Consider the following 72,089-nt stretch of genomic DNA (forward strand, 5'->3'; position numbering starts at 1 on the left):
CACTATCAGACCATTCACCAGTGATTATCTCATTGAACTGGGGCCAAAACTATGATAAAATGAGACAGTGGAGAATGAGGCCCCATACCCTCCTTGATCAGGTCTTTGCCTCCGAACTCAAATCTTCCATCGAAGAATTCTTTGAGATTAACACGAACTCTGTGTCATCACAAGCCACCCTCTGGGAATCCTTTAAAGCATACACTAGGGGTATCGCCATATCCAAGGAGAGCGGCATCCTGAAAAGTATCTGAGCAGATATCGCTGGTAGCGAATCGACCTTAGTTAACCTAAAGACTCAATATGCCCAGGATCATTCCCCTGACACACTAGCATCACTAAGGTCAGAGCTAGACAGGTTCTGCAGCCTTGCAGAATGAGAAGTCAAATTCCTGGATAGGCCTCAGTCGGTAAGGAAGTATGGTGAGGGAGAGCGACCAGGCTGCATGCTAGCCAGATTGATACGCCGAGAATTTGGAGCCCCCAACATATCGGCGATAGAAAGGCCCGATGGAACACTAGCTACCTCACCACAAGACATCAACTCAGAATTTCTATCATTTTATACCTCCCTGTATTCGAAAGTCGACGGCCCCCATATCTCAGAAATCGACTCCTATTTGGAAAATCTCCCTCTCTCGCTCCTGTCTACTGACGCCATCAACTCCCTGGTGAGACCTTTTACTCCTGAAGAACTCACGGAAGCCATTGAGTCGTTGGTGTCAGGAAAAGCCCCTGGTCCGGATGGCCTCCCCATGGACTTTTACAAACATTATAAATCTCACCTGGTTCCACATTTACTGGCCCTGTGGGAGGAGGCGTGTAAAAAAGGCATACTCCCCCCTCTCTCCGAGAGGCAATAATAACAGTCCTTCTCAAACCCGGCAAACCCCCCACCCAATGCGGCTCATACCGGCCCCTCTCGCTAATTAACTGCAACGTCAAAATATACGCCAAACTACTGGCCAACCGACTGGCTTCATTTATGCCCCACATCATTCACCCTGACCAGGCAGGATTTGTCCCAGGTGGGTCCACATCCCTGAACCTAAGAAGACTCTTCAATGTGATCAGTAGGATCAATCCGAAGGCACAGGCGGTGGCAGCCACCTTAGATATGCAGAAAGCATTCGACTCAGTGTCATGGGAATATTTGTGGCGAGTCCTTGAAAAATGCAAGTTTGGCCCCAACTTTCGAACCTGGGTTAGGCTGCTCTACACCGGCCCATCAGCCAGGGTCCGCACTGAGGACAGGTGTTCCACCCCCTTCCAAATAGCCAGAGGGACATGACAGGGATGCCCTTTTTCCCCGCTATTATTCGCCATAGCCATGGAACCCTTCGCTGACATGATGCGCCAGTCACACTCTCACAGAGGCTTGCGCGCGGTGGGCCAGGCCGATATTGTCTCCTTATACGCCGACGACACCCTCCTTTACATCCGCTCCCCAGAAACCAATCTTGGCCCGATTCAGAGGGATGTAGCCCGATTTGGACACATATCTGGGTTGAAAGTAAACTGTTCCAAATCTGTCCTATTTCCACTTACAGACTCCACGCAACCACCTTCTGATCTAAGGGGATTCACTTGGTCTCAATCCAACATCACTTACCTGGGGGTGACAGTTTCCAGACACACAGCGAAGTTGCGCAACGACAACTACCAGAATTACCTCACAAACCTGGCCATTAAAGCTGCTAGCTGGGCTAGACTCCCCATTTCCCTAGCAGGTAGAATCGGAATACTTAAAATGGTAGTGTTACCTCAACTCCTCTACCGATTCACCAATCTTCCTTTATGGCCAGGCGATGAATTCTTCAAGTTGCTATGCCACATAACCAACACTTTTCTTAGGCATTCCGGTGCAGTCCGCCTCAAACTAACAACACTGACCTCAACAGTGGTGCCCCCAACTTCATTAGGTACTGGGTGGTAGCCCAATCTCAATTTGCTTCCCATTGGTTTAACACCATAGATCCCCCCCATCATGTCTGGCTAGAGAACCGAACGGTCAGCGAACAAGCGATTGGTTCCCTCATCCTCAAACCCGTTCCACCTGACCCCGATTCAGCAGACCCTTTTGTTAGTACATCCTTAGCACTCGCCAAGATCTGGACAATGGTCGCTACACCTCACCCATTCCATGGGGACCTCCCACTCTGGAATTTCTTCCCTGATGTCCCATACATTCCACAATCCATTGTATCTCACTGGGCTGATGCAGGCTTCTTGAAACTTTGCGATGCCTATGAACAGGGCAACTTTCTTGAATGGACAGACCTCCCTCTCTCCCTCAAGCGGAAGCCTTCAGCATGGCTACAATACTCCTCTCTTCGGAAGAATCTCAAAGCCAGATACCCCAACTTCCCAACACTGCCACCTGACAAACCCATAATTGCAGAGCTCTGCTCCTTCGACTCCTTCAGAGGGAAAGTGTCAAGACTCTACACCCTTCTACAGACTAGAGTGGCCCCCTCCTTCACCAAACTGAGACTCAGGTGGGAAGAGGATCTCGGAGTTGAGATCACCGATGAACGCTGGTCCTGAATGTGCACTCGTACCCAGGATGTGTCCTATAACTCTAGGTTCAAATTAATACAATTTAAGGTGTTGCACAGATATCATCACACGCCAACTAGACTGCAACATATGTTTCACGAATTTCCTCCCAGCTGCCCCAGATGTGGTGCCGACCAAGCACCCTACATTCATATGATCTGGCATTGCCCACATCTGACTCAATACTGGACCGAAATATGCTCCACATTGTCGGACATACTAGATCACACTATAGACCCCTCCCCAATGCGCTTTCTCTTCCACGACTTTCCCCAGTTGGGACGTGACTCCAAGAGGCTAGCGGGACTGTGCATGGTGCTGGCTGTACGCTGCATATTGATGTGCTGGCTTCGTCCTAGAGCGCCCACGTACGCAAAGTGGCTCAGGGCAGTCGCCTGGGCACATGATACCGAGGAGGTCTGGGGTGTATTGCAACATCCACACTCGAGACCAAGGGATATCTGGCGCCAGTTCCGTAGTTACATGTCTGCCTTGACCTCCAACTCAGATTCTGAATCCTATTCCCCCTCCCAGTCCCCTCAATAATGCTGCCCTGTGAATTGTGTCTCCTTTAGTCCTGATTCCAATACATTGTCTAGAATTCGACCCTTGTGATTTATACAGAATCTTAACACTGTACTGTAAAGCTTGCATTCTGTAAAGTGTATTTTGATGTCGCTCTGTGACCATCTCTGTTTATCTGTGTGTTGTCAAGTCAAATAAATAAAGGTTAAAAAAAAAGCAGCAGGCCAGGACACAACCTTGCCTTACCCCCAAGAACACCTCAAACTGGTCAGTTGTCTCATCCCCTGGGCCATAACGGACACACACATTTGTATTTGTATACAGCTGAATTAAAATGTAGACCAAATTTAATGGAGCCCCGTGATTTAAAAGAATTTGCCAAAACAAATTGCAAGAAACAGAGTCAAAGGCTGTACTCAAATCAAGAAATGCAACATACATATTAATTCCCCACAGAAGTGAGTACTTCTGAATCAGCAAAGATAGAAGCATACATTGATCCATCATGCCCCTATTTCTCCTAAACCCCACCTGCAGGTCCGATATTATATTATTGCTTTCCATCCAATCCTGGAGATACGTCAAGATAAATTTGCCAAGGAGTTTGCCCCCACCATCTCATAAAAAGATCTGGTGATATTGTGCAGGACTCTCATTACCACACTTTTCATAAATTGGAAGAATATTTGCTCCACGCCAGGAGTCAGGGATAAATCCCGTTATCAGGATAGCATTGAAAACTTTTAGGAGGGCCAGGAGTATTAAGCTGGGGCACTGAGTCTTGCCCCATTCAGATGTAGCCAGACCTACTTCCCCCTCGTCCACTGTAACAGACAGAGGAACTACTTCATTCAAGCGAGGTATAAGGCTGAAAAATGTGATTTCCACAATTTGCCACTAATACAACAGGGACGGGACTGTTCAGATTCAGGGGCCCTGCCAGAAACCAATTTCCAAAATAATTAAGTATCCCCCGCTTTATGGGCATTATCCTCTCCAGCATTCTGCAACAAATGCTTTCTTTTTTGTCGCTGGAAGGGATCTGTATTTAGCCTTTAATTAACGCACCCTATCTCTATCCACCCCTGTTGTGCCACCCACACATTTTACTATCTCTCTCTTGGCTGCATGGCAGGCATCACCGTACCAGTCGAGCTTTTCGGCCCATCGCCTCCCTGCCACTTTAATTGGAGCAGTTACCAGGTGGCGGATCTTAGCCATCATTAACTCAAATCTAGCCAATACTGCACCACCCTCAGTGTTGGCCACCACAATTGATTCCATAATGGGAAGAATTGTACCATACATTTGGGGTTTTATATTTTGGCCAATTAGCTTAGCCCATTGCAAAGGCTTTTGAGCATTACTTTTGTCACAGCCTGTTGGTAGGGGAAAGCCAGGGAGAAATCAGGATATAATACATTGGACATAAGAATGGAAAGTGACAAGGGGTAGTGATCACTATTCGTTCTCTGATATATGACAACGTGTTTGGCTCTAACCCAGTCTCTAGCAGAAATAAAAATATAATCAATGGTCGAACTGCCATTATGGCCATTAAAACTGGGACATGGTAGGTGATCATTTGGGAATCGTCCATTACAGGCCCTAAGGTTTAAATTAAACATCATACAGGCAGATTGAGCACCAGGCTGGTGTCTTCAGGTCGGTGTTTTAGCCTTTAAAGGAGGTATATCCCAGGCTAAGTCCTGGTCATCCCACAATCCTGCAAGCTCTCTTATGGGTTCCATCTGGAGATTAAAGTCTCCTTCCACAATGATGAATTTTTGCTCAGCCACTATTGGTGCAAACTTTATATTAATTAACTCTTGAAGTTTATCAAGTGTTGATAAGCCATGATATAACCATGGCCTGTTGTAGATGTTAGTTAAACAAAACAATTCCTTATCGCCAACGCTGATGAGCAGCATTTGGAGGTCAGTGCAATTGGTTTGCATGACCTCTGGTCGCCAGCCCAGTGACACATCAATCCAGGTCAGTTTGCCTCCAGACGGTGTCCCTTTGGGGTCCTTGGTTGCTGGAATGGAAAAAGGGAGGTAACCCTGTAACACTATGGGGTCAATCTCCCAAATCTCTTGAAAGACTATTCCGTGCAACCTGTGAATAAAAGAGCACCAATCCTGGTCATTCAGATGTTTACAAATCCCAGAAATGTTCCACCAAAGCAGTCTAAAACACACAAAAGGCACAGGGACAACATCCAAAGCCCCACCACCAGGGTACGCAGGCCACCCCCAGGACCCTGGGCATTGAGATGGTGGCAGATGGCATGATCATCAATGTGAGCATCAGTCAAAAGCAGAGTATTATACATGAGGGGAAGCCCACTTGAGAGGGCACAGGGGATGCCAACAAACTGTGCTGGATAAAAGGAAAAATAACAGGCCCAATGTGTGACATCTGATGATGTAGATTGTCATTGCTTATCCGGACAGACGGTTTCTTGGACCCATCGTATGGTCTGTCTTGTCGTGTGTAGATTGCATGGAGTTTCAACCAATGGAAATGCCAAGGTATGGCTCTAAGATGGTTCGACATAGACAAAGTTAAGCTCAAGTCGAATACTCACTTGGCCCAAAGACTTAGCATCATCATGGAAATTGATTGATTTTTTGCGACACACAGTAAGTTGGAAACCCAAATTTAACAACCGACTGGAACATATATATAACAAAGAGATCATTGTTGATGATGCAAATTCTATAAGTACACAATTTGTGGGGCTATACAGAGCCGGGAGCTCCCCGCCCAAATGTCTTTACTGGTAATAGCTGAGAGACCCGGGAGCTGCTTCCATAAAGTCAATAAAAATGATCTATTTAAAAATGGGCTCTCAACAGTCGGGTTAATTTCCTCAAATTTAACCAGTCTCCCCCATAGAGGCACAGGCCCAAAATCGATGCCAGGGTATCTTCTGGGCACAATGGAAGCATGGAGTTAAAGGAGGGAGTACATACCTACTTTGCTTTGTACAGGTTGGCATGATGGAGGGCTGGGGTAGAACACACAACAGGGGCTCCTGATTTGGCGAGGGTTTCTCATTATCTAAAACCAATTGGGGAGGAGCTATCTCAGAAGGGACGGCAGTACAGACATCAGGATGAAGCCATTTATCCATGGGCCCATACAGGACCACCTGTCTAGACGTTCCATCACCTTGGTCTCTGGTGACCAAGGTGTATTCAAAAGTGATAGGGAGGGGGAGTTTACAAGGAACTGGGTCAGAATGGGGCAGAGGAACAGTGAGTGGAGTTTAGTCAGGGCAACCAGCTAAACTTGGCTTGTTAATAGGTCAATGCCGGCACCTTAATCACAGTTTTTTCCTTATGCCCTCACATGGGGTGGGGGACGCTCCATCATCAGCAGTTCATTACGTAATGCAAAATGTCTCCACTGATAATAGCTGAGAGACCCGGGAGCTGCTTCTATAAAGTCAATAAAAATGATCTATTTAAAAACAGGCACTCAAAAGTCGGGTCCATTTCCTCAACTTTAAATAGTCCCCCCCCCCCATAGTGGCACAGGTCCAAAATCAATGCGAGAGTGGCATGTTCTTCGGTTTCCGCTGTTACTGTCACTTGCACTGTCTGAACATCAGCAGGAAGAACTGTATCCAGTGGAACCCCAGGCAATGACCCTGGTGCATTAGGGGACTCCAAGACCCCTACAGTTTGGATAAGATCAGGATTGCAACCTAAAATGACATCAACCACCCTAACCAAGGTTTTCTTCAGGTCACATTGGTCCTTGGAAAAATTAGTGCAATAATAAGAGGATATTAGACTGTAAAACTCAGTGTATATCCCAATTGGATGAGATCTGACCAGGCATTATGGACGGGACCCGTTAAGGGAAATCAGAGCCAATAACGGTACCTTCAATTTGCGGTACCGTTATTAGCGCCTTCCCCATTCCCATTGAGCCCTATGGGGGCTCAAATGGGAATGGGGAATGGCTTTTTCAATGGGAACTTACCGGTCCTGCAAAGGTCGGACTACACCGGTAAGTCCCCATTGAACGAGACCGGTGCCGATACCGTTATTGGAGGCAGTCATGGCGCAAATAGCGCCATGACTACCTCCAATCTCGGAATGAGGCCCATTGGAATGTAAAATCCATCTTCACTTTTCTCGCAGAACACCGCACTGGACCAGCGCTTTAAGGGGGTCCCACAAAACATCAGTTCATTTTCAAAAAGCTGAACAGTCATCTCAAGATGGCTTTAACATGCAGCTTCTATTTATAAAAGGAACTTATTCACACCCTATTGAATGCACAGGACTCGGGTTCGCCCACAGGCCTTGTTGGCCATATGTAGAGGACTATTCATGCCTCTAGCAATTGGGGTTCATGCATCCCAACACTGGAAGAAGAAGCTTTCCACACTCTTAGTGAAGATGTCTTGTGCAGCACTTGTGTAGTCAAACTGTGCCCCATGTATGGTGCAGACGTGGAGCATCCTCACAATCATACAAGTAGGCATACGCTCACAGCTACTATGGCATGAACCCTTGCATTATAGGTGAGACTCAAACAATTCAAGTAATTTACCAATCATTCTCACCTTTTTCAGTTCACAATCACTTTCATAGAGCTCATTAACTTATAATCAACAAAAGTATTTCTTTCAGAATTGTACATTATGAAGTTTCCAACTAAGACTTTTCAAATTAAACAGAACCAAAAGAAGGCATGAAGGAATTTATCAAAATATTAAAAAATGTTACATTTCAACAACAAAAAATATATGAAAGTTAAAGTGTTTCAATAGGGCTATTTAAATGTAGGTTTTGTTTAGCCAATCCGTGTTTCAAGACTCTTATGGAATCATCAACAAGAAAGGAAATTATTGTCTTCCTACGAATAGGAGTAAACATACAGAATAATCCTCAACCTGATAATCAGAAGTAACCACTCTTACCATCTATTTTGCATACGTTACTAAATATGCTGAAATGACAATAACAACTTGTCTTTACAATTCCTAACCCTGTAAGTAATTGAGAACTGAATGTTTCCTAAACAAAAGTAAGGGTGAAATGTCTTACCTATTAAAATTCACATAAGACAGGAAAAAACACTTGCCAGGTTTCTCCTTCCATTGGAATAAGAGAATATCCATGACAAATGTATCCACTACTTATGTTATACATCCACTGCACTTCTAAAATGAATAAACAAAACAAGAATTTTCATTCTAACTCTTTCCGCCCCTCAAAGGAGAGGATATTACAGTTCCTTCAAGTTCTTAAAGGCACCCGCAATATAGTTACATGTCGGAGAGTAATCAGTGTAACTGGAGAACAGCATCCTCACTGTTCCCTTCAATACATTTGCTTAGAATAAATTCAACAGTGGACTACTGAAGAGATTAGCAACATTAAAGAAAGTGTTTTTTCATGTGTTCATCACATTTGATAACTCACTTAAAAAAGATCAAAAAGTTATTACATAGGATTACCATTTTAAATATATGATTGCAGAAGGTTAAATAGCTGCAGCCCTGTGTGTTGCATAAATATGTAATATTTACTTTTTTGTAATACTTGGATTACAAATTAATACATGTGATATATTTTATATTTTTACCCTTCTCCAAAGAAAGGCAAGAATTTTCACCTGACGAAAAATCCATTAAAGGATTGAACTGTTGTGAGTTTGATAAATATCTATAGTTAGAAATTCGTTTTGAAACAACATTTCACAAAAAGATACTTTTGTTGAAAAAGAAAGTTTTGTGATAATTTGATATATTTTTACATACCTTTTTTTAGCATCTTTAATTTGAAAGAACATTTTGGGGAATTATGTAACTGTACACTACGGAAGAACATGCATTCTTTTATTATATGTTAATGCACTGTATAAACATGCTTTTGAAATGAATAATACAATATTCATTGATAAATTAACTGAATAATCTTAAGTGTTTTGTTTGCATTTTGTATACACACATCAAAAATTAGATATAAAAGTTAAATGGGATCTTTTGCTTTGGGTCTGAACTGTGGTTCATACACAGGTCAGCCTGCTTCTCTTGTGTGCCATGACCTCCAGGAGACTTTACAGCATTTTTAACCCATTTTCCTTTTTCCCAAACCCCCTCCCTCACCCTCCTCTGACCCCACCTCCCAATGCACCCACTTCCCTGCTGGATTGGTCAGTGCTTGCAACACATGACTGATCTTGTATAAGCCTCAGAGAGTTTTATTATCTGTGGTTGCTGCCTACCAGTTCTTTAGCTTGCAACTCATGGAGAACCACTTCTGTGCAGTAGGCCCACTTCTGCTTGCCTCTGCCCACCAGGACTTTTTACAGTTTTTAACCCTCTTCCCTCTCTTCCAATACCTCTCACTGACCCTACTCTCCCCCAGCTCCCAACCCGCCCACCCCCCTGCTGCCGGATTGGTCAGTGTTTGCTGCACATGACATGAAGATCCTCTCTTCGGCAAACCTCCAGGGCAGCCTTGCTCGGGCAGCCGCCTAAAGGCATCTAAGGTAGCCAAAGGCAAAGGGCAGCTACTTTGGGCAGCTCCCATCCCCTGTTTGTCCTGTTCACCCAGGGTGCCCAAGCCAGTCCCAAAACTGTCTGCCACAACCTTCAGGTAAGAGACAACGACTTTATTCTTGCTCCCCTCTGATATGCATAACAAATGCAGTACTGGTAATACCAGCTTTTAACTAACAGCACTCATCTGTATAGCAACGGTTTGAATGCAAGTGCATATGTAGAGTATACCACTGTACTAATGCTAGATACATACTTAGAGCATAGCCACTGTCTGTGAGTTAGGCGCACATTTGCCTTTTTATTGAATTTAGATGATTCTTTTAGGGTAGCTAATGTAATGAATTTAGATTTTATTTTAGGGTAGCTAATGCATTGAACTTAGACGATTTTTTTTAGGGTAGCCAGTGTATTGAATTTAGATGAATTTTTGAGAGTAGCTAATGTATTGAATCTTGATGCTTTTTGAGGGAAGCTAATATTGAATTCAGAAGAATGTTTGAGGGTAGCCAATCTATTGAATTTAGATGAATGTTTGAGGGTAGCTAATATATTGAATTTAGATTGTTTTAGGGTAGCAAATGAATTGCATTGAGATTAATTTTTCAGGGTAGACAATGTATTGAACTTCAGTGAATTTTGAGGGTAGCCAATGATTAAACCTAGCTGAACGTGATGCAACTGTCCACGGACCCACTAACAACTCTCAAATATTCTGCTTATCCTAAAACACAGAACAAAATGATCCATATGTGTACCATAGCAAAACATAAAACTACCACAAACAACAGCAAGCTGCACACACCACACAACACCAAACAAGAAACTAATCCAGCCACAAGCAAATCTCCACACACACACACACACACACACACCAAGCACAATATAATGACTACCAACTAAAAACAAACCAGTACACACTGACCAGTTTATCTGAATTGAAGCTAACAACAGCACATCAAAGCTCTATTGCACCTTTCCCTCACAATCCCACTAACAAAGCCCTCCCTGCCATCCTTCCTTCTCAGATCGGTCAGGGCATCAAGAGACCACAAAAGTGGCAGCAGTGCACGGTATAAGGCCCAATAACAGACAAATAACATAACAGTGGTGTTATGACACTTCATCCACTTAGTTTAATTAGGCCCTTACATTGATGACCAAAATGACACTGTACCAATATTTATTGGATCTATGTGATTTCTTCGAAAAAAAAGTACGAGCCCCAAAAGACCGAATTCTTTTTTTCTTCCTCCCCTTTTGACTGCATATATATGCAGCGCGAGACCCCTGCACTCTCTCTCCCTTACAACTCCACAATTTGCATTAACTTTCCCTCCCCCAAGGGTATATATGCGGTCAAATTGGGCATCCCATATTCAGCCTTTTCAGATTCTGTCTTTTTGCCCTCAAACATTTGTGCCGATACCTATTTATTAATACTTTGAAATTATTATTTGTAAAAAGGTCATAAAGTGCTGTGAAGCCAAACAACTCTTAATGTCTTACTGTGATCTTTTAACATTCATGTACACCTTCAAGCAAAGAGAAACCAAGCTCTGGAATGGACATTCTCTAATGCAGAAGGGGATTCATGACATGTACATGCCCTGCAATCTTAGAAACAGAACTCACAAAATACACATTCACTGTGTTGCGCAATACTGAACAAGTGTAATGTATTGTAATCTTCTATCTACAAAAAGAAAGTCCGGCATTCCACAGGTGTCACTCAACACTCTTCCCACATCAAAAGTGGAAACACAATATCACAAAATTTTATTAAGATTCAATACATTTCATCATAAAAATGATCATAGTACATAAAACATATACATAATGTTAAAACCACACAAGTAGAATACACCGTAAGTGAGTACTGTTGCAATAATTTCATTAGGATCATACACTGTGTGTACACATCACACTCTGATTCCTATGCCACACCACTCATGGCCTATTTCCTATAGGTGCAATACCAACAACCCGACTTGTACAAGTTTCTGTCCTTGATATACAATAATGTAGGACATTCTTCAGGGGAAATTGTCTTGTGCTGTGTTAAAAAATTCTTCTTTATGGGAGACCCCTATTAAACAAAGAAATGAACACCCTATTAGTATCTGATAACCAAGTATCAATCTTCATTTACATAAAATTAGCCCTTATCCCTAAAAGGGCAGAAAAAATAGTATGTTTATAATTTCATACCTTTCTTCCCACTAATGAATCGTGGGCCTGTTCTGTTATTTGCTGCAGATTCCCAATCTCTTCAGGAATTCTTGCGTTTCCTATTCCTCTCTTCTCTACAGTATTGTAATCTAACATGTCATTTGAATAGCGTTTATTGACATTAGTATGGTTTCAAAGCGCCATTGGATGAACGCCCTTGGAGGACCGAAATCCAAGGTATGAGACATTGGTCAGAGGATTTAAGAATATGTGTTTGCATTTTAGCCAGTTCAAAGGTAAGTAGGGGTGACTAAGTTCCTGTTAACGACCCAAGTAGAGTTGGATTACTGTTGGGTGCTGTGAAGGCTTTCAGGAGAGTATGCGAGTCAAGGCGACGGTTTATGTGTCCAGCTAGACTGAATTTGTACCGTGAGACTTAGCTGTATTCTAGTGGCAGAGGTGATGTGCGATATGAGATTGAGTAGTGATATGATATATGATATGATATTGCATTTGTAATGCGCCTATACACAAGTGTTTCAAAGCGCAACGAGGCAAGGGAGGGGTAATAGAGGGAAGACAGAGACAACGATCTTACTAGACCAGGTGACATTGAGATCATGCAAGTGCAGGGGAGGGAGGAAAGGGAAAGTGTGTGGGGGTGTAGGGGACAGTGAAAAACATAGGATCAACAGTAAAATAAATAAGATAAATAAAAACAGTAGGTAAAAGTGCGGCCAGCTAGTGGCAAGTGCAGCGGTAAGTGCAGACATCAAGTGTCAAGAGCTGGTGGTGACTGTAGGGAAACAGAAACAGCCCCCAAGTGCAGGAGCTGCCCGGGAGGCAGTGCAGGAGTACAGCTGGTGGGGGAGGGGACCTGTGCCCGAGATCAGAGGGTAGCCAGGTGACCAGTGCAGTTTCAGTCAGGAATTCAGCAGGGGAGAGGAGGAGAGAAAACAGAAGCAAAGAGGAAGGTCTTGAGGTGCTTCCGGAACCGGAGATGGCTCTCCTCAAGTTTCAGGGATACAGGTAGGCTATTCCAGAGGGAGACCCCGGCTGATGAAAGAGATCTACCACCAACTTGTTGCTTGGAGAAGCGACTGACCCTGAGGGAGTTGGAGGCGGATGAGCGAAGAGCTCGAGAAGGAAGATATTTAGAAAGAGAGAGTTGGAGGTAATGAGGCCCCAGGCCCCAGAAGGCCTTGTGTACAGTCCAGAGGGTTTTGAACTTAATCCTCACAGCCACTGGGAGCCAGTGCAGAGATTTCAGTCCTGGAGAGATACAATCCCTGGGCTTGAGGCCAAGGACAAGTCTCGCAGTCCTGATCTGGATGAGTTGCAGAGGGCAGAGAGTAGAAGCAAGCAGATTTAGAAAGAGGCTATTGCAGTAGTCCAGCCTAGAGAGAACCAGAGCTCTGGAGACAGTGAGCTTCTGGGGGAAGGAGAGGAAAGGAAGAATACCTGTGAGGAGGTGCAGATGGTAGTGTGACTTCTTAGAGACGTCAGAGAAGTGAGGAGAGAAGGAGAAAGTGGAGTTGAAGATGACCCTGAGGTTTTTAGCCTCACTGGTGGGAGAAGGAAGAGGGCCAAGAGAGGCCGGCCAGAGATCAACAGGAAATTACGGAGTGGGTGTGCTGATGAGGAAAATCTCGGTCTTACTGGCGTTAAGGCAGAGATCATTGGTGGTACACCACTCCTGAATAGCGGACAGGCAGTCAGAGATGAGAGAAGGAGAAGAGATGGTGGAAGCGAGCCTGAAAATGAGGTGAGTGTCATCCGCATAGCACTGAAAGTTGGGGCAGAGAGCGACAATGCGGTGGGGAAGAAGTGCCTGGTATTGGTTGAACAGCCAGGGAGAGAGGTTCGCCCCCTGGGAAACCCCACAGGTAGAGATAGAGGAGAGGAAGGACCCAAGCTGGACCTGGGAGGGTCCATCTGAGAGGGAAGAGGTCAGCCAAGCCAGGGCTGATCAGTGATATCCAGGTTATCGTGGAGACGGTTGAGCAGGATAGCATGGTTGACCGTGTCAAAGGCAGAAGAGAGATCAAATAAGATGAGGGTGGGTATTGAAAAGTGAGTGATTGCAGATGTTTGTGGGTGGCTGTGCCTTGGAATGGATGTGGCTATCTTCCATTGAGTGCAATATATATCCGTGAGTCATGGCTGATGACTTGTTTCATTGACGGAGTGCCTGTCCTATCACGCGCATCACTGAGAGTACTTTCTGTGAAAGCTCAGCCCTTTCCTCGGTCACCTCATGTGACTCATTGATGCCCCTGCCTGCCTTCCTCGGATGCAGAGATCACTTGAGGGGCAGGCTTGGTCAACCAAGATGCAGATGTGAAGAGCCAAGTCTTAAGTACATTCCAGAAGGCAAGGTGATCCTTTATGCATCGGATGCTAAGAGGGATAGAGTTCCATATTGTGGGTGCTTTGGATTTGTTAGAGAACAGATTGATTTTGACACTGAGTTGATATAATATTATAATGTCAGATCTCTGTCCGTGGTGCTTCCAATGTTCTTTACTGTGTTGGAGGTAGGCAGGGGGGCTTAACAAGGTCGATCAAGGGGTGGGTTGGGCAAAAAGGTCAGTATTACCGCAGATCATGATTTCAGATTTTCCTTGATTGAGAAGGAGGTGGTTGACAGTCATCCAGTAGTCCATTTCTGTGAGGCATGAGGCCAGGCCGGGAGTGGGGTTGGCGTTGGACGTGTCCTTGGCAATCACACTCACTAGACGGTACTAAATAACATTGAGCTGAGTAGCTCAAAAGATTCAATTGAAAGAAAATATAATTCAGCCCAAGAAAATTATTACTTTCAGGATTTAAGGACTACTGAGTCCAGCAGCAAAACTATTTCTTTGTTTAAAGAGAAGGAAAAATGTAATGTAATGTAAGTGTTCTTGTATAGTGCTTGTCTGTCACTATCGGTGGCGTCGCTGCATTTTGCTCTGTAAGGTAAAAGGGGGCGTGGTTCATTAGTGGGGCAGTGGGAAAGGTAGATGCGGAACCTGCAGTGTTGATGGGTGCAGGTTGCAAGTACCTGTTTCCTGAGTGTAAATATGCTTTCCATAGGTTTGGCAGAGAAACTTGGGAGTATGTTATCCATAAGGAAGAGCCCAAGATCTGATACACTACAGTGCTTTGGGTCTGGTTAGTTGATGTAGGAAAGTCTTTCTGGGCTAAAGAGGAGAGCCTAGTCGTGGCAAGGTTATTGTTGATGTGCTAACGGCTAGGCCTGTGGGGGGTTTCTGTGTGTAGTGTAAGGTGGTAGGAGATCATAGAGGGGGAACCAGTTAATTGGAGGTAGGTGGGAGTAGGCCTTACAAGGCAAAACAACCTGCAACCCTGCACTTCTACCCAGGCCATTTGCAGACAGGTGCCATTTCCCTAGCTCTCGATACAACTTCTCTCTCTCTCTCTCTCTCTCTCTCTCTCTCTCTCTCTCTCTGTATCTCTCCTCTCCTTCTCTCTCCCCCTCTATCTCTCTCTCTCTGTCTCTCTCTCTCTTTCTGTGTATGTCTCAAATAGATACATTGAACCCCCTGATAAGCAAAAGAAGGCCTGAATGTTGGCAGTAAAGGGAAAGAGGTGGTGCAGAAACTCAGACATTAGCATAACCAGGGGAGGCAAGAAGGTACGGTTCAGTGGAAATGAAGCTTGAAATGTGTGGACCACAGTCACCCCACAGGATGTTGGTCATCAGGCTAAGAAATGCCGCAAACCTCACTCTAACATGCTCTGGTGCGACACCCAGTGGCTGCTGGGACATTTGCACATTGAGGGCAGGTTGTCAGATGTTTTTCAGGCATTGGTTGGGGCAGGCTAAAACATTCCTGCTAATTTTCCCAACAGGTCTACCCTGCTGTCTCCCACAAGCCCCAACATCTTTTCACACAGTCCAAAAACGAAATCCCCCCTGCGCCACCACCAACAGTCACAGCGCACCAGGTTTGGACATGGCAGCAGGCCTTCAATACCAGAGGGATGCTGCAACCCCAAAGGGGATTCTTCACAATGAAACGAGGAGCAGAAAAGATGAAAGGTGGAGTGTGGATTCCTAAATAAAATATGCAGGATTTGTACTTTGCATTTTATTGGATTTCTATACCACTATATGTCAAAGCACTCTAACAAAAAAAGAAACGTATCAAAGATATATAGAATCAAATCAGGTTTGTAAACATTTATGAAGAAAGTACATAAGCCTTGAGACGACTGCGGGAAAAAGAAAAAGAGGAAGAAGATTAAATATCAAGAGAAGAGTTTATTCCAGACCTTGGGGCTAAGAGTAAAAAAGAGTGAAAAGGAGATTGAGTACATGGGGGATGGAGGACAGAACGAAGAAATAGGGAGCGGGAAGATGACTAGAAAGGAATACTTGAAGAAAGGTAGAGAGGAGCCATTCTGTGAAACGTTGCACTGAAAGTTAAACAATAACCAGGATTCAAAGGATATCCATTGAAGAGTTTGAAGAGCAGGAGCAATACGGACATGAGGGGGGAGTCGAAAGGGAAGACAAATTCATGAATTATAGATAGATATGAGAGGAGCTAGCTGATAAGCAGTAACACCGAGCAATAGTGATGAACAGAAGAAAAGTCGAGAGAAGATGAGAGAGGAAACCAGAATTTTAGTACCATAAAGGGGGAAAAAGGGACAAGCACGTCTGTCGATCTAAAGAGGATTATGGCAGGAACAGGCAACAGAGGATAGATGCAAAGAAAAGGATGGAGTGGAAACCAGAATGACTCCAAGATAACAAGCTAAATATGAAATAGAGAGAGAGAAAGGTGGAAAGAGATAGAAGGAGGAGTTAATGATGGGGACACTGGTGGCAGGGAAAGAAAAGACCTTCTGTGTTGGATGGGTTGAGGTATAAAACGTGTTTAGGCATCCAAGATTGAAAAGACAGGAGACGCGCTGATAGGGTAGATTGAATAGTATCAGAGAAAGAGGGGAAAGAAAGAAAGATTTGAGAATCGTCTGGGTAGAAATGATGAGAAAAACCAAAGGAAGAAATAATAGACGCCAGAGGGATTGCGTATAAAGAAGAGGGGTTATCGGGCTGAGGCATAGGATGAACTTTCCAATAAGACTGCAGTCTCGAGTGTGCAATCTCTACTGCCCCTTGCAAGCCATAGGTGTCTATGTTTGTGCCACAGCTAAATGATCAGAAAAGGAATGCAGAAAACCTAGGGATCCCGCCATCCTCCCGCGTAATATCCCCCAACCTCCCTTCAGTACAAAAGTCTTCACTGAAAATGGCATTATTGTGAAAAAGTTTGTTGTCCGAATCTGCAGGTCACACATTTTACAATCCCTGTTCTACTCAATCAAACCAAAAGATCAAACTGCAAACGAGAGCATAGCATGCTGAATTTGACTCTCTCTTTCGCTATGCATGTTATGTTATTTTATTTGATACTTGTATAGCGCCCCCTGTCATCGATATGACTTTTCTGCACTGTTGTTGATGAAGGCCCTTCGCAGGGCCGTAATTGGTGCAAACATGAAAATAAGAAGATGATTACATTGAAGGCGAATAGTAACTATAATTCACTCCCTGTTCAATTTTCTAGCAGAGATAACTAGTTTAAAACATTATCAAAATCATGCAGCGCATGTGTCCAGGCCAGAGATGACTGCAACAGCTCGACTGAATTTTTTGTGGCCCTCAGCTGTATTCTATGGATTGCAACATAAAAAGGGTGATGGACATTATAAATAGTCTATCAACCTTAGGACAACTGTCAAAGATGCATTGAGCGCATCATGTCCTCTTGCGTGTATCATCGGGTCATTGAAGTACAAATGCTTTATATTGGATACAAACACAATGGTGGTAATACATATCCACTTACAGAGAAAAATAGTGCCTCGCCCTCCATGACATCACCAATCTCCAAGCCTCCAGGCGCTCTAAAGAAAAACCACTGCGCTCCACCGACCCCACAGGGATTAATAAACCAGTCCCAACCAGACTCGTTCATTAATAAATGAATACAAGTTTTGAATCGCTGGAGGAGAAGGCGTGATCTGCCACATATAGGCTAAATCGCAACATCTACAGGCCAGGAGCTTTCTCAAGGAAGTTTTATAAATAGGTGTGTATGTGTATACTGTTGTTGAATGTCACAGATTGGACAGGTTATCCCTAGAAGGGAGGAATGCGTGGTTCCTTGCACTCATTCTCTGAACTCCTTCCTGGGTCAGTAAGCCTGCTCCACTCACAGGCAGAAACAAAGAGGACTCCTGAAAGTTCAGTGGCTTTTGGTAATCAGGGATGACTGACAGATCAATGCTTTTCAGAAGGTGGTAGGTTGGGCAAAACAATGTATAGCCCCATTACAACCAAGACAAATATGCATTTAGAGGATGTTTTAAATTAAACTCTTGTATTATGGTACAACGTCTCCTGCCTGGCCCTTAAGATGGTGTAGGGGTGACTCTGGGCGCCGGGTCTCACCACCAACTAAGTGAAATGGCACCAAGGTGTTTTATATGGAGGAACTCCTGGCCCCCTAATGGGGGGCTTGGCCAGGCTTCCACCACAGTAAGTTCACTACCATTGCTGTCCCTCCAAGGTATCTGCGCAAAGATGTGGGGCGGAATGCCACAGGCTTAGTTCATGTGGATTCACAGGGCTCATATATTCCTAATGGGGAGGCCGACTCTACCGACCTTAAGGTCCAGCAGGGCAATACCCTTGTGCCGGCAGGACACATGGAGAACTCTGTGGACGTGTTCCTACGCGCATGCGCAAAGTGTAGACTTTAAGATGGCAGGCTAGCGTTTTAAAAGCCCACTCTCAGACCCGTAGCTAGAGGTGTATATTTGGCGAGCCTGAGCACCAGGAATTGCAAGAACAGAACTGCTGGAATGAGTGTTTTCTTCCATTGCTTGTAATTTTCTTTTAAATATATAGACAATGGTGTATTTTAAAACGCATTGCTTGCTAAAACAAAGGGCATAATTACTAAATAGAGCACGGCAGGGGACCTCGTGAAGCAAACCACTACTTTATAGTCTAGCATTGCTGGATCAAACAGCGTACTCTATGGCAGAAATATAGTTGTGTCCATCAGACACGGCAGCTGTTCATTACAAATAATGTTCAGGATAGTTCTTGTGCCAGAAAATATGCACATCAAAATTCCTATGGGAGAATATGCCAATTTGTATTCCTGTAACTCTGCAATGCACATTTGAGGTACTGCGCATAACAGCAGCACATTGAGACCACTTGCTGGTAATACTGTGATAGAATCATATCTCATATACAACGATATATCATATCGGCATTTATAACGTGCCTAGACACAAGTGTTTCAAGGCGTGACGAGGCAAAGGAGGGGGAACAGAGGGAAGACAGACAACGATCCTACTAGGCCAGGGACGGGGGAAGGGGAAAGTGCAGGGGAAGGGGGAGGGGGCAGTGCAGTACGTAGGATAACAGTAAGATAATTAAAGACAATGGGCCTCATTACGACCCAGGCGGAGGACCATGGTGCTATTAGCACCATGGTCCATGCCGGTGTCCACCATGGCGGAACGGGGGATTACCACTCCATTCCGAGGTTGGCGGGGTGGTAATTCCCCCTTCCTCCATGGCCCTTCCCCATTCCCATTTTTGCCCCATAGGGCTCAATGGGAATGGGGAAGGCACTAATAACGGTACCGCAAATTGCGCTACCGTTATTAGCACCAAAGTCCCTTTCTGGGTCCCTACTTTAACGGCTGGAAAAACCAGCCGTTAAGGTTGGGTCCCGCAAAGGGACCTTGTAATCAGGCGTTAAGGGTTTAACGGCGCCGACATCTTTTACGGCGCCGTTAAACCCTTAACGCCAGGGTAGTAATGAGGCCCAATAAATAAAAAGTGAATTCCAAAATAAATTAAAATGCACATGTGTTATCTTGTGACAGGATGCATGCCCATTCGTTCAAATGTGAAAAAATGTATGCCAATCGATTGCTCCTATAACATTCCTTACCCCACCATCTGTGCCACAGGAGGCATGGCCGCCAGTCACTGGGCCACAGAATGCCAAGCTGCTACTCTACTCCCAGATGCCTGGCTATCAGTGATTCTGACTGCTATGCATGCCAGCCACTGCACCAGAGAATTCTCACCCTTTAGGTATTGTGCCCCCAGCTGCATGATATATACAGATAATATAACTTTTGATACAGCGTTGTATGGGGGATTACCAACACTTCGAAGTGCTTCACTAGCAGGTGCTATTCTAAGCCTATGTAATGTTTTTTTACATTTATTTTATTTGTTTGGCTGATTTTATCAATCTTTCAAATATCATACAAAATCAAAAAAAGAAAAAAAAACACTTTAGGTTCATTACAATTTTCACATCATACAGAATCATAAAATCATTTTCAATTTCATGACATTTTTTCACCTAAATATTTCAAATCAACATCACCATATTACCAATAAAACATTGACAAAAACAGTATACTAAAAATAATTTGAGCCTAGCACATTGATAGACTTTGATCACATCATTGCTTTGACGTTACTCTTTTATCTCATTTCACTTTGTCTTCATAGACTAACAGGCCGATTCATGGAATGACTGTGCGCTGAAAAAACGGCGCACGCGTGCGAAAACGTGCGATTCGCAGTGAAATAGCGAAAATCGCAGTGCAAGTGCGATTATCGCATAGAAAACAGCGCACATCTATTCATGGAAGTCCGTGCACGCGCAAAATGTGGGATGTGCGCTGAAAAAGTGCACGGTGCACGCTGGCGCACAGGTCATCGAACGCCGTGCGATAAGGCCACAGCGAATTCGCACATAGCGCGGCGCACATAACAAAAGTAGGCGTAACACGGGGCGTTACACGCAGAATGGGGAACAACTCGTGAAAATGTGGCCGTCACGGGGGAAGTACAGGAGGCAAGGGCACGGAACACCCACACGCTCGCCTACAACACATATTCATGGAATCGAAAAGGGAAAAACAGCACACGGCCAAAGACGCGCACAGGCCCATACATGTCCGCCACACGAAAGCAAGCGGTAGCGTCCCTGCGCAGGAAAAAAATGTGCGCCAAATTGTGCGCTAACATAAAGCACCTATATACAGCTCTGATGAATGTCCCATACTGGGCCCTCTTGGACAAATGACGTGCAAAGGGGTACGCGACAAACACGGACACCCGCTGTGTGAATAATAGCATGTGCGTGTATTTCGGGGGTGCGCGAGAAGTGCGAGACGTTCTACACGCGATTGTGCTGGGTGCGTGGATTTCAGAGGTGCGTGAGAAGTTTCACACGTGAATGGGGCTAGGGGAGCGTGTGCGTGTATTTCAGGGGTGCGCGAGAAGTTTTACACGCGAATGGCCTGAGTGCGTGTATTTCAGGGGTGCGCGAGAAGTTCCACACGCGATCGGGCCTGGGGGAGCGTGTGCGTGTATTTCAGAGGTGCGCAAGAAGTTTCACATGCGATTGGGGCTGGGGGAGCGTGTGCTTGTATTTCAGGGGTGCGCGAGAAGTTTTACACGCGAATGGCCTGGGTGCATGTATTTCAGGGGTGCGTGAGAAGTTCCACACGCGATCGGGCCTGGGGGAGGGTCTGCATGTATTTCAGAGGTGCGCGAGAAGTTTCACACGCGATCGGGCCTGGGGGTGGTTGTGCGTGTATTTCAGGGGTGCGCAAGAGGTTTTACACGCGAATGGCCTGGGTGCGTGTATTTCAGGGGTGCGCGAGAAGTTCCACACACGATCGGGCCTGGGGGAGTGTGTGCGTGTATTTCAGAGGTTCGCAAGAATTTTCACACGCGATCGGGCCTGGGGGAGCGTGTGCGTGTATTTCAGAGGTGCGCGAGAAGTTCCACATGCAATCGGGCCTGGGGGAGCATGTGCGTGTATTTCAGGGGTGCGCGCGAAGTTTTACACGCGAATGGCCTGGGTGCGTGTATTTCAGGGGTGCGCGTGGAGTTCCTCACGCGATTGGCCTGGGCGCGTGTATTTCAGAGGTGCGCGAGAAGATTCACACGCGATTGGCCTGTGCGCGTGTATTTCAGGGGTGCGCGAGAAGTTCCACACGCGATCGGGCCTGGGGGAGCGTGTGCGTGTATTTCAGAGGTGCGCGAGAAGTTCCACACGCGATCGGGCCTGGGGGAGCGTGTGCGTGTATTTCAGGGGTGCGCGAGAAGTTTTACACGCGAATGGCCTGGGTGCGTGTATTTCAGGGGTGCGCGAGAAGTTCCACACGCGATTGGCCTGGGCGCGTGTATTTCAGAGGTGCGCGAGAAGTTTCACACGCGATTGGCCTGTGCGTGTGTATTTCTGGGGTGCGCGAGAAGTTCCACACGCGTTTGACCTGGGCGCGTGTATTTCAGAGGTGCGCGAGAAGTTCTACACGCGATTGTGCTGGGTGCGTGGATTTCAGAGGTGCGTGAGAAGTGCCACACGTGATCAGTCCCGGGGGAGCGTGTGCATGTATTTCAGGGGTGCGCGAGAAGTTCCACACGCGATTGGCCTGGGCGCGTGTATTTCAGGGGTGCGCGAGAAGTTCCACACGCGATCGGGCCTGGGGGAGCGTGTGCGTGTATTTCAGAGGTGCGCGAGAAGTTCAACACGCGATTGGCCTGTGTACGCGATTCCATTGGACCAAAGGCCCTGACAGCGCAGGCGCGTCTGTGTCGTGACACGTGCAGGCGTTTCCCTGTACCCGGGGGAATGTTACAAGACCAAAAACTGCACGTCCGAGTGTCAGCTCGCGTAATTGGAGGATAGGGCCTCACTGCGTATACGCGGAAGTGACGTTGGACGTGTGGTGCGGTTTAAAAGGTACGTGTAGGACGTCATTTCCTTGTACGTGCTACTCGTGGAGAGCGAGTGGGTGAAACCTGTACTTCTTGTCAGTTCACACGCGATTTACTTCACAGCGTTTCTAGTTCGTACTCCCTGTTACCTCTGTCAGTATTTTTCTGATTTTCTCTTCGACCTGTTTCCTCAAACAGCGTTGACTTCTCCTTTTGTCCTGTCTCCTCAGACAGTGTACAAATCTTCTTTTGGCGGGGGTGTATTTTTCACGCTCTTTTCCCAGGCAGACGGTGAGTCGCGCACCTATTTACCAACTGTGCTAGCCCCGTGTGTAGCGTACCCCTTCAGAGGTCATTGTAGGCTGTGTGTGACACGCATACGTTCATTTTTGTGTTTCTGGGTGCCACAGCGTAGTGCGGGTTCCTTTTCCCACGCACGTGGTCTACGAGGGGTCGCATGCACGTCATTTTCTGTTTTAGGGGTGCCTGTGCGTTGCGTGACCCCTCATCTTTCCCCAGGGGTTCCATACAGCCTTGCTAGACCACTTGGGTATGAATTCCATCTAGTACCCTACCCCTTTGACCCCCAATTGCCCAGGACAATTGTCTACTGCAACTCCCATATGCACAACTCCATCAGTGCCATGGCTGGGAGGCGAGCAAGCGGTAAGGGTGGCAAAGGTGGCCGAGCTTCAAGAGGTGGGCGTGGTGGGCTCGGTAGGGGACGTGGCCAGGATTTGCAGACTACCCCTAGCCCCCCACATGTGGAGGACCAGTCAGGGACACACACCCCCCCGCATGGTTGAGGGAAACATGGCTGACACCATCCCTGCTCAGCCCTTGTTGGACCGGCCCGTTGTGGCACCTGACCTAGCACAGGGTGACTCCCAGGCTGACTTCCAGGTCGCCAAGTCTAAGCCACGGGTGGCGGCGCAAGCCAGTGTCACCAGGCCACGTGGTACAGGGGCAGCCATGTCATCTGCTGCCCCGAGTAGGCGGGGTGCGGAGGCTGCAGGGGCAGCTGCAGCTCTGTCCACCCCAGCTCTGACTCTCCCAGCCAGGACAGTGTTGGTCCCGGTACATCAGACTGAGGTTCCCCCTGCCATCATCACACTTCCGCTAATGCCTGCAGAAAGTCATGTGGTCAGTTTGCCATCGCACACTACTACTACACAGTCCACTGGTGCTCCTGCCTCTAGTGTCCAGAGCGGCGTAGGGCACTCCGGATCCCCACCATCCACAAAAAGAAAGAGGAAGAGTGCTCGTCCAGTACAGGCTGATGACCCCGACACGGCTACATGGTCCGGCACGCCAAGGAAGCCTCGCTTCAATGATGCCGAACTGGATGCACTTGTGCAGTATGTGTCCAAACATGACGCCGTAATGTTGGTCACTTCAGGGTGTAGGATCACACCTGCTCGACGTCAGGCACACTGGCAGTCCATCGCGGACAGCATAAGTGCCCTTGGGTTTGTGAGGCGCACAGCTGTTGAGTGCTACAAGCGCTGGAACGACCTTAAGCACAGGGCAAAGAAAAAGCTGGCCTCAAGTCATGCCGCAACTCTGGTGACTGGAGGTGGGTCTCCACAAGAGGACATTGAACTCACTCTACATGAGCATGTTGCTGGGACCTACGTCACAGAGGAGCAGATCCAAGGTGTGGGAGAACTGCCAGATTACGAGGCATTGTCCGGTGAGTGCACATGCATGTGTGTGTGATCCATGTGTATGTTGTTTGTGGGAGGGGTTCTGGTTGAGTGCCAGGTCAGGGTGTGTGTGCCTGAGTGTTTTGGGCCACCCATGTGCTTCATCCAATGCATTCGGCGCACCGGGATTTGGTATTACAGTATCCCATCTGCCCACAGTAGGCATTTTGCACTGCATCGCGCCAGTTGCCCTTGAAGTGGCATCTTGCAACAACATTGTTTCGTATTTAGCTGTGTTCATTCAGGCTGATTGTTGAAATTCACCCAGTTCTACTGCGCACCACTCTGCCCTATTGTTACATATATGACATGCCTATGGTACATGCCATCTGTGTGATGGCATGTGTCATGTATGTGTATTGGACATGCCACTCTCAGGCCAATGTGTGATGGCACTGCTAGCCAGCATGCAGCTAATGTGTTGCTCTTCCATCTTGGTGTCATCAGTGTCTGACATTTTCCTCCCCTTCCAACTCATGGACAGTGCATGCATGGGAGGGTTATAGTCATGTGGGACATGTTTGTTTAGTGTAAATCAAGTACTGGTACTGTAGTAATTGCGTGCCATGGTGCTAATGCCTGTTTCCATTTTTTGTCTTTCATGTTTTTGCAGAGGATGACGCACTTGATGCTGTTGAGGGTGAGGAGATGGTGCAGACCCAGGAGGGATCTGAAGCACGACCAGGCACCAGTGGGGGACGTGGTTTGGTGGTGGGGGAGAACCCCTCTTGCTGCAGGCCATACTGTCCAGGGGTGTCCCTGGCTGCACCTCCCCAGAACTCTTTTCAGGTGTTGATTCGGATGAGACCTATGTGGATTCGCAGGTATGTGTTCATGGAAGGGATACTGTTCTGTCCGACCCACCTGCACCAGGGGTAGAGCCCACTATGGGGATGTCAGTGTTGGTAGGTGTGCCTGTGGTGGTTATGGATGCAGGGCCACACTCCGCAACATCTGATCCTGTTCCTGGGCCAGCAGATCAGAGGGGAAATGCAGTCCTGCAGCCTCAGGCAGTGCCGACACAGCAAGGCGCAGTTCGCCTTGCCCCAGACAGGTGTGGTGCCCGCCAACGCGGTGGCCGTCCGCCACCGGGCAATACCGCATGGGAGCAATCCATATACGGTATGGCCAACCAACAGGCAGCATCATCAGAAATGATTGCTCAAGCCATGGAGAGGGTGGCCACTTCCATTGTCCCCCCAGAAAGGCAGATGGAGCTACTACAGCAGGCAACAGACTCCATTTGCCAATCAGTCAGGGAGGACATGTTGGCGTCCAACAGGGACAGACAGGCGGCCCTGGAAAACCTGAGGGAATCAATTTCTCTAGATGCCCAGGGACAGAGGGAAGCCCTGAGGGGAGAGGTCCGGCACCTCAGGCAGACTCTTGTGGACCTTGAGGCTTCCACTGTCACCAGGACGGAACAGCTGCTGGAGCGCGTCACCCGTACGCTCTCAGCAGAGATGCAGGCAACTCGGGCAGAGGCCCAGGCAACTCGGGCGGAGGTCCGGGCAACACGTCGGGTGCTGTATGGGGATCTCCGCACCATATCCCTCCAGAACGAGGCCTTCCACACCCGCATGCTTGCTGCCATGGAGGACCAAACTAGGGCTTTGCGTGGGCTGCCTCCCATAGCACACCACCTCCTTTGGCAGCAGCAGCAGAGGTTGAGGAGAGCGAATCCAGCAGTGAATCTCCCACGATTTAGTAGCCATGCAGGCCATGAGCCCATGGAGGTGTTTTTTTTCCCCAACATTCACACAGGTGGCTGTTGGTGGGCACCCTGTCCTCGGACCTCCTGGGTGGCCTCCCCCACCCTTTGGCCCACACATGGCCATTTTTGATTTTTGATTTTTTGTTCCAGTGTGTTGCCTTGTGTGGCTCCCGTGGGCATCCACTGTATTCCGGCTGGGCACATGCAGGCTTGTCCTGAGTTTGGGTTAGATGCTTGGGTTCGTGAGACACACACCCCTCCTGCTTCCCGTTTCCATGGGCTTGCAAAGGGTGTGCCCAAGTGACAGTGACTTACACAGTGACGTTGGACTCCCACGACATGTGTTGGCAGTCTGTAGTCAATGCTGTGTATACATTCCTAGTGCATATTGTTGTCGTATTGTGCACTGCATGGTGTATTGATGTGTGCTTGTGCATCCATGTCTCCCTCCTAATTTGCAGGTTCATTCCTCATGTCTTCACAAGGCCGTCCACTTTGGAGATGGAGTTCATGTTGTGAGCAGTGGACTTCCAGATGTGCGTGGCAACAACACTGTACAGTTGGAGGTGGTGGATGTGCTGGCATTCTCATGTTGTAAGACTACGTATCATTTACCTTAGTACTGTCATGTTTATGCTATGTCGATTGTATTGTGGTAAGTATTTGGTCATGTGTGTTGTTACTTCTACATTTATGTGGGCATATTGTGTGTGGCCAGTTTCCATTAGGGACACTGTACTTTGTGACACGTGTCATGTTTGGGGGATGACTTTGTTTGCTCTCACATGGCATGTCATGCCATGGTGTGTTGGGTGGCGGTGCTGGAGACGGGTTGGGTGACAAGGCACTGTTGTCATGTTGTATCTTGCAAGGGGGTAATGATTTTAGCAGCATAGAAGTGTGTCTTTTGAACACAGCATTGGTGGTGTTTGTGTAGGTAGGGAAGCACACAATGGAACACTTCCAGATGTACAATCTCAGGCTGGTATGGTTGTGACAGTTGACTGTCCATTGACACATCAGAATTGTCAGTTACAATCATCATTGATTGTCAGCTGGTATGTGCCACGGCTGTGTGCACTCCACAGGGGTGTGATTTTATGTGAAGTAATTAGCCACGAGGTGCGTACGGGCTGCCTCACCCCGTGTCCTTTCCCCTCCCATGCGCAGCGGGCATGCATGTGGTTGGGGATGTGGGGGCACCACCATGTCCATGGCCAGGCCCCGGCGTGTTGCAACGTTGTGCAGGACACATGCTGCCACTATGATCCTGCACACTACTGGGGGAGCGTATAACAGCTGCCCGCCAGAACGGTCAAGGGAGCGGAACGTGACTTGAACACTCCGAATGTGCGCTCCACGATGCCCCGGGTTGCAATGTGGGCTGTGTTGTATCTTACCTGGGGTGGCGTGGTGGGGTTCCGAATTGGCGTCATCATGTGGGTGCTGAGAGGGTAGGCACTGTCCCCTGGGGAGGTGGTGATGGGTATCATTAGTGGGGTTGTGACATTACTCAGTATCTGACATGCATGCATGCGCAGTGGCATTTATACTCACCGAGCAGCCATGTATCGCCATGCCGCCCAGCTTCTATGTCCCGGTTTAGGGTAGACATTCTGTAGATGAAACTGTCGTGGGTGGAGCCTGGATAGTTGGCGTATACTGAGGTGATGATTCCCTTGGCATCACATATTACCTGGACGTTGATGGAATGCCAGTGCTTGCGGTTTCGATAGATGTGCTCAGTTGCCCTGGGGGGATGTAGAGCCACATGGGTGCAATCAATGGCACCTAGCACTTTGGGGAATTGTGCCACCCTGTAGAAATCCTGGGCGACAGCCTGCCTTTCTGCAGGTGTTCTGGGCAGGTATATGTGCCTGCGGAATGATGGGCGTGCAGTGATGATGGCCAAGACCTGGTGTAGGCAGCGTGACTGCGTGGCCTGTGACACCCCCCCCACTATGGCACTTGTCCGCTGAAATGATCCAGTGGCCAAGGAGTGCAGTACATTGAGGACCTTCTCCAGGGGGCTGAGTGCTTGGGAGCACAGGATGGTTGATGTGAGGTCATCGTCCCACTCACTGACCAGGTCGAGTATTATGTGAGGTGGAAACCTGTACCTCTCTTACACATGGTCATCAGGCATCCCAAAAAGGCTGGTTCTGGGTGTAGAAATTCTGGCCCTGACTATCCTCCTCCTCCTCCTGCGGTATCCCATGGCCACTGCTGCTAGGAACGGTATATTCATCCTGGCGTCTGAGCTTGTTTGTTGTTTGCGTGCACTTTTATGCTGTGCGGGTCGACGTACGCCTACTTCCTGCTGGCGTACGTGTTTCCGGATTGGCCACGTTCGATTCCATGAATACGTGTTGTAGGCGAGCATGTAAAACTTCCCGCGCACCCCTGGAATACATGTACCCAGCCCAATCGCGTGTGAAACTTCCCGCGCACCCCTGAAATACCCGCACCCAGCCCAATCGCGTGTAAAACTTCTCGTGCACCCCTGAAATACACGTACCCAGCCCAATCGCGTGTGAAACGTCTCACGCACCCCTGAAATACACGCAGACGCTCCCCCAGGCCCGATCGCGTGTGGAACTTATCGCACACCCCTGAAATACATGTACCCAGCCCAATCGCGTGTGAAACTTCTCGCGCACCCCTGAAATACACGTACCCAGCCCAATCGCGTGTGAAACTTCTCACGCACCACTGAAATACACGCACACGCTCCCCCAGGCCCGATCGCATGTGGAACTTCTCGCGCACCCCTGAAATACACATACCCAGCCCAATCGCGTGTGAAACTTCTCACGCACTCCTCAAATACCCGCACCCAGCCCAATCGCGTGTAAAACTTCTCGCACACCCCTGAAATACCCGCACCCAGCCCAATCGCGTGTAAAACTTCCCGCGCACTCCTGAAATACACGTACCCAGCCCAATCGTGTGTGAAACTTCTCACGCACCCCTGAAATACACGTACACGGTCCCCCAGGCCCGATTGCATGTGGAACTTCTCGCGCACCCCTGAAATACACGTACCCAGCCCAATCGCGTGTAAAACTTCTCGCACACCCCTGAAATACCCGCACCCAGCCCAATCGCGTGTAAAACTTCCCGCGCACCCCTGAAATACACGTACCCAGCCCAATCGCGTGTGAAACTTCTCGCGCACTCCTGAAATACACGCACCGAGCCCAATCGCGTGTGAAACTTCTCGCGCACCCCTGAAATACACGTACCCAGCCCAATCGCATGTGAAACTTCTCACGCACCCCTGGAATACATGCACACGCTCCCCCAGGCCCGATCACGTGTGAGACTTCTCGCGCACCCCGGAAATACACGTAACCAGCCCAATCGCGTGTGAAACTTCTCACGCACTACTGAAATACACGCACACGCTCCCCCAGGCCCGATCGCGTGTGGAACTTCTCGCACACCCCTGAAATACACGTACCCAGCCCAATCGCATGTGAAACATCTCACGCACCCCTGAAATACACATACCCAGCCCAATCGCGTGTGAAACTTCTCACGCACTCCTCAAATACCCGCACCCAGCCCAATCGCGTGTAAAACTTCTCGCACACCCCTGAAATACCCACACCCAGCCCAATCGCGTGTAAAACTTCCCGCGCACTCCTGAAATACACGTACCCAGCCCAATCGCGTGTGAAACTTCTCACGCACCCCTGAAATACACGCACACGGTCCCCCAGGCCCGATTGCATGTGGAACTTCTCGCGCACCCCTGAAATACACTTACCCTGCCCAATCGCGTGTAAAACTTCTCGCACACCCCTGAAATACCCGCACCCAGCCCAATCGCGTGTAAAACTTCCCGTGCACCCCTGAAATACACGTACCCAGCCCAATCGCGTGTGAAACTTCTCGCACACTCCTGAAATACACGTACCGAGCCCAATCGCGTGTGAAACTTCTCGCGCACCCCTGAAATACACGTACCCAGCCCAATCGCGTGTGAAACTTCTCACGCACCCCTGGAATACATGCACACGCTCTCCCAGGCCCGATCACGTGTGAGACTTCTCGCGCACCCCGGAAATACACGTAACCAGCCCAATCGCGTGTGAAACTTCTCACGCACTACTGAAATACACGCACACGCTCCCCCAGGCCCGATCGCGTGTGGAACTTCTCACACACCCCTGAAATACATGTACCCAGCCCAATCGCATGTGAAACATCTCACGCACCCCTGAAATACACGCACACGCTCCCCCAAGCCCGATCGCGTGTGGAACTTCTTGCACACCCCTGAAATACACGTACCCAGCCCAATCGCGTGTGAAACTTCTCATGCACTCCTGAAATACCCGCACCCAGCCCAATCGCGTGTAAAACTTCTCGCACACCCCTGAAATACCCGCACCCAGCCCAATCGCGTGTAAAACTTCCCGCGCACCCCTGAAATACATGTACCCAGCCCAATCGCGTGTGAAACTTCTCGCGCACTCCTGAAATACACGTACCCAGCCCAATCGCGTGTGAAACTTCTCACGCACCCCTGAAATACACGCACACGCTCCCCCAGGCCCGATTGCATGTGGAACTTCTCGCGCACCCCTGAAATACAAATACCCAGCACAATCGCGTGTGAAACTTCTCACGCACTCCTGAAATACCCGCACCCAGCCCAATCGCGTGTAAAACTTCTCGCACACCCCTGAAATACCCGCACCCAGCCCAATCGCGTGTAAAACTTCCTGCGCACCCCTGAAATACAGGTACCCAGCCCAATCGCGTGTGAAACTTCTGGCGCACTCCTGAAATACACGTACCGAGCCCAATCGCGTGTGAAACTTCTCGCGCACCCCTGAAATACACGTACCCAGCCCAATCGCGTGTGAAACTTCTCACGCACCCCTGGAATACATGCACACGCTCCCCCAGGCCCGATCACGTGTGAGACTTCTCGCGCACCATGGAAATACACGTACCCAGCCCAATCGCGTGTGAAACTTCTCACGCACTACTGAAATACACGCACACGCTCCCCCAGGCCCGATCGCGTGTGAAACTTCTCACGCACGCGTTTTCCCGAAACCCGTAATACACGTTCCCCGCTTTGCGTTTGCTGTTTGCCAGTCCGGTAAACTGGTCCAGGGTTGGCGCAGCCCTTGGCGATGTTTTTGCGATCTTGATGGCTTTTCCTTGCGCGAAGGCTTTCTTGGGGGCGTAACTGGCGCTGCTGCAGGCTCGCTGCGCCACTCTGCGGCATGTCTGCTTTGGGAGGCGAGAATCCATGAATACGCTGTGCGCGGAAATTGATTTTATCGCACACGGCTGGCGCAGACATTCGCACGGGCACGCTGTGCGCCAGTCGCGTGCGAAACTTTTGTGAGGAATTACATGAATCGGCCTGTAAATCTATCAATGGACTCATTTGTGTCATTCAACCCTGTGTCGAGATTTTGATCATTACGATACCCAAGTAGCGTACAAGGGCAATCTTAACCGCTATTCCAGGTGATGACGCCAGAGTATGCCATATTTCATTAGTTGTAAGAGAACGCCGTACCTCTATAATATTCTTCAAAACCATTTCCCGTTCTGACACAGCGCAGGGCAAGCGATTACCAGATGCTGTAACGTTTCTTTTTGTAGCTTATCTTTACACAAATGGCAAAAATACAAAGCTTTAAATATAATGCCTCGCCTAGCAAGAATTTCGTTCGTAGGCCATAAATTCAATCTTAATCTAAGATATTGATTACGAATATATGGTGACGGCCAACCCACTAAATAGTCAGCCATATTTCGAAGTTTTTTATGGCCAAGCAATGACAGATTAAAATCTACATATTTGCTACAGTTCTCTCGTGTGCATATCTAATCGTACCTATAATTTAAGCGTAGCTTTTCCGGGATTACTTGACAGTTCCTAAATCTGCATTCATCAAAATAGCCAAAACATTTTCCCTCCAAAGAGACTGGAATTTGTCTGTTGAGGTTACCAGATGATGGGCCACCATACACCAATACATTATTTACATCAGTGCTCAGCAGGCATTTCCTAAAAATGCTACACATTTTCCATGCGACATGGATATACAGTGACAAAGACCCCAATCCAAACCTGATTAAGGCCATTGGGGCACAATTTGGAAGTTTCAACACCGTCTTCAAGAAACGGGCCTCAAAGCCCTCCCAATTTTTCCGATCCCAAGGCAACATTGCTTCTGAACCGTAAGTAAAAACTGGAACTACTTTTTGTTGGAAGAAGCCCACAGTATGTGAATAGGAGAATTTCCCATACTTATGCACTAGGATCTTGGCCTGTGAAATGAGATTTCGCAGTTTGGAGTCAACACTTGTTCGAAACATAGTACATGTAGCGGAACCACTAAACATGACTCCGAAATATTTGTAGTGATCGACCACCAAAAGTTTCAATTTTTGGAGGGTCCACATATAATTTCGTGATAACTTCCCCACATTATTCCCACAGATGACAATTTGGGTTTTCTCAGTATTAATAAGCAATAATGGTACTGCAGTTGTTGACCCCCAACGGATTAAAAGCTAAGTTGGCCCTGCCAGGATTTGACCCTCTGCCCTACATGCCAGAGATGCATGTCTCAGTCAAGCGCCTTACTCACTTAGCTATCTTATCCACCAGGCACTATGCTCATATGGTCTACACACAAGTTATTGTTATAACGAAGACCTGTCAATCACTTGCTATACTACTCAAGGCATGTCTATTAGTTAATGTGTCACCAAAGGCCTTTCCATTAATTACTCCGTACATAATGCTTGTCCACAATTTACTCTGCTTGGTGGTATGAAGTCCCTTGCCGCACACTGGTAAACTCCCCAGACCCACCATCAGCCTGTCTGGTGAACCCACGAGAACCAGGGCTAGAGGTAACCAAGGGCAGTGGGCATGGGATGAGCCCGAGGGTTCCTCCAGCCAGACCGAAACACAGAGAGTAGGAAATAAAGCCTTGATTAAAAAAGAAAAAAGTGACAACACTTCAAGGTCACCAGTGAGTGGGGGAATGCATTGCCTTCTCCAGCACAGATGCCGAGAGAGAAGGTCTATGGATATAAAGTTGTATGCAAACAATTTAAAACTGAATAGCATTGTACAAGAGAGAAAGAAAACAAAAGAAATACCATTCACCCACTTCTGTTAACATTGTGGAGGTTGCACATCTTCATACTCCATACAGCACACAGTTACAATTAAAACAAACAGCTTCACAGGTTTACGAGTGATTTTCTGACTGTGCATATTCAGGTTAGGAAAGCAGAGACTCCCAGGTTGCAGCAGGCAATGGCAGCAGAGCTTAAGGGGAGTGGGAGACCTCAGCCATGTCTAGGGCAGCTCTGGAATCCAAAATGATGACTGGCCTTAAAATAACCTCAGATCATGCCCCTCTCAGCCCACACAACCCCCAACACATGGCCCAATCCCAGTACAGCACAGCCCACATTGCACAAGTGCAAACCATGTCCCTAAGCATACCCCAAGGGAGGAGAGACTACACTTTAAAAGGCAGCCAGCCAAGTCAGCCACAGTCATTCCCTGGGAGACCAAGCAGGAAGGGCACGTCCTTACCTGGGAGAGCTGTAGGAGGAGAGCAGCTGACCCTGGAATACCTCTGGCATGGAGAAACCTCCGGCAACCTAGAAACCTCGAGTATCAAGAAACCGAGGAATGAGACACAGCGGAAAGAGAGACTGGTAAGTATTGAGGCAAGAAAAGAATGAAGTGAGCTATTGAAGCGGAGAGAGATATTGAGATGGAGTTATTGAAGCAGAGGGAGATCTTGAGACAGATACTGAGAAAGATAGCGAGATGGTTGAGTAGGGAGATATCTGGGAGGAAGAGAACAAGAATGGCCATGAATCACTGAGTAAAGGTGACAGAGGTTAGAACCGAGGGCTTAGAGGGAATAATGAGGTGGGGTGAGGGGATCAGATACTATGAGGAGAGAGAAAGTGAGATGGTTTGTCTAGAGAGGAGGAAGGAGGAAGGAGGAAGGAGCAGGACCAATTAAGGAAAATGTCTGAAGAGACAAGTTGGTCCGGGGGAGGAGGGACATGTAGAGAAGGACGGAGCTAAGAGATGGCGCAACTACACTGAGGGTCAGGGAGGACAGCATCGAGGTAGTGAGGGAAAGAACTTGTGAAGAAGTGGCTGGATGAAAGTCGGGTACCTGCTTCTCTGTTGAGCTCAACACTAGCACACCAGAGACCCTCTTGAGTGTTGAGCTGGTACCCAGCCTAGCAGAGAACTTTCTGCAGTCTACCAGAAGAAAGTCCAGAGGAGGAACCCTAGAAGATAGTACTCAGTGGAACCTTGGAAACACCACAGCCTGGAGATGACTCTTTCTGCAGAGGCTAATGGAGGGAAAGAGATGGGCTATTTAAAGAGAGAGGATTGTTTTGACACTTTTGTTTTGGGACCTATTGGACTTAGAATTTTGATTTGCATTCCCTACCAGACTTTGGGATTTATAGAGCTTTGGAACACCAAGCACCTTGTTATCGAACCCTTTTGGAGTAAGAGGGGGAGGCCCATTTACTATAAGCATTTCATTGAGAATCCCACTACCCCTCTCCTCGCTTTATACCCTGACACCCAAAGATAGCATTCTTACACCTTATTTCATTGAGTTGTGCATTCTGACACCTTGCGTTCTCTTTTTGACTATTTATTTAATTTTAAAAACTTTGACATATATATGTTGTTCTGATCTCAGTTCTGGAGCACAGTGACAGTTGTTCTAGTCACCTGTCAAAATGGATGAATAGATCATTAGTTACAGTGCCACATACGCTTGCTTGTTGTAACCTTATATGTAATGTTTGCACCAGGTAAATGTGCTGCAGAATGGTTGGAAGATTGTTACTGTGCACATAAGGTCTCCCTATCAATAACTCGCATCCCTTTCACCAGTTAATTTGCATGGCATGCTGCCTCATCACTTACTATGGCAATAATACCCGAGCTGGCAGGATGGATCAGGAGGTAACGGCCCGGGGCCTAAGTTATAGCGATGGACCCCAGTGTTTTTTCAGGCTACCCAGCCTGCAAGAGAGGGTATCATTGATATTATTAGCACAGGTGTGCAGAAGCACCCGGAGCATTCCAAGACCCGCATAGTATTACCAACATAAATGATCTCAGGCCCAAATAACCACACAGAATCAAAGAATATGGCAAAATACCACTTTATTATCAATTCAATAAAGTTGGGAAACCTGGCGAACTAACAGATTGTAGCTCGCACACTCTCAACACATTACAATTACGCAAAAGGCTTTATACCTCAACATACATCAGCTATGATTTCATCCCATGTGACAAACAGTAAAAACCTACCGGCTGGAGGCATTGGTTAAGGGAACATATATACTTATAGTCTATATGAGTGTTAGTGTCATCATTGGCTGACCCTTATCTGCTAGGCACACCTTAAACAACCTCGAGCTGCATAAAATACTGATAATAGCATAGCAGCAGTGGATACGCTTCTGCAGCAATGTATAGTCCATCATTACAAAGGCCCTCGTGTTTGGTTGGCACTCTCCTCTAACCTGGGACATTTGGCTCGTTAGCAGCACGTAAGCAACAAAACAAGGTGCAAGGGAACAATGACCGACAACTGCCCTCCTTAACTAATTAGCCTACCATCTCTCATCAGTTAGGCCCTAAGCCAAGGCTTCTTCTCTGTAGTTGACCTTGCTGACTGTCCTCTTCATCAGAACTTTAAAGGTAGTGAAGGTACATTGCTATCTCCATCTGAAGCTTTATGAATAAGCCATCTGGAGCTTTATGAATAGGCCTTATCTTCTGGTCTTGTACCATGTGTGAGGAGACCATGATTGTGTCCATTGTAATGTAAAGGAGCAGGCAGGCACTATCCTGCCAGTCCCTGCCACCTCACCACCATAATATTGGAACAGTTGTAGAAGAGCTAGAGATGGGACCCCCTGTATCATTCTGATACCTCATCGAGTGTATGAGCGACGTTATGCACTCAGATAGCCATACAGAATGTACCCTCGCACTGAAAGTGTGGAAGGAGATTGCATGGAAGAAAGTTACATGGAAGGATGTTGTTTGCCAAGATGTGAGAATGCATTGGTGAATATCGTGGATGGACTTTAAATAAAATCTACAGAGGACAAAGTGATATCATGAAGAAGAAACATGAACCTATGCTGAAAAAATATGGAAATATTAAGTAATGAAGTAACTGAAGCACTAAGAGTAACATGAACCTGAAGTTAAAGTAATCATGAATCCAAAAGAAGATGAAGTAATTTACTCACTAATGACTGTAAATATGCAGTAATGCAAAGTAGAAAGACAGCGTATAGAAGCTTGCTATAGAGGAATATATGACATGGTGAGGACGGTCTTATCAGGGAAATGAATGATGGTTCACATTGAATGTAACCAAGCTACCTCAGAAACAGGCCAAAGTTGTAAGAATCAGGAGACGTCGAAAGATAGCCCCATGAATAGACCTGAAGATGAGTCAAGGTTGGCCCAGAGTGAAGATGCTATTTTTAAAGGACAAGAGCAAAGCACATAGGGAGTATACCGATTAGCTCGGAATGTGAGACATTCTTCATAGATGAAGGGAGACGAAAACATCTGTAAGAGTCAAACTACTGGTCAATGAAAAGCATACAAAGTTCATATGAGATAGAGTGAGCAAGTCTCTAGAGGTTAGGAGGAACAACAGCACCCTGCATAATTAAATCAAATAGCAGCAAGTGAAAACCTGAAATTGACAAATTCATGGTCCACTCACATCTGACTCAGAAGTCAAAAACTAAGACTATTCATTAGAGCCTTAAGCTAACATAGTGGTGTGCTCACACTCTCTCAAATGTTCCACAACAATGGGCAGGAACAAGGTCAACTATAAACTGAAGAATTTGGCTGGTGGCCTGCCTATGAAAGATGGTGGACTAATTGGGAAAATGGGGAGTAGTTTGATGGGATTCAAACACCTAGCCTTTGTTTCATGTACGTGCTGCTAAGGAGCCGAAAGTCCAAGGTTGGAAAAGTATGCCAACCAATCAGTGGGGTTGGAGGACAACCTAACACACAACATTGCAAGGGCCAATTCCCTGATGTTTTATCCACTACAATCAGTACTGTATGGGTTTAGAGGTAGTTCAAGGTGTGCTGTACAGAGAAGGGGTAGCCAATGAAGCACTTACCCTTATATTTTGTATTAGTAGATATGTTCCCATAACCAATCCCTCCCTTTGATAGGTTTTGTATTTTGCCACATAGAATGATGTCATAGATGATGCATATCGGGGTATAAGACCTCCATGTAATCAAACTGGTTGTGAGTGTACATGCATTAACCCTATGTTTGTCAGGTCTCCCTACTTTATTTAACAAAGAATAAAGTAGTATTTTGCCATATTCCTTGAGTCCATCTGGTTATTTGATTTGTGACCATGATTGTAATTCCATCTTGCACAAAAGATGCTTCAATGTTCTAGGGCACATTTGGTAGCAGAGGATTGTTCTGGTATAGTCTACCCAGGCCGGATCCAGGCCCCCGGATGCTCAGCTACTCCCACCATTAGCCAGACTGAACCTATGTATCCAACACACTAGGACCTTTAAGACGAGGCAGCAATACTTTGAGATAGATAGGGATGCAGAATATACTCAAACATCAATAATCAGACTGACTCAGGAAGTTGGCAAAGTAAGTCTGTTTTATTTGCAATTCTCTAAAAAAAGGGAGTACAATGAACATCAATGAATATACGCTTGACCTTCTCACTCAGTGAGTTTCATATAAAATACTGCCTTTATAGTAACAACTCATCATCATTAACGTCAATCTACGCGGCAAACTACAAAAACCTACTTGGGAAAGTGATAGGCTTAGAGGGAACATCTAAGTATACGTTCCATACTTGTCAGGGAAAGTGATTGGGTCTCTAACATCAGGTGGGCAACTAAGCCTTCCTCTAGCGCATGTCACTATGAACGTCATCAAATACACAACGTCCTATTGGTTATACAAACTATAGAGCTCTTTGATACGTGTGGCTCTTTAATTGGTTAGCACCCTTGTACCCCTCTGTAATATTTCACACACGCAAGCAGCACACAGGTTGGCACCTAAGTGCTGGTGGGCTAGTCATAACCATAGCTTCCCATCTAATAAGCTGCCATCTATCATCACTCTTGCCGTCTTCCAGTCAATTAGCCCTTTGAACATTGGCCTTGGAAATGTTTGCTGTGCCTTAGAATAGAAGGGAGTATAGGCATACTTTGTCTCTTGCTTTCGATACAACTTGTCTCAACTTTTTAGTCGACCATGTGACTGCAGACCATGTTTCAGAGCTTTTGCTGTATTTAAAATACTATTAAACGATGAACCTCTGACGTCTTCAATGTTCTTGCTCCTCACCTCAGACAGTAGTTTGTTCTTTTCACACGATCTGTAGCTACTCCATGAACATTCAGGCTCACAGTGGCCTTGACGGCCTGGTGCTGGGCCAGCCAAGCCTTTCTTGAATCCACCTGCGCCATTAAGTTTGTTTTCCAACTGCGCCACACTGAAAAAGCCTTTCTGTTCACTGGGCCCAACCTCTGCTAAAGTGCGTTGTGGAATCATCCATAGTCCATATGTTCCTAAGCATATGCGTTTGGCGCATCACCGCAATCTCCTCACTATGTAGCTAGTCTCATGAGCACTTTGTCTGCCTGCGTTTACTGCATCTTTACAAGTGTAAAAAGACTTTGCATATTCTTCATTGTTTCTGTAGCATGAGCATCTTCATCTCGAGCCCGAAATGTTGCTCATCTCTAACACCTCCTCCTTAGATCTTTATAGAATGTTTATGTTCTCTCCCTCTGCATCTCTTCTGGGTGCATCAGCCCTGCTTCATATGTGTTCTGACTTGATGGTCGTGAAGATAATAATACCTCCGTCCCCAAATACCGCACGAGCAGAAGTAAGAAACACTACTCAAGCAGTCGTTAGGGCCACAGGTGTGGAGTGCAGGTCAACCTGGAACCTGGAACCAGGAACTGCCGAAAGAAACCCCTGACCACTGTAAGGCAATAGAGGTTCAGTTATGCAGTGTTAAACAACCAATGTGCAATAGGCAATGTTTGAAAGCAACTAAAGCTTACCAGCAGTGGATAGGCGGCATACCGTAAGTGGTGGTTGGTGAGAAAGGAAAGCAGAGCAACTAACGGCAGCGGCAGGCTTAATGTGTTGTTTGCACTCCCAAGAACACCTGGGATGGATAAGTGGCAAAAACGTAATCCGTGAGCAATCCAGGTAACAATCCAAGATCCAAACCAAGTTCGTAGAGCCAATGATGGGGAAATCCAAAATAACAAGTCCTGAGTGCAAGCCAATGATCCGAAGTCCAAAGTATCAGAGAGCGCGTCGAAATCCAAAAAGGGCAAACCAAGAGTTCAGTCCAACGTTCCGTGATCAGGGTAACCAGGTAAACAAGAAGAGAGCAAAAACGCCAAACAGTCTCAGAAGAAAGCTGGGAAGCAATGATTCTATGGCTTGCTCGCTCTTTTCAAAGTGAGAGCAGTCATGTGACATAGTCACGTGAGCCCAACTGCGTGTCACGTGGAAGGCGAAGCTTGCGATGATTGGTGCTGCTGGCGTTGGAGGTCACCTGATGCGTGGGTTTATGTGTGCCTTGGCGTTGTACTGCGTGATGGAGTTGCCACGGCAACCGCCATTTCGGAAACGGGCGCAGGAACACCCTCCGGCTGTGCCGCCATCGCTGCTGCAGATAACGGGAGTGTCTGTGTAAAACAGCAGGGGAATGTGTGGGGAGACGGGAACCAAGGGCTGTGGTAAGTGAGTTGATCATGACAGAGCCCCCCCTCAAAGGCCCACGACCCCGTGGGCAGGAAGGATGGTCACGATGAAAGCGGGCCAAAAGCCGGGGTGCATCAACATCCCGGGAGGGAACCCAAGAGCATTCCTCGGGACCATAACCCACCCAATCAACCAGATATTGCAGGACACCCCTATAGAAACGGGAACCCAGAATGGCTCGCACCTCGAACACGTCGGGAGCAGAGACAGAAACGGGAGAAGGTGGCACAGGCAGTCGAGTGGGACCCAAAAAGGGCTTGACCAGGGAGGTGTGGAAAACCGGATGGATGCGCCAGGAGGAAGGGACAGCCAGGCGCAGGGCCACCGGGTTCAGAATCCTTGTAATCCGATAGGGACCCACAAAGCGGGGAAGTAACTTACGACAACCGGGGACATGCAAGTGGCGAGAAGAAAGCCAAACCCTATCTCCCACCTTGCAGTCAGGGGCCCTCACCCGCCTCCGATCAGCAGCCAATTTCATGGAGGCTTGTGCTTCGTGTAGATGGACCAGAGTCTGGGCATGGATAGAAACCAGGTCACGTGCACAGGCTGTGGCTGCAGGAGTATTAGAGGAAGAGAAATCAGGCAAGGAAAGGGTTCGGGGGTGCTGACCATAGAGGGCGAAAAAGGGAGAAAACCCCGTAGAGGAGTGTAGCGTGTTGTTGTACGCGAACTCTGCAAGGTGTAATAAGTTGAGCCAGGAGTCTTGGAATTGAAGGGAGAGGCAGCATAGGAATTGCTCCAATGTCTGGTTGACTCTTTCCATCTGCCCATCACTCTCGGGATGGTAGGCAGAGGAAAAATGGGCATCGATGCCCAGAAGCTTAGTGAGGGACCGCCAAAACCGGGACGTGAATTGAGTACCACGATCTGAGACCAATACGTGGGGCAGCCCAAAAAGGCAAAAGATGGACCTAAAGAAATGTTTGGCCAGAGTCAGGGCTGAGGGTACTCCTTTGCAAGGAATAAAACGTGCCATTTTCGTATAGGAGTCAACCACCACCCAGATGGAATCATAACCCCTAGTACGGGGAAGGTCGGTGATTAAATCCATGGAAACAGTATGCCAGGGCCTGGGGGTATAGGAAGGAGTTGAAGAAGACCTAGAGGACGACCTCTACGTGATTTGCCCTGAGCACAAATAGCGCAAGTGTTGACGTAGTTCACCACGTCGTTTTTCATAGTTGGCCACCAGCACCATCGTTTGAGAAGATCTAGGGTGCATTGCCGCCCTGGATGACCGTTAATGATCGCATCATGGGACCATTCTAGGGCCTGATTTCGTGTCTCGGTAGTGGGTAAATAGAGTTTACCGTGCACGAAAGGAAGCCCGTCTTGCATAACAGGGTCCCAATCCGTGAGAGTGTGTGGGAACTGGGAGGCCCATTGTTGAATGGAGGACAGCATCTCTCTGGATGGGGTACAAGCACAGATCACATGTCCTTTCTCTAGTACAGTCTCAGGGAACATAGGGAGGGCCACCCCCCCCGGGGAACGAGACAGGGCATCCGCTTTTCCTTGGGCCACTCCGGGTCTGTGCTTAGTAACAAAATCATAAGCGGAGAAAAAAAGATGCCAACGAACTTGACGGCTATTAGTACATTTGAGTGATGCAAGGTCCTGTAGGTTCCTATGGTCAGAGAACACCACAGTCTGGTGTTTGGCACCCAGAAGGTGATGTCGCCAGACCTGCAGCGCATCCTTGATGGCCAAAAGCTCCTTTTCCGTGACTGTGTAGTGTAGTTCGGTTGCCGTAAATTTCCGTGAATGGTATGCTACAGGATGAAGTCGACCTGTGGTCTGACAAGGTTGTGACAGCACTGCGCCTAGTGCATAAGAAGAAGCATCCGCTTCCAGGACAAATGGTAGTTCTGAATCAGGATGTTGTAGTACGGGTGCTGTTGTGAAGGAGGTTTTAAGGGTTTCAAAAGCGGATTGTTGTTCTGTGGCCCAAGAATAAGGGACTAGAGGGCTGGTCAAGGCAGTGAGGGGGGCAACAATGGACGAGAACCCTGAAATAAAACGCCGATAGAAATTGGCAAATCCCAAAAATGACTGTAGTTGTTTCAGGGTAGTGGGAACCGGCCAATCGACAACCGCACTGACTTTGGAACTATTCATGGACAGGCCCCCGGGTGTAATATGGAACCCCAAAAAATCAACCTGATCAGTGTGAAAAAGGCATTTCTCGAGTTTAGCAAATAATGCATTCTCTCGAAGCCTGGTCAACACCTCTCTGACATGCGTGACGTGTCCTGCAATGACGAGGAGAAAACTAGGATATCGTCCAAGTATACTACCACATAGACGTTCAAAATGTCCCCGAAAACGTCGTCCATGAACCGTTGGAATGTCGCTGGGGCATTGCAAAGGCCAAACGGCATTACAGTGTATTCAAACAACCCTTGACGGGAGCAAAAGGCTGTTTTCCACTCATCCCCGGGACGTATGCGAATCAGGTTATAGGCCCCCCGGAGATCCAATTTAGTATAAATGGAAGCATGGGTAAGTTTATCTAGCAATGTGGATATGAGGGGAATGGGATAATGGTTTTTAATAGTGATGGCATTCAACTGTCTATAGTCCACACAGGGACGGAGATCCCCCTCCTTCTTCGGCACAAAAAAGATCGGACTCGCTGCTGGAGAGGTAGAAGGGCGAATGTGACCCAAGCTTAAGGCGAGTTGTATGTATTCCTGTAATGCTCGCTCCTCCGCTTGTGTCAGGGAGTAAATCCGACCTTTTGGTATCAAGGCTTCGGGGACTAGGTCGATAGGGCAGTCGTAGGGTCTATGCGGGGGAAGACCCTACCGCAGAACCCTTGTCGAAGACCGATAGGAACGCATGGTATTCCAATGGAATTCCTGCCGTGACTGTTCCCACTACGTGTGGAATCAAAGGGACGGGGTCGTCTCCGATGACCAGAGAAGCCACTGCCCCGAGAGCGGAAGCCGGGTTAGGATCTATAGGGGTCTCGATCAAACAATAGTGTTGGCAGACGTCGGATTCAAAAAACACCTGCCCTGTACCCCAATTGATTAAGGGATTGTGTTTTTTCAGCCATGGTATTCCCAGGATGATCCCAAACTGAGGGGTAGTAATGAGGTCGAATGACAGTACTTCCTTGTGTGTTTCCTGAATTACGACTTCTAACGGAGCCGTTTGCTGCATAATAGGACCTGAGATCAAAGACGTACCGTCAACCGCCTGAACTGGTTCTGGGTGTCTTTTGGTGATTAATGGTAGGTTCAATGAGTGAGCCAAGGTGATGTCAATATAACATCCTGTGGCCCCGGAATCGACCACGATTTGTACAGCATGCATGATGCCCGTGGTAGGATACAGGGAAGCCTGGACGATCACGGGCCGGATCGGGCCAAAAGCAGGATCTAAGGGTTTTTTTAGTGGACTCGCCCCAACCCCTGGTCTCAGGGGCGAGCCTTCTGAAAATCCGGTGTTTTGTTCTTAGGACGACGGGGGCACTCCTTAACAAAGTGGCCATTAAGACCGCAATAGAAACAGGAATGGTCTGTTCTCCTCCGCTCTCTCTCGAACTGGGTGATGGGGCTTCGTATCCCACCTATTTGCATGGGTTCGCAGGTAGGATCTGGTGTGGCTGAGGGAAGGTGTGATGGTCCTGTTTCAGCCCTACGTTCGCTACGTCTAGCGTCCAACTGCAATGTTAGGTCAACTAGTTCAGTGTAGACAGCGGGGAGGGATGGTACAACCGACAATGCGTCCTTCATGGCGTTGCACAAGCCTCGATAGAACACTACTGCCTTTTTGTTTTCAGGCCAGGAGGATTCAGCGGAAAGCTGATTGAATCGTGTAATGTATTCTATGAGTGATTGTCTGCCTTGAGTGAGGTCTAATAGAGCCATATCCTGAGATTGTGCTTTGTACTTGGTATCAAATACCTTAGCCATCTCTGAGACCAATAGATCGAAGTCATACAGAGCGGGGTGGTCATTTTCCAAAAGGGGGTTGGCCCAAGTGGCCGCCACACCCGCCAAATGGGAAAGTAGAAAGGCCGCCTTCGTTACTGAATCAGGGAATGCCTGAGGTCGACAGAAGAAATGTAGCTTGCACTGGTTCAAAAATGTGCGGTACTTTCTAGGTTCTCCCTGGTATCGCTCGGGGGCTGCATGGGGAAACGGTGTTGGTATAACCACAGGGACTGCAGGAGTAGGAGGGGTTGCAAGAGGAGGCGGGTTATGAGATGGCCCGCGGTCCACGAATTCAGGATCACCAGGCAGGAAGAGACGAGTGTTTTGAAGGGCATCAAGGCGGTGGTGTATAGCAGCATTGGCAGAGGCCATGTCAGTCCTAAGTGCAGCAACTGCTTGCATTAGAGCAGTCACAGGGTCCACGGCTGAGGTATCCATTATCAGGACGACCACAAGGCTTCACAGTCTGTTCTGACTTGATGGTCGTGAAGATAATAATACCTCCGTCCCCAAATACCGCACGAGCAGAAGTAAGAAACACTACTCAAGCAGTCGTTGGGGCCACAGATGTGGAGTGCAGGTCAACCTGGAACCAGGAACTGCCGGAAGAAACCCCTGACCACTGTAAGGCAATAGAGGTTCAGTTAGGCAGTGTTAAACAACCAATGTGCAATAGGCAATGTTTGAAAGCAACTAAAGCTTACCAGCAATGGATAGGCGGCATACCGTAAGTGGTGGTTGGTCAGAAAGGAAAGCAGAGCAACTAACGGCAGCAGCAGGTTTAATGTCTTGTTTGCACTCCCAAGAACACCTGGGATAGATAAGTGGCAAAAACGTAATCCGTGAGCAATCCAGGTAACAATCCAAGATCCAAACCAAGTTCGTAGAGCCAATGATGGGGAAATCCAAAATAACAAGTCCTGAGTGCAAGCCAATGATCCGAAGTCCAAAGTATCAGAGAGCGCGTCGAAATCCAAAAAGGGCAAACCAAGAGTTCAGTCCAACGTTCCGTGATCAGGGTAACCAGGTAAACAAGAAGAGAGCAAAAACGCCAAACAGTCTCAGAAGAAAGCTGTGAAGCAATGATTCTATGGCTTGCTCGCTCTTTTCAATGTGAGAGCAGTCATGTGACATAGTCACGTGAGCCCAACTGCGTGTCACGTGGAAGGCGAAGCTTGCGATGATTGATGCTGCTGGCGTTGGAGGTCACCTGATGCGTGGGTTATGTGTGCCTTGGCGTTGTACTGCGTGATGGAGTTGCCACGGCAACCGCCATTTCGGAAACGGGCGCAGGAACACCCTCCGGCTGTGCCGCCGTCGCTGCTGCAGATAACGGGAGTGTCTGTGAAAACAGCAGGGGAATGTGTGGGGAGACGGGAACCAAGGGCTGTGGTAAGTGAGTTGGTCATGACAATATGACGTCACCAGTCTTCTCTTTTGCTCATTTTTCACACTTCTTCCAGGATTTCATTCAAATTGCCATCATATTGTCATGAATGCAAATATGGCTTCCGTAATGGGTACCTTACTTCCATGATTCTTTGCGGTAAAGGTATCTTCGCTGGTACTGCACGTGTCTCACACTCTGGCTCCCAACATATAGGCAAAAAGGGAGCGGTGCTTGAGATGGGGGTACTTGGCTCTTTCTCTACACTCCAACCTCTGGCCGAAGCATGGACCACTCTCTCATCATTCTTCACACCTAGACATCCTGGTATGAAAAAATGCTTTTTTGGGACCCATATCTTTATGGCTCCCTTCAGGCATCCGGCTGATTTCACATGCTCATCCTTATTCCAGGACATAAGCATGCATTGTCCATTGGGACTGCTGTAGATCCACTTACCCACATACCTGTTGCAAGATAAACCAAGAAAAGGAAAGCAACCGACTAAAACAAAATTTATTACCACCTATGTATCAGATGCCTCAGTATTAAGAAAAATCCTTAAAAAACATTGGGACATGTCAAAGCTAGACGACACCCTATCAAAGCATATTGATGACAAGCCAGGTATATGCTATAGAAAAGCACCAACATTACAGAATAAATTAAGTCCCAGCCACTTAAAATCCATTGAGAAGTCAATTATTAGAAGTATGTGCTATCAGCAACCAATTTATGGCTCATTCAAATGTGGGAACTGCACATTATGCCCACAATTGGTCAATGGTAAGAAAGAAATTATGCTACCAAATGGAAAAGAACAAAAGATGAAACATTTTATCAATCGAAATAGTAAATTTGTGGTTTACGCAATCGAATGTATCTGCTCAAAAATATACATAGGAAGCACAATAGGAAGTCTCAAAATAAGGGTATTTGAACATTTACGTGCCGTAAGAAAACGAGATATAAAATATCCACTATCTTCCCACTGTATAATGGAACATCAAGGACTCAAAGTGGAAAAAATGAAAATGTATGGTCTTGCTAAAATTAAAGATCTGCCCAGAGGAGAAATAAGGAACAGATTTTGAGATAAAGGGAATCTAGATGGATTTGTTTAATGGACACGTGAAAGTGGACTGAACTCAGAGAATTAATTTTGTAATTGGCTTTAAGTGAAATTAGTTTGGTTGCCATAAGAAACCCTTTGTTGTGATTTTTATATACTTTTTCAACTTCTTTTTCTTCTTTCTTTATCCCTCCTTTTATCCTTTTTATTCTCATGTCAGAAGGATTAAAATATCTTCTTTTTCATTTTCAACTTAATTATATTAATGTTCCTAAAGAATAAAAAAAGTATAAATTCCTATACAAATGACAAAATAGATAAATTGCCTGCAAGCATTCTATTAAACAACAGTAACAATATTCTTACATTGTATATAAAAACACTAAAATTATGAAACTACAAGAAATGTAAATTGAATGAAAGTTTAGAGCTTTCAAACACCTTCATAATGATCATAAAATGCTGCATACGATTGAGTTAACTAAAATAATACTGATAAATGTATTTGCAGCACTTAAAATGGCCGCCACGCAGTACACAAGTACGCAATGACGACATTGCGCACGCGGGAACGCGGCGTGATGACGTCACACGCGGATATCATATTTAAATGCATGCAATGTAAACAAAAGAACGCGCCGGAATAGGAGCCAGGAAGTGACAATCGGATCGCTTCAGAGCAGTAGGTAAGCTGAGAAAACCCTTGATTCCGCCAAGGCTTATAAGTATTTTGACTGCAAACTAATAGGGAACATGACTAGGTCTATCTTTTACTGAAAAATATGTGCTTTCTTGTTTAAATAGGGCAATAACCCAAACGAAATTTAAAGTAGTGCCCACAGAGAGTGCATAGATAACAACTTGAATGTTTGAATTGTGGCAAAACAAGCCCAAAGAAAACGAAATTGGTGAGTATCACTTTTACAATATTGATGTTCAAAACTGAATCACTGGTTAAACTTTTCTTGCTAAAAAATGATATTTTTCTTTCATTTTGAATTATGTAAAGAATGTATTTTTTCTTTTTAAAAAAAACAGCAAATAAATCTCTCCTGATCCTCCCTTGTGACACGAACAAGTGTGAAACATGTGTAGAGAGTAAGGGTTTGTGAATGGAATAAAAATACAAAACTTTGAAAAAGCAATTTACAAGTGTGAAGAGAATTTATTTGGCACTCACATATAAGTATACAAAGGATTGTCGCTGGTGGATATGTATATAATTTGAAAAACCACTTACCCACATACTTCTTGTGGTTCTTCAGGTACAGGAACTTCATTCCCTCAGGTGAATGGATGCTGGCCTTCACACAGTCTCTGATCTCTACATCTGTCAACTCTTTAGTTTTCCATCCTGATTCGATATCAATCTTAATCTTCATTCCTACTGCCTTCTTTGCAGTCTTCTTGCATTGTCTGATTGCTATTCTGATCACACAAAATCCAAGCATGATCATCACCAACAGGGCTCCCAAGAACGGGAAAAGGTTCGCCATCCACTGGGGAACCCAAGAAAATATTGATCCAAGCCAACTGTCATCAGCAACATCTTGTACTTCATCTTCCATCTTGGCATGCAAGTTTGTCAGAAACGCTATGGCCTCTGTCAAGGTGCCATTCTCGTCATCATGAGAAGGTATGAACGTGCAACTTGATTCTCCGATTCTGGCACAAACACCTCTATCTATAGTTGTGATCATGTCCAGGACATATCTATTCTGAAGAGTCATCAGTCATATGGCTCTCAGCTTCTCCTTGATTGCATTGAATCCCTTTATGGTAGTGTTGATCGTCTGTAAAAGCTACCATCTGGTTATCTGTAACCATTTGGTATTTGCTGCCGTCTGGATCCTGGGCATAAAGATTATTGTGAATATCGATGAAGTCGGACTGAACAATCTGTGTTCATATGAGATGGAATCAAGACCTTCTATTGACTTGGCTCAGAAATAGTTCTCCCTCTTTACTCGATTCACGAGCTCAGCAGATCTCTTCTTCCTTAGGTGAGCGTCTGCTTTAGGCAATTCACCAATGTTCAAGTCACTCTTAGGAATCACAAATGCTGGAACATGGACGTTCACTATAGAACACCTTCCTCCCCAATCTCTGGGCAGCTTAATATAAGCTCTGGATCCACAGGCCCAGTAGTGATCCATTATCACTGCTGTTCCAATGTTCATTCCTGGCACGTCAAAGACTCAACCACTGTTCGACCCATGAACTGACCTCTTGCTCGGCAGAGTGCTACGTGAGATAGACAATGTGCTGTCTGAACATCTATTTCAATAGCTATGAATATCTTAGACTTTCCCATAGCATAAGGCAGGAGTGCACACACATAGCATTCCTCCTCCCAGATGTCTGGAGAAAGTACTGATCCGCAAATCTGCATCTGGCCTCTTTCCTTTCATCTTTGAATTTCTTCTGTAGTTTTTCCTGGGCTTTCAAGTCTTCTATGTTCTTCCCATCTGATTCCCGCTCCTTTCACTCCAGGCTGGTCGTATCTGATCACATGATTTCTGGTGACTGTCCTTGCCCTCGTCTTTGAGTCTTGAACATAATCAGATTCGTCTGGAGCTGACCATTCTGTTGCCCATACCAAAGATGCTGTTCGACCCATGAACTGACCTCTTGCTCGGCAGAGTGCTACGTGAGATAGACAATGTGCTGTCTGAACATCTATTTCAATAGCTATGAATATCTTAGACTTTCCCATAGCATAAGGCAGGAGTGCACACACATAGCATTCCTCCTCTGAGGTGCCCTTTCCCACCTCTTTCATGTGCTGATGCCACATGTTGTCCCCAAATGTGCTCTACTATCGAGATAATCATTGAATTCATGATCATCATCTCTTGTACTTCTCTTAGGTCTCTTTCTTGCCTCATGAGCTTTCATGATCATCTCATGAAGTATATCAGCATAGTTCCTTCTTATTGGAGGAACCATAGGGGCACTCGTCAGTGAAATTGGTGTCTTTACATGTGCAACTGATGCAGGGATAATCACATAAGGCCTTGGTTTTTGAAAGATTGCTATATCTGTACCTTCCTGCGGCACAGGAAGATGCACAGGAATCACTGCTCTCTTTGGACCAACATAATAAACAGTGTGTATTGTGAGAAACAAAAGTATAATGATAAATATGATACATCTATATATTATGTACCAATACATCCAGCTCCAGCAACAATGGCTTCTTGCACATCACTGTGTTCTCTCTTTGTTTGCTACATTGTTATTGTTGCTATCAATGTTTCCCATGTTGCTTGTGATTACTTTTAAGGAAGGAAAACCCAACTTTAATCAGAAATCTCATTAAATATTCTGGCAGCTGCTGAATCTGTTCCACCAGTTCCACAAGCAGCTGGCTTACTGCTGGATAATTGATTGGATTCAGAATGAACACAAAGGAGTTGTCTTTACGCCAAACTAAATGAGGATTAGCTTCAAGCAAATATTAAAAGATCAAGATCAGTAAATTGTGAATGTCCTCATTCGATAGAACCATTGATGCGTTCAAAGAGATATGTCAGGCAGTAGACAAATCTGCTTGATTATTTTGTGTAGCAGCCAATTTATTGCAGGTCAATTTCTGGGATTGCTTATAAACACATACGTGCTGGTCTATCGTCCGACAAGATAAGGATGTTTGTGAGGCAGAAAATAAAAGATCATTCCAAGCAGTTTGTGGGCATCCTCATCAGATAGGACCATCTATATTTTCACTGCAGTATTTAGGCAATTGGAGAATCTGTTCAATAATGGCTGAGAGCAGTCTCAGGACCATTTTTAGGATATTGCAGAAACAGCTGAACATAAGTAGTTTTCCCAACCAGTGCAGAATATGCACGAACAATGAAGAGGAAAAAAAGCAAAAATGATCCGATAAGTGTTGCCATCAGACACCCTTAAACTAGGAGAGACTAGGCGGGCCAATTTACGGACATCAGGATTCAGCCCTACTCAAACCACAGGACAATCTACAACTTGACAACCCCTGTGTCCCTCAAAACCCTCTTTATAAGTCTGGACAACTCAGTCCATGCACCAAATAGGTACGGAGTCTTAATTTGATCATACACATACAATTTTATTAATAATACAAAAAAGGGATCACATAGTGCAATTAAAATGACATATGACAAAACTGACATAAAAAACCAGTACAGCACATTGCACGTATAACCATTTTTTCATAAAAAACTTTTTCTATATAAACAATCGTAGTGCAAACAATGAAATACTATAAAAACACCCTTCCTATACAAATCTAAAAGACAATAATGGTGCAAGAACACAAGAATACAGTACAATGATTACGTGCAAACGCAGGAATGTGCAAAAAAAGCAATGGTTGGCAGAACTCATTGGATCCTCTATTTGAGGAAGGTCTGCTGTACCTATCAAGGGTCTACAGATATGGTTCCCCCTTATCTACTACAGGGGAAAAGGGCAACTAAATATATTTGTACTCAACACTGTTCTTTTTACAGCGTACTTAGACCCAACATTTTTTGTCCATTTACAAATGAGAGAGCGATTGTCGCCATGGACTTCATCAGGGGAACCAACTGCGATTCTTGTCAGTCACCGGACGTAGGTGCCTTCCTATGCCAGTAGGTAGGCAAAAGTATTGGAACAATGATTATATGGGAAAATGGTTGTCCAAACTGTGTCAAAAGGTCGGCTCTGTTTCCTTTTGCATGCTTCTGTTCAGATGTCTTCAATTAAGACAAAATGTCTCCCAAAAATAGAGAGTGGCGCTCAGTAACACTGGCCGTGGGTTGTTAAAGGCTCACAAGTGGGAGAACCTGGGTGGACAAGCGGCTGAACGCTGTGCGCATCTGCGTTCATCTGCGTGTCATTACTTAGTTTGACAAAAGTCAACATGCATGCCGAGGTGTAGTTCCCTCATTCCATGGCAGCGGTGTGCGAATGCCTTCTGTGTGGGACGAGCCATCAGACACCACCATGGGTGCCTCCAAAGAGAAACTCAGTAAGAAAGGAATCTGGAAACTGCTCCCTCTTCCAGTCATCAAAGATGAACCCAAGGTCTGGCATTTCTTTTCCTTTCAAAACTTCAATACATCTCAGTCCAATGTTAGCAAACTCCTGTGGCTCAAGAACAATAGCTTTTTCACTCCTTGCTTAGCAGCTACAAAGAGTGTCTCAGAAGAACCACAGTCCATGTGCACACTTTCCCTCTGTCTACTGGACAGCTTCTGCGTTCTTCTTCCTCGTCATCGATCTAGTCTGCACATGCTGAACTTCATCTCTGAGGCTTGCTTCCAAATGGGGTGGTGGTGCGGTGGCCTCTCCGGCGTAGACTTTTAGGTCTCCCTGGTGTAACCAAGTGCGTCTTCCTAGGACCTTCACTGCCGATGGGGTTACGTCCCCCACTATGAAAGGGCCATTAAACCTGGGTTCATGACATTTACGGGTGAAGTTCTTGATCAGAACTTGATCACTGGGAAACAGTTTTGGCAAAAGTAGTTCCTTAGAACTACTTAGTCGCTGTATGGTCTTCATCTGCATTCTGAGACCGGCACCCCGTCCGCTTGACTTGATCTGAAATGACAGAGATACTTGTTGTGATGCATGTTAAGAAAACATGTAGCTCATCTCCTAACATTTCTGCTGTTGTCTGGGCATCACTTCTAGTCCTCGATGGAGGAGTGAGATGCATTCTCATGTGTCTCCCTGTAACTAGTTTGTGGGGCGTGGGGTGGTGGTCAGAGCCTGGCTGATTCCTCAACGCATAAAATGCAAGGGGCAGGCAATGCAGCCATCCTTTTTTCAACTTTAGCTTCAGTTTGGCTATCCTTTCCTTGAGCAGACCATTGAGTCTCTCACAAATACTGTTCTCTTGTGGGTGATAAGCAGAAGAAAACTTATGTTTTATGCTGAGCAGTAAGCTAATTTGCATGAACACCTCATTCACAAAATGTAGGCCATTATCTGATCTCAACACCTCACATATTCGCCATGTAGGAAATACTTCTCAGACTAAAGGTTTTGGAACCCAAGTGGCATCAGGATGTGTGCACGGACCAGCCTCAATCCACCTAGGAAAGGGCACACCACCACTATCATATACCTATATCCATTATAGATCTGCACCATATCAGCACAATCAATATGTAAACACTGAAAAGGACCATTAGGTTGAGGAATTACTCCTATGACTGTATGCGGTTTGTGCCCAGCAGGAAACATTTGAAATACGATGCAATTTACAACGTAAAAAGCAACATGTTCTAACAAATTTGGTACAAACCAGTCCTCCGCAATAGTTGCTGCACTGCTTTCCCTAGTGACATGCACAGAGTAGTGTAGCTGTTCCAACGCCACCCTTAATAAGGCTAAAGGCATCACCGGTTTACCAGTGCTGTCCTGTCGTCACAGTGCCTTGAAAGGGGATAAAGAACACCCCCTCCGCGTCCACAGATCTTTCTCATCCCGTGGTGCTCCACCTTGAACTTTCATCAATTGTGTTTTCGATAAATGGTTAAAGCTTTCATTCACAATCCTCATCACCACAATTCTCTCTTTCACATCAGGCGTATCAAAACTCATTATATCAGGTGAGTATGCAACTCTTTTTGCCTCTTTGTCTGCGGCTTGGTTTCCACTTGAAATAAAGTTTGCTTTCTTAGTGTGTGCTGCGTACTTAACTATCACGATGGCTACTGGGAGTTGTAGTGTCTGTCCAATAAGGCGGCATGCTGCATTGGAGTGCCGTCCGCTTAGAGGTAGCACCTCCTTTTCCAATGTGCTAGCCCTGTGTGTACTGTTGAAGTTTTTCTTGAGCACGACAATCAGCACCACTAATTCTGCAATTTGTGCTGAAAAATGAGACGGTAGTCGTACACTTATCATTACTTCTAATTCCCCATTAGCCCTTTGTTTTACCACAGCGGCACCTGAATATCTTTGCCCATCAGTTTGATCGAGCTTCGAAGAACCATCAATAAAGAAAATCTCCCCCACTGCTAAAGCATTTTCTTTCACCCTTGGGATCTCATCATAAAATTCCTCATAGTTCGAGCAATCATGTGCCTGCTCGCTCTCTGCCAGTGGTTCAGCTATAAATGTGGCAGGGTTCATCATTTTACATCTGACTATTGTAATCGCTAGATTCGATATAACTACCTCATAGGCAGAAGCCCTTTGAGATGTCAGTGTGCCTTTAGGTTTCTCCAAAACAGAAAATAAAGCATGTTCAACAAATAACGTCATGGAACACCCCATTTCTATGCTGGCAGACTTCTCAATAGCGAATGCAGTGGCTGCCAATGATTGTTCACAAGGGAAGAGATCCCTCATTACTGAGTCCAAAATCCCACTGTAATATGCTAGAGGCTTGTACCCCACGTGGTTTTCTGCATGAGTACTGCTATCATGACTGTCCCATTTGTGTGCAAAAATAAAAATAATTAGGAATCCCTAAAACTGGAGCTGTGCAAATTGCCTTTTTTAAATCATCAAATCCTTCCTCTATTTCCTCAGTCCATACAATCTTTTCCTAATTCACATGTGCCTTTTTCAGGGCCTGCAGCAAGTGTCTTTTGTATGAACTATAATCAAATACCCATGTTCTGATGTAATTACATAATCACAGATATTGTTGGATTTGCTTTAGTGCGTTGTTGATGTCTTCAAAATCGGCCCAGCCCTTTTTGGTGTTACTTTCTTTCCTTCATGCGAGATTAACTGACCTGTATACAACACATTGGCCCTCATTACAAGTCAGGCGGTGGACCATGGTGCTTTTAGCACCATGGTCCATGCCGGATTCCGCCATGGTGGATGGCGGAATTACCGCCCCATTCCAAGGTGAGTGGGGCGGTAATTCCCCATTCACCATTTGCCCCATAGGGCATAATGGGGATGAGGAAGGCGCTAATTACGGCCCTGTAAATTACGGTGCCGTAATTAGCACCAAGGTCGCTTAGCGCCTTGGACTTTAACGCCTGCAAAAAGCAGGCGTTAAAGTATGAATCAGGCGTTAAGTGTTAACGGTGCCGACGGCGCCATTAAACCCTTAACGCCTGACTTGTAATGAGGGCCATTTTCCTGGCAATACTGCAATTTCTCTTTGTCCACCTTATATCCTTTCTCTGCTAGAATAATCATTAGCTGAACTGGGTCACGTCTGCACTCTTCTTCTGATGTGCTGCAGACCAAAATATCATCTACGTATTGCAGCACGACACTTGGCAAATCAATATTGCTTAAGTCCATCTGCAGGACTCTATTGAAAATAGATGGAGACTCACAGTACCCCTGAGGTAATCTTGTGCCTTTTAACTTAGTCTGACGGAATGTAAATGATGTCAGATCTTGAGAATCTTTATGTAATGGGATTGAAAAAAAACACTTTTTAAAATCAATCACAGTGAAATATCGTGCCTCAAAAGGGATACTACATAGTATCATCGCTGCATTAGGAACTAGAAGAAACTTGGCCTCTACAATCTGATTGATTGGGCGCATGTCTTGCACTAAACGACACAACCCCCCCTTCGATTAATTGACCGGATACACTGCAGTATTTCATGGTGACTCTGACGTCACTAAGATGCCTTGATCCATCATGGCCGATATTGTCTTAAAAATATCCTCATCTGCCTCTCAAGACATGGGATACTGCCTTGCTCGAGGGAAAATTGCGCCTGGATTTAATTTAATCTTGACTTCTCCAAACCCCTTCAATAGGTCTACATCATAGTCCATAAATAAACCGGCAATTTCACCATATCTTCATCAGAAAATATGGGACGCTATTGCACTATCATCATTTTCTGTGGAACCTCGCATCTTTCTTTCCTAATCCAATATGTAATATTCATCTCAAACACTACATCATCTGATGGGTGGTCTCTAAACAGATCCTCGTCGGTGACATCAGTCAATCTGTAACCCTCCCCAATAGAAATCACTGTACTCCATGATCTGCCGTCATCATCAACTCCTGTAAGCATGGCTAACTCTCCTTGCAATTTAGCTGCTTGAAATTCTAAGGGAATGACTTGTCCCCCCTCTTCGTCCATAGGTATCTGTGGCCTGAACAAAAATTAATCAGGTATTCTCACAGTCATGCCCACTAAATCAGGTAGCCATGTTAATAAAATGTGTACCCCACAGTGAAAGACCTCTGGTTCTAACTGTACTCATCGTATATATATTTGCCCTGTAAATGACATGATAAATTTGCTCACGTTTAAATAATGTATTATTGGCATTGAACACACTATGCCTTCATCAGTAAAAGAAATTGTCATGTTTAGTTTCATCATTAAATCTAAGCCCAGTATATTAACTAGTGTCTGTCTAGAATACAACAATGGGACAGATATATCACATTCTCCTATAGAGACTGGCCAATTTCTCAGTAAAAGGAATTCTACTTGTAGCTCCCGAGAAACCTTGAGCATTCATAGTATTCCCCGATAATGAAAATGTTCCCTCTGGTATATATGAGCGAGTTGCACCCGTGTCTACTAAAAAAGAAAAGGTTTTGCCTACTATAGTGATGTCAGCCCTCGGTTCCTCTTGAGGATTGGGAGTCACAAATAGCACTGAACACATCAAGTCACACAGTGAGCTTTCCTATTCTGAGTACATACTTATTCCCGTGCCCATGAAAGGATTCCAACCCTCGATAATGACCCCCCCTATCCAAGGAGTCAGTAACTGTCCTGTGTTTTGCGCTCTGCTGTATCTGCATGGGCGCTTGCTGTGACTGCCCTTGTGGCGGATGCAATGGTGCTTGCTGTGCTTGCAAAGCCTGTTGCATTCTCGATGCTTGTACTTGATGCACTGTCTGATTTTGCGCAAACCCGTCCCTATTTTGTGGATTATATGCAGGCGGTCCCCCCTCTAGAAAAATGCCCATTCTGTACATACCCTTGGCTCCCATATGTTCAAGCAATATGCCCTGTCATTCCACACTTCCAACATACAGGAGGAAGCCTTCTGACTTGTCCTCACTGCATGCCTTGATTATCATTCTGCACAGGCTGAAAACCACCCTTGTTATTCTAAAAGTTTCCCTGATTATTCTGGAAGCCCCTTCCGTAGAAACCTCCCCTACCTCTTTGTATGAATCCAATATTTCCCTGATCAAACTGCCATTGGTTATTCACCTGTGGCATGCCTGCTGTTTGCTGTGATCCTGGGCCTTCTCTATTAGTTAACATAGCTCCTTCTAAGGCATATTTTGACTATTTATTCTGCACTAACTTAACTTAGCAGTCGGCAATGAGCGCAACGGTCAACTGCATTTCTGGCCACGGATTTGCCTATATACCCACCAGCTTCTTGAGCTGTCTCTGCACTTGGTCTGGCAGATGCTGACATAATACGTGATAGAATACAGGTTTATATTTTCCTCCACGGCTCCCGCGTTTCCAAAGACCACTCCTCCTGAAAATTCTGAATATAGGCAAGAGGATCCTCCCCTTCCTGCATCTTACATGCCATTATAGCCCCGATGTCTGTCGTATCAGGATACTGTAATCTAAGTGCTTTCCAGACTGCCGCTCTACAGTTATTAAACAGTGTTCCATCGTGTGCTGTGTTCTGTGCAGTGACGCTTGCGTATCCTGCTTTTGACCAAATGTCATCAGCCCTCTCCCCAAGTATAGCGGCTACAAGACCCTTAATGTCTCCTATCGTCACACTCACCTGTGTCTCTGCAGGAGCGATGGACGAGCCTCCCTTGACCCCGAGTCTTCACTTCCCCTGTTTCACCCATAGGAATACCTTGATCTTTAGTAGGGTGTGCATTCCATCCTGCATTTGCAGGGGCACAATTCACTCATGTGATTGGTACCAATGTCTGTAGGCTGAGTTCAGATGCCAAACGCTGTTTTATGTCTTCACAGCGAGGCCGAGAGCTCAAGGCGCCAGTTTCTTCACTGGCTAGAAAGTCCTTCCCACAAGTGAACGTTGCGCTGAGAATGTCGAGTGTCCAAAATTGTCCGTATTGTCTTTGTTTGCTGGTATTTTTGTGGGTGAGTAGTGCTGCGTATAGAAGCTAGCTGCTGTTAGGTTTGCGCAGCGCCTTCAATTCGAGCACGCTTGGTAATGTCTCTCCATTTCCCTTGCAGGAGAAATGATGTGGTATTAGCGCCTCGAGACCGGGTTCAGCGCTATTGGAGACTTGGTGGTTGGGTAAGTTTGCACGAAGGCTTTTGGTAAGTATGCACCGCGTAGAGAGAGAGAGCGCAGTGAAATAAGTGTCCGCGGTATTGGTGCGAGCGCAATTAATAATGTCTCTTCTTTCTTACAGGGGTTTGTGCACTCGTGCAACTAACCTGGATTCCAACGTCGCGGGAAGATTCGGTGAGTATGCGCAGCGTTACTGATATGTGCGTGTTAAAGCTGTTCTTCTTTGATCTTACAGGTGCCGGTGTAGAAGTCCCCTCTTGACTGGAGATAGCTGCGGCGTGGAGTAAGAACCAGGTAAGCTGAAGCTGAATGATCCAGAGCGGGTAAGCAGAAGTAGGATGATTCGGATCAGGTAAGCAGAAGCAGGATGATCCAGAGCAGGTAAGCAGAAGCAGGATGATCCAGAGCAGGTAAGCAGAAACAGGATGATCCGGAGCAGGTAAGCAGATGCTTGCTGATCGAGAGCACGGCAAGTGTGTTGCAGATACAGCTCACAGTAAGCAACACGAAGCACTGGAAGAATCTTGGGTGTGGATTATATAGCCAGCCACACCCAAACACTAGAGAGCTCATGAGTTATCATGCACTTCCTGTTTGGCCACAGGAAGTGGTAACCAGGAAGTTACTGCAAACACTAGGAAGGAATGAAAGGTGGGATTTGTTATGGGTTCTTTATGTGCCTATGCCAGGCCTGCCAAGACTCCAACCAGCTTGCCCCAACTACCTGCCTGATACCCATGACACCTATGGCTAATATGTTTCCTCCTGTCATTTTCTCTAATTCATGTATCCATTTCCCGGCGGAAGTTAAACCGGGGAGTTTACACCTTAAATTTCCTCTTCGCTCTCCTCTCTTGGCTGGCTTCCCTTTCACTCCCAACTTAAATTTCATTTCCTCTGTCTAGTCTTTAAATCTCTCCATGACCTGGCTCCCCCTTATCTCTCCTATCTCTCTATAATCCCTCCTGCTCCCTCCGTTCAGCCGACCACTTCCTTCTCATCGTTCCCCCTTCCCCATGTGCCTCCTCCCATTTCCGCTCCTTTCAGCTCCTAGCCCCCTCCACTAGAACTCCTTACCTCTCCCAATCCGCTCCACACCTACCTTTTCCTCCTTTTGCACTTCCCTGAAATCTCTCCTTCTCCATACCCCGCCTTGAAACCTTCCCCACCTCTCATCCTCTCCCCTTCCCTCGAATCCTCCCTATGATCCTCTCCTCCCTCCTCCCTTCCCCTTATCCTCCCTCACTTCACCCTTATATCCCTTCTGCTCCCCCATCCCCCTTTATCCTTCCCCTCCCCTTCCCCCGCACTGATGGATTGCTCTGCTTACTGTTTTTATTGGTTTGATTAATTGTAATTTGCTTCTTCTGTTATAATGTTCTATGTATTCTGTTGTTATAATGGATGAAAGCGCTATATAAACATAATAAATACAAATAAAAATACAAATGATCCTTATCCATCTGTGGCCAAGGCATATACTGTGGTCTGGTCCCTCCTTTCTCTAACAAGGGAAACTGTGAAACCCCAAGTCGCATTCATCTCCCATCGTCTGCCTGTCCATAGCAGTAATAATGGTACCGCATCGCCTTCTTCCCGGTAATGACCATAGCCTGCTCACATAGGGCGGTGAGTCCCCCCTCTCACTAAGAGGTCACCTTTTAGATTGATCTGGCCACGCCAGGGGCTCTGGCGTCCTTGATTTGGGTAGGTCCAGATCCGACCATCTCACTTCCTTCTCTGTTTAGGAACATCCCTCAGGACCACAAGCATCAGCTTCCTCCTCCCCACGGAAGGTTTCTCTCTCTTCGTCGGACATGTCTTGCCCCCAACTAGTGTAGCTACCATCTTTTTCATCTCACTTTAACGTGAGCTTGTTCAAAGACAAGGCTCTATGCTCAGGGCTGAACAGGCCTCCTTCTTTGCCTCGAGACTGTGTACCTTCAAATCGATCACCTTTCCCTTTATTTCTCGATTCACTCTTTGTCCTCATCTCTTGATAAACCTTATAGATTTTATCTCTAGTGATTCTTATAGCAAAATCATCCTCTAAATCTGATCTAGAGGGTCCTGGCATTGGATCTTGTGTTGGGAAGAACTCTTCCATGTCCTCCCATGACGCTACTGGACCAGGTTCCATTAATTCTTTCTCCATGCGATCAATGTCACTTTCTCTCTGCCTACTCTTTCATTCTATTTCCTCATCAAACTCTCTTTGTTTCTTTGCTTCTTCCCTAACCCTTTCTTCTTCCTGTCTTTTCACTTCCCTTCTTTCATTTGCACCAACTCACTTCTTCATCCCTTTGTCTTTGCATTCTTTTATCTCTTCATTTCTGTTCTTCCTCTCCTTCTATCTTCTTTTCTAGCCTTTCTCATTCTTCGAGTGCTCTCTGTCTGTTATAATACTTCCTTTGCTCCTCTGCTCCCTCCTATTTTTTCAACTGTTCATCTTGATATAGCTGTTCCCATCTCTGTATACTCTTTCTTTTAGCCTTGTCCTCTTTTAATCTTCCTCTCTTTCTCTGTCTTTTTTATCTTGCTCGTCCTGATCTTCCCTTTGCCTCACTTCTTCTATGCTCTTTCCATTAAGTTTGAGCAATATCTGACCACCCATCCATTCGTTCTATATGAGCGCCATCTCGTCTGCTTTGTCTTTCTCTTCTTTCCATCTCTTTATCTCCCTTTCTATATCTAAAGACAATCCTGGTTGGTCACTTCTCTCCTTGTCCTGCAGGACTTTAGAGATCACATCCCTTTCTGGAGTCTTTTCTGGACCCGCGTCACTGCTACATGCAGTCAGCTCATATCTCGGATTACTGTACCCTGTCGGGGCCTTAAGCTCTCTCAATGGATACACTCCGTCGCCTTTCGTACTATCGCCCTTTACTTCGGTGCAGTAGGAGGAGCAGAAGGCCCAACACCCCCCTCTCTGCTACACTGTTTAAGCATCCACTCTTCAGGAGGCGGGTCTTCCCGTTCCTCCTGGTACATCTTCCAAAGCTCTAGGCTGGCTAACCTTTTTTCTAGCTTCTTTCCCGTGTACGCTGCGTGCAAGTATGTCGTCATGTGTTGCAAAACTGCTTTGGATAGTGATACCCCTTGTGGCCATGGGATGAACATTTTATCTGCCATGCCCTTAGCCCATTGTGCACTGTACCGTTTAAGCTTGGGTGCATGTTTTGTCAACTGTTTGCACAAGTGTATAAGTGGTGTAATATCCTCCATTATGACTAGTCACAATTGATTGTCAATACTTACTGTTACTTTACACAGATAAATATTTTTCAAAAAATAATACAATATGAGCGTGCATCAATCGTCACAGCTCCAAGCCTCTATATCACGTTTTACTTCAATCTACCTATTTAATGAACACCACCGGTCAACTAATAAACAAATAATAAAATTTAAAATCTCAGTGTTTCCACCACAGTCTATTTCTTCCTCGTTTCTTTAATATCTCATTGTTTCTTTACCACATAAATCATATAGAATATACAGACAGACAGACAAACTGACAGACTGGCCGGCCACATACAATTTCGTCAATGCTCCTCATGACTTTTCTTGCCCCTAATAACGACTCTGATCGGAGTATGAGTTGGCCTCTTTAACAAACCTTGATCGTTCGTAGCCTAGGTATGTCCACTTGGACTCTAGAACAACTCCTTCTAAAAATCCTTGACATAGGATTCCGGGCTTTTCATATGGATCGGTCCTCATCCATATATCTTAAACTATGACGCTCTTTGTCGATAAACCAAAATACCCCAAACCAACCCTCTGTTGCTCTTTCCCCGTTATCCCGTTATTACTTTACCTATTCAATGCCCTTTCATTATTTTCCCTCTCTCTCAGTATACTCAACACCGGGAGGGGATTCTGTGAAAGGGGGACCCGTCCTACCTATCTCTTTATTGACTTGCACGTTTTTACTACTGGCCGCTATCTACAGGGAGCTTCACATTCCTCCAGCTGGCACCCTCGTACCCCTCTGTAATATTCCACACACGCTAATAGCACGCAGCCTGGCATCGGGGTGCTGGTGGGATTGTCATAACCATAGCTTCCCACCTAATTAGCCTGCCATCTATCATCACTCCTGCCCTCTGCCAGTCAATTAGCCCTTTGAACATTGGGCTTGGAAACGTTCTCAGTGCCCGAGAATAGAAGGGAGTATAGGCATACTTTGTCTCTTGGTTTCAATACAGCTCGTCCCAACTTCTATTTTCTATTTTTATCCGACCATGTGACCGTGTGACTGCAGACTATGTTTCAGAGCTTTTGCTGCATTTAAAATACTATTAAACAATAAACCTCTGACGGCTTCAATGTTCTTGCTCCTCACCTCAGACAGGAGTTTGTTCTTTTCACACATTCTGTAGCTACTGCATGAAAATTCAGGCTGACAGTGGCCTTGACTTCGTGGTGCTGGGCCAGCCAAAACTTTCTTGAATCTACCTCCACCATTAAGTGTTTTTCCAACTGTGCCACACTGACTAAGCCTTTCTGTTCACTGGGCCCAAGCTCTGCTAAAGTGCATTGTGGAATCATCCATAGTCCATCCATACTTTCCTATGCATATACACTAAGTAGCTAGCCTCATGATTAATTTATCTGCTTGCGTTTACTGCATCTGTACACGTGTAAAATGACTTTGTATTTTCTTCATTGTGTCTGTAGCATGAACATCTTCATCTCAAGACCGAAATGTTGCTCATCTCTAATAACTCCTCCTTAGATCTATATAGAATGTTTATGTTCTCTCACCTCTGCATCTCTTCTGGGTGCATAAGCCCTGCTTCATATGACTTCACCAGTCTTCTCTTTTGCAAATTTTTCACACTTCCTCCAAGATTTCATTGAAATGGCCACCATATTGTCGTGAACGCATATATGGCTTCCGTAATGGGTACCTTGCGTCCATGATTCTTTGTGATATAGTTATCTTCACTGGTACTGCATGTGTGTCTCACACTTTGGCTCCAAGCATATAGGCAAAAAGGGAGCGGTGCTTGAGATGGGGGTACTTGGCTCCTTCTCTACACTACGACCGCAGAGTTTCCTGTGGAGAGCGGCATACAGAGCCACGTGTGTAGATGATTTGGTTGACAAGTCCCTCTTTGATGAAACCCCTGTCCCGTCCTCCCAGGCACCCCATGGATGAATGTCGAACTGGTCAGTTGAGGGGAGAGTTGATGCCGGTGGACTCGAACTGAGTCACGGATGTAAGTAAGAACAAAGAAAGTGGCAAAAAAGGGGGAGGGATTGTTTTGTAAATAAATACATGTAAAAAGTAACGTGATTTATTTGGAAGATTATAAAGGGAAAAAGATACCTCAATTCCTGATCCGAAAAGGGCAGAAGGGTACACACTAAGTTATTTAAGATTCCTGAGGTAAGGCTCGTAGAAGACTGCATATCAAATTCCGGAACAGAGTGATACGGAGATGAGATTAATTTACTAAGATAGTAAAGAAAGGCGTACGCAGTAACAACATTTTTTAAAGTGCACATGTGTGGGGTTATAAAATTGTCAAAATAAATCTTTTGTTGTGTCTATGCTGAAGCGATAGTAAAACACTAAAGAGATTGGTGAACATTTTGACCAAGAGATTGATGCCAATCAGGAAGGGAGAAATGAAAAGACAAAAATGTATAAGTAAAGAAGAGACTCTTAACGTACTAATAATACAAGAATGATAGAAAAAAGATTAGTAGAAAGTGTAAATGAAGGAGGAAACAAAATACCATTGCATATATTTTATAAAAATAAAGTGAGCAGTTAAAATATATTTCGATTGGGTTAATAAACAATGATTGATGGTGCCTGTACCTATTCATCGGCGTGGTGTATTTGATCAAATAAATAATCAAATAAAATAATGGGTAAGTACTTACGATTGAAACCAATCTGTCATCATGGGGATACAACTCTTTTACATTTATTTAGGACACTACCTAGATACACAGCAAAAATATGTAAATATAATTCGGAATTGGTCAGAGGAACAACCAATAAGACACTCATGCCGAGGCCTCAAGCAGGTTCATTGTCAAAAGACGTTTTACGGCATATGATGACATATATGCATGCCACATACAAGGGAAAACATCTGCAGAAAAGGTTGTGCATTTTCGAATTTTGGAAGATGTACCAGAGCGAGAAAGAAGACCCAGTTTATAGGGAGTGGATGCTCAATCAGCATGAAGGGGAGGAGAAAATGCCTTTGGCTCCCCTTTCTCCTACTGAAGAGAAGAGTGCAGATACAGAGGAGAAGGGATTTTATCCTTTAAAACAATTACAAGCCGCGCAGTGTATGTTAACCCAACATTTGCACCCCCTGCTTATTGCAGAAGAGATCAATAGCAGAAAACAGAAAGATATTTCAACATGCGATGAAAGTGAACAGCGTGATGAAAGGAAGGACAGATAAGATGAAATAATAGAGATAGAGGAAGGAGCAGGGAAGTAGAAATAAATAAAGGACAAAGTTAAGGAAATAATGATAGCATGGAATGAATGAATGGGAGGACAAATATTGATTAAGCTAGACGATAAAGGCATTGATGGGTTCGAGAAAGAGAGGAGAGAGAAGAGCGGGAAAGTAAAGTGATGGAAGAAGAAAGAGCATATAAAGAAGAGTGAGACAAAGAGGGCAAGCGAAGGGAAGAACAAAGAAGACACAAGCCAGACACAAGGCAAGAAAAGAGAAGGAGAGGCTAGAAGAGAAGAAACGGGAAGAGATAGAAGCCCAAAGAATGAAAGTATGTGGGTTGCAACGAAGGTGAGAGGAAGATGAATTGAGTTAGATGAGGAGAAGAGAATAAGAAATGAATAAGAGTAGGGATTGAAAAATTATGAAATAGAATATTTATGCCATAGGAGAATAGTGCTGATTGATGTACAAGAACGAATGGAGGTAGAGAGGGGTCACAACAGCCCCATAGGCAGCGGCAAGGAATGCCACAATCAGAATGGGCCGGTTGGCAAGAGGCAGAGGACAATGAGCAGAGCCTTGGGAAACTATACAGGCAAATGAGAGATAGAAAGAGGTGCGGAACCCAAGAGAATATAGAAGGTTCCCTCGAAGGTAAAGCAATGACATTATAACAGACGAGTATGGAACATTGGGCCTCATTACGAGTTTGGAGGTAACCATGCCCTTATTAAGGGCATGGCTACCCTCAAACTTGGTTGCTGCTCCGGCTCCCGCAAAAGGGGAATTACCGGGCCATTCTGACCTTTGCAGGCCCGGTAATTTCCCTTCCGCAGGACCCGGAGCCGGTACGTCCCATTCCCAATATGAGCCCCCTGGTCTGACCGGGCGTGCAGAACGGCCCACATGAGCAGAACTCATAATGTGGCGGCATGGTAACAACAACGCCGGTAGAACTACCGGCACCGTTGTTGCCTTACCACCACAGACGTAATGAGGCCCATTGTCTTTAAACAGATTAGATCATGATGACACGGAAGGAGACAATAGTCACACAAGCTGGGGCATAATGATGTCAGATGAAGAAAGGGAAGAGAATGAGAGGGCGTGAAGACAGGCTCATGCGGGTTTTCAAAAGAATTGAGCATAGACAAAGGGGTAAAATGGTCAGATTTAGAGAACCCTAAAGAGAGGACACCAGAACCAACACCATTTACTGAGCAACCCCCAGTATGATAGCGCAGTACAGGGGACATATCCTCGTCATGTGTACGTAGGCTATGATCATTACCAGGAAAGAAACACATTTGCAAAGTTAGCTCTGCCTTAAAGACAAGGAGTGTAGGTAAATATGATTTTGAATCAGGATTTTTGCAATTCCCATTATTGGAAAAGGTGGGAGGACGATCACAATACATACCATGGCCAGAGATGGAGAAAAATAATTTAGGGTGTAAATTGCTGAGTTTATCTTCCGGTGCTGGGTAAATGGATTTATGAATTAGAGAGGATGACATCTGAAATTACGTTAGCTATAGGTGACATAAAAGGGTTGCTAGCTGCTATTCTAGGGAGAGAGCTGATGACATTTGGAAGTGATCAGGATATGCAGGTGTGACTGTACAAAAAAACGGCACATGATGGAGCGCCATTTAGCAATTGCAGAGAAGGCGTATGGCGAGCGCTCAGAGTGCAGTATCCCGATAAATCAAACATGGGTGCGATTATGACTAGAAAGATGGGAGAGGGTGAAGATCTTATTGTTTATATTCAAGATATTCAGGACAGATGGAGGCAGGAGACGAGTGAACCGCAGGATAAAACAGTAGCATTATTGTACCACAGTTTGTGTCAAGGCCTGCCTGAGCCAGTGCAATGGCAATAGAAAAAAACTGCTGGGAATGAAAGCGTAGCCCTGGCCACACATACAATTGACAATCGCGCATCACTGCCGAATAATGCAGTAGAAAAATAAGAAGAAAGCTTAGAACAGAAAGCAGAAGGAAGCAAAGTTAGTTCAGAAGAAGTTGTCTAAAATAGCCATTGAGGGAGCGGTATTGACAAGTAATGATGGAGGGGTGACACAGGAGACACAGCCAGGGCAGCAGAAAAACACAGCATATCCCACAGATCAGAGTGGGTGAAACATTGGGCCAAGAGGAAGAGGGAATGGGTTTAGAGGAATAACACAAAGTGGATTTCAAAACTCTCAGGGAAGAGGGGGACTTAATGGTGGACAGCCACAACAATGTTAGAATTGTGGAAGAATAGGGCATATAGCTGGAACATGCAGAAGCAGAGGAGGCATGCAACAGAATTAGAAGCTCTAAGATGGGTGATGGGTTATGCTCCACAATATAATACAGAACCACAGGAATATTGTGCCCAAGATCACTGGTATGCTCAGACATATGCACCGCAACCCCAAAAAATTCAGTCAGCACTGCTACAAGTTCAATCGCCGCAAGGGCAATCACAGCAGGCACCCATGCAACCACAACATGCCCAACGGCAGCAAACACAGGTACAGCCATCTATGGCACTATAATAGAGCATGACCCCAGGAACACAACAGGCACCTGCACCCAAAATGGGGAGTGACTGTGATAGGAGGAAATCCTTTCACAGGTACAGGGATGCATTTATATCCACAATAGGACAGCCCACAGAGTGAATTGATGTGTTCAGTACTATCAGACACCAGACCCCCAAAAGGAACCAAGGGTCAAGGTGATGATAGGGGGCAAGACATTTCATTTTTAGTAGACACTGGAGCCACTCATTCCTGTGTCTGTGAGGGAAAATATCCAATGTCAGGTACTGCCATCAGTGCTCAAGGGTTCTGTGGGGTGATGAATTTTGTTCCTTTTACAGACAAATTCCCAATTTCTATAGGCGAATATGACAAATCAATGCCATTATTATACTCTAGGCAGACAACCAGTTAATATATTGGGACGTGACTTAATGACGAAACTTAACATGATGATATCTTTTACTGATGAAGGGATAGTGTGCTCTATTCCAGGGATACACTATATGAATGTGGGAGAGTTTATATTAGCCTTTACAGGCCAGTAGGCATTACGAGGAGTACCTTTGGATCAGAAGTATTTCTGTATGGAGTGACCATTCTATTATCCTGCTTACCAAGGTTGGAAGGTAAATTATTGAGAATACCTGATTCAGTTTTGTGAAGACCAAAATTCCTATGGACGATGAGGAAGGGCAGATCATTCCCTTAGAACTATAAGCAGCAATGGTCAGAGAAGAAAGGGTGATGCTGCATGGAAGAGACTTTGAGGGAAGAGGATGGAGAGCAGTGATATCCCTCAGTGAAGGATACAGGATGACAGATTTAACAGACAAAGAACTGTTTAAATATGACTACTCTGTCGATTAACTGTTGTTTTTCATAATTCTCTAGCATGGGGTGTGGCATGGATTCACATGCTCATGAATATTCCCTGTCGTCAGGCTGGGAATCCTCGGTAAAAGAAAAAAGAGTTTCACTTTCACTTTAAAACTGTATTTCTCCTCTAAACCAATCACTGTCCCATGGGCCATACTGCCACATCCAATGACAGTCCTCTGCCTAAGCTCCACCCCTGGTGGCCATATTCATATTTCAACCATACCCTTCAGAGTTGGGAGTCTTCAAGTTGTTGTCTGAGCTAATACAAAATAGTTTGAATTTTGACCAATGTTTGCTTAATTCATTTCGTCAAAGGACAGAGGTCGGTAGCGGGGATCTGCTACCGGCAAAGATCTTCAATCTACCGTCAAATCGTCATCGAAGTTTTGTGAAGGCTCGGGTTTGGGCCTACTTTGCGCCTTTCAACCATGAGTGAAGAGAAGAAGGAAAGTCAAAGCCTCTTCAAAAACTGTGCGAAGTGTGGATTAAGGAACCTCTTTGTGGAAGGAAGATCAGCATCATAAATGCTCATATTGCCTGCATCCAGACCACGATGAGGAGGGATGCGAGGTGTGCCATGGTTTCTCGAAGAAAACCAAAAAAGACTGCTGGCTCAAGTCGAGCAAGGCCACAGACTTACCCAGGGGCAGAGTCAAGTCTCATCTAGGACCGGCCAGTCTGAGGAGCAAACTCATTGAGATCATTACCTTGCGGGATATCAGAGATACCTGCACACAGGAAAATCATTCATTGATTGCTTCAAAGTTTACAGGCCCAGTGGTGGATGTACATGTATTTATTGTTGGAATCTACCCCAGACTCCACTGGGGGAGGTCAAGATCCTTTGAGTACGCCCCGCACACCAGGTTCCAAGAGATGGCCAAGCTCTGCGATCCTAGTGCCGCTGGACTCGCTGCTGATGCGGGTCCCGAGTCTGATAAAAGGCGATCACCATCACCATCTTCCTCTACAGTGAGCCTACCATCGAAAGGATCCTCTTCAAAGAGGAAGACCCCGATTCGGGCAAAACTCTGTGGGTCTGTGGATAAGCCAACAAAGACATGTTCGGAGAGGACTCGTTGAAGCTGGCAAAGACCTTGCAGCATGCCAGGTGAACAGAGTCGGCAACAGCACCATCAATAAATGCAGCAACAAGCTCATCATCGACGAAGTCAACGATGACCACTGCGATAGCAATGATTGAGAGTGGGTCCACAAAGGAGGTGGCGGCCACTCCATGGGTGTCCTTACCCCCGAGGCAAGATACAGCAGTGGAAGCAGCGGCAAAGGCGGCAGCCACTCCAGGGTCAGGGAAAGACCTGGTGACCGCACAGAACCAGCAGCCTCATGAGAAGGAGAAAGATAAGGTTCCTCCGGTGGAGCTCACCAAGTATGTGGACCAGGGGTCTTTACCAGACAGACCAGAGCAGATCTACTCGAGTACCAATGAGGACAATGATCTTCAGGATGATTGCTACACTGATAGCAAGGGGTCTCCTGCTCGCAAGAGGAGGTGCAACAGCCCAGACCCTACTCAGCTAGCTCGGTTCACCCCTAGACATAGGGATGTGTCGCTGGATATTCTAACAACCCTGCACCCACTGGTCAACAAAATCCAGCAGAGGATGCCTCCAGTACCTACGCCTTCACGGGACATGCAGGCGTCTCTGAGGCTAAGCTCGCCCCAGTGAAATTGGAAGGCTAAAGGGGGTCCTGGTCCTCGCCATCATCCTACTCCCCCACCAACACCACCTCATCACAAAAAGACCCCACCCAAAGCCCTGTACCCACACACAGACACAGGCACGGACACAGCTACCACGGGCAATAACGAACACATCGACTTCACTGCGGCTGATGGGGAGACATGGTGCACTGACGAGCCCCATACGTCCTCCCAACCCAACTAAATTGGATCCTTCCATTCCGTCATATCAAGGGCCTCGGAACGGTTTCAAGTAACCCCCCAGGGAAACCAGGAAAGAAGGCTTCCTATACCAACGGCACGAGTTGAGAAGAAAGACAATCATGTCTGTTCCCTTCCTGGACGACATCGTCATTCTGTTTCACCTAGCGGGAGCCAAGAAAACCATTGCGCACTCGCTCAGCAGGTAACTGCATTCTTGCCACGAGTGGGAACTTAGCCAGGCCCAAGTGGATTTACTGTTCAGCAAATGGAGCCAGCCCCAGATCGACCTCTTCGCGACAGTGACAAAAAAGTGTCAGAGGTTCACCAGCAGGGTCCCTCAATTGAGGAGTATGGGGGATGCGTTTTCGTGGGAGGGATGGTTCCAGTTTACCTTTCCACTCATTTTACGTGTGATCAACACAATCAGACAGTATCACTGCAGGATGATACTCGTCGCCCCGTCGTGGCCAAGGCAAATCTGGTATCGGGACTTACTACGTCTGTCAGTGGCCCCATTCATCTGGCTTCTGCTGTCCCTAGACCTTCTTGCCAGAGAAGGGGGAGCGATTCTGCATCATGAACCTGAGGGCATGGCTCACGGAGCCCTAGAGTTTAGAGGTTATGCTTTACCCACAGAATGTAGGGACAGCCTGACCAGGACCAGAGCCTCGTCAACATTGAAGTGCTATGGACAGAAATGGAAACACTTCTCTGTGTGGTGTCAGACTCAGAAGATTATCCGTCTGCGTGTCATGGCTCCACAACTTCTACCATACTTGCTTTCCTTGGGCAAAGCAGGACTGGCTAACGTCTCTATCAAGGAGCATATCGCTGCCATATCCAGGTACACCAAGTCCCCGGGCAGACCTTCTCTGTGGTCTCACAGGCTTGTCAAGGAATACCTTAAGGGAGTCTTCAGGGCTTTCCTGCCTGTGATGGCCCCTACCCTAGCTCCATGTTGTGCTGACTAAACTCATGGGAGCGCCCTTCGAACCTATGCTTCAGGCCTCACTCAAGTTTCTTTCATGTAAAACAGCTTTCCTCATGGCTATCACCTCGGCCTGGCGGGTAGTGGAGATGCAGACCCTGTCTTGCAAGCTGCCTTACTTGTCTTTCCACCCTTCAAAGGTGGTACTGCGTACACACCCAACCTTTATGCCAAAGGTGCCGTCGGAATTCCACCTCAACGAACCTTTGGTGTTACCAGTCTTCTTCCCGAATCCGTCATCACCAGTAGAAAGGGCCTTGCATTTGCTGGACATTGCTCTTGCCTTGAAGTTCTACATTGCACATATAAAGAGTTTTCGGAAGACTTCTGAGATGTTCGACAACTTTGGACCTTTAAATCAAGGAAAGGCCTTGTCAAAAGCTTCCATCTCCAGGTGGCTCTCGGGCTGCATCTTGCACTGTCATTGACTGGCTAGCAGGCCGCTGCCAGGCCGGCCGAGAGCCCTCTCAACCAGAGCCATCGCAACGATGACTGCGTTTCTCTCTGGTGTGCCCCTGCTCAGCATCTGCAGGGCTGCTACATGGAGGTCCACACACACCTTCACGAGGTTCTACTACATTGACATGGATTCCAGGAAGAGTCCTGTGTCAGCCAAGCGGTGCTACGCAATCTGTTTGGTTGAGGTGGGTCTGTTCCAGAGGTGAGTGTTTATTGCTTCTGTGGTTGTGTATATGTACTTCTGTGTAATCGTTATTCATGTGCATGTGAATCCATGCCAGAGCCCATGCTGGAGAAGGTATAGGTTACTTACCTGTAACTATTGTTCTGCCTTATGGGTCTGGCATGGATTCACATGCAAACCCTCCTTCCTTCCCCTCTGTGGCTCTTCTTGGTTCATATGGCCACCTTACAAGCTTAACAAATCTGAAGATGACCACCAGGGGTGGAGCTTAGGGAGAGAACCTTCATTGGATGGGGCAGTATGACCCAGAGGACAGTGATTGGTTTAGAGGAGAATAAAGTTTTAAAGTGAAAGTGAAACTGTTGTTTCTTTTACAGAGGATTCCCAGCCTGACAACAGGGAATATTCATGAGCATGTGAATCCATGCCAGACCCATGCTGGAGAACAATAGTTACAGTTAAATAACTTAAACCATATTACTTATTGGATTAAAGTGAAGAATCTAGAAATACTGCATAGAATGGCATTGGTAAACAGAAAAGCGCAATTCTTTCAGGAAAACTTAGAGAAAGTGCCAGATGTTTTGTGGAACAAAAGCCCATATGATGTGGGTTTATAAAAATGAATAGGGGTAGTTAAAATTAAATTAAAACCAGGTGCTCTTTTACCACAAGCAAAGCAATACCCCATGTCTAGAAATGCAGATGAAGGTATATTTGAGCCAATTTACACTCCAATGAAGGAAGGCATATTGGTGCCATCAGACTCATCATGTAACACGGCTGTCAAAAAATCAAAGGGGGCTGGGAGGTCGTGGAGATCTATCTAGGACCTTCACACTCTAAACAATATAGTATAGTTTCCTTTGGTTCCAAACCCTGCAACGATATTGAGTAATATCACCTTCACAGCCAAGTATGTCGATTTAAAAAATGCATTCTATTCGATTCCCCTTCATGAAGACTCACAACATTTGACTTCCTTTACATATAGAACGATACACCTGAAAACATACTTGTTTGCCTCAGGGGTCGTGTGAATCCCCTTCCATTTTTAACAGAGCACTCCAGTTGGGCTTGAGTAATGTCCAACTGGAAAGTGCAATAATTCAGTATGTAGAGGACATTTTGGTATGCAATGAGGCAGAGGAAAGGCGCAGAGAAGATGCAATTAAACTCATGACCATACTCTCAGAGAAAGGATACAAGGTAGACAAGGAGAAATTA

This window comes from Ambystoma mexicanum, chromosome 1q (assembly GCF_040938575.1).
Source record: "Ambystoma mexicanum isolate Mex_15411 chromosome 1q, UKY_AmexF1_1, whole genome shotgun sequence".
Classification (NCBI taxonomy): domain Eukaryota; kingdom Metazoa; phylum Chordata; class Amphibia; order Caudata; family Ambystomatidae; genus Ambystoma; species Ambystoma mexicanum.